General features: G+C 16.7%; 12 protein-coding genes across 12 annotated transcripts, besides 81 other annotated features; 4 read left to right on the top strand and 8 right to left on the bottom strand. All coding sequences in view use genetic code 6, as the record gives it.

Annotated features, from left to right (window-relative positions):
- Positions 1-289: 289 nt before the first annotated feature.
- On the bottom strand, positions 290-1,250 carry IMG5_004150 (hypothetical protein; the record flags this gene model as incomplete). Its single annotated transcript, XM_004039923.1, has 7 exons — positions 290-398; positions 460-522; positions 574-641; positions 714-772; positions 834-897; positions 945-1,020; positions 1,132-1,250. The coding sequence occupies 7 exons, from the start codon at positions 1,248-1,250 to the stop codon at positions 290-292; spliced, it is 558 nt and encodes a 185-aa protein (XP_004039971.1).
- Positions 420-458: a microsatellite.
- Positions 651-689: a microsatellite.
- A 239-nt stretch (positions 1,251-1,489) lies between the features above and the next one.
- On the top strand, positions 1,490-2,041 carry IMG5_004160 (hypothetical protein; the record flags this gene model as incomplete). The annotated part of the gene is made up of 1 exon (XM_004039924.1): positions 1,490-2,041. The coding sequence occupies one exon, from the start codon at positions 1,490-1,492 to the stop codon at positions 2,039-2,041; it is 552 nt and encodes a 183-aa protein (XP_004039972.1).
- Positions 2,042-2,377: 336 nt separating this feature from the next.
- Positions 2,378-2,411: a microsatellite.
- Positions 2,412-3,786: 1,375 nt separating this feature from the next.
- Positions 3,787-3,909: a microsatellite.
- A 264-nt stretch (positions 3,910-4,173) lies between these two features.
- Positions 4,174-4,217: a microsatellite.
- Positions 4,218-4,260: 43 nt separating this feature from the next.
- Positions 4,261-4,293: a microsatellite.
- A 12-nt stretch (positions 4,294-4,305) lies between these two features.
- Positions 4,306-4,338: a microsatellite.
- A 911-nt stretch (positions 4,339-5,249) lies between these two features.
- Positions 5,250-5,313: a microsatellite.
- Positions 5,265-5,313: a microsatellite.
- A 134-nt stretch (positions 5,314-5,447) lies between these two features.
- Positions 5,448-5,488: a microsatellite.
- Positions 5,456-5,512: a microsatellite.
- A 3-nt stretch (positions 5,513-5,515) lies between these two features.
- Positions 5,516-5,551: a microsatellite.
- A 1,627-nt stretch (positions 5,552-7,178) lies between these two features.
- Positions 7,179-7,279: a microsatellite.
- Positions 7,187-7,272: a microsatellite.
- A 1,884-nt stretch (positions 7,280-9,163) lies between the features above and the next one.
- Positions 9,164-9,214: a microsatellite.
- A 185-nt stretch (positions 9,215-9,399) lies between these two features.
- On the bottom strand, positions 9,400-11,112 carry IMG5_004170 (hypothetical protein; the record flags this gene model as incomplete). Its single annotated transcript, XM_004039925.1, has 2 exons — positions 9,400-9,848; positions 10,215-11,112. 2 exons carry the CDS (start codon positions 11,110-11,112, stop codon positions 9,400-9,402), a joined length of 1,347 nt encoding a protein of 448 aa, XP_004039973.1.
- A 198-nt stretch (positions 11,113-11,310) lies between these two features.
- Positions 11,311-11,402: a microsatellite.
- A 47-nt stretch (positions 11,403-11,449) lies between these two features.
- Positions 11,450-11,478: a microsatellite.
- Positions 11,479-11,758: 280 nt separating this feature from the next.
- IMG5_004180 (hypothetical protein) lies at positions 11,759-12,751 on the top strand (the record flags this gene model as incomplete). Its single annotated transcript, XM_004039926.1, has 1 exon — positions 11,759-12,751. One exon carries the CDS (start codon positions 11,759-11,761, stop codon positions 12,749-12,751), a length of 993 nt encoding a protein of 330 aa, XP_004039974.1.
- Positions 12,752-14,036: 1,285 nt separating this feature from the next.
- Positions 14,037-14,076: a microsatellite.
- Positions 14,077-14,606: 530 nt separating this feature from the next.
- Positions 14,607-14,645: a microsatellite.
- An 877-nt stretch (positions 14,646-15,522) lies between these two features.
- Positions 15,523-15,669: a microsatellite.
- A 441-nt stretch (positions 15,670-16,110) lies between these two features.
- Positions 16,111-17,941, bottom strand: IMG5_004190 (kinesin family member 17, putative; the record flags this gene model as incomplete). Its single annotated transcript, XM_004039927.1, has 4 exons — positions 17,136-17,941; positions 16,926-17,079; positions 16,681-16,877; positions 16,111-16,204 (listed from the first exon to the last, which is right to left on the bottom strand). The coding sequence occupies exons 1-4, from the start codon at positions 17,873-17,875 to the stop codon at positions 16,111-16,113; spliced, it is 1,185 nt and encodes a 394-aa protein (XP_004039975.1). The 5' UTR covers positions 17,876-17,941.
- Positions 16,488-16,609: a microsatellite.
- Positions 16,529-16,605: a microsatellite.
- Positions 16,533-16,604: a microsatellite.
- Positions 17,942-19,122: 1,181 nt separating the features above from the next.
- Positions 19,123-19,165: a microsatellite.
- Positions 19,166-19,284: 119 nt separating this feature from the next.
- Positions 19,285-19,328: a microsatellite.
- Positions 19,329-19,635: 307 nt separating this feature from the next.
- Positions 19,636-23,974, bottom strand: IMG5_004200 (hypothetical protein; the record flags this gene model as incomplete). The annotated part of the gene is made up of 8 exons (XM_004039928.1): positions 19,636-19,727; positions 19,858-19,890; positions 19,942-20,617; positions 20,664-22,067; positions 22,111-22,353; positions 22,403-23,622; positions 23,679-23,847; positions 23,894-23,974. 8 exons carry the CDS (start codon positions 23,972-23,974, stop codon positions 19,636-19,638), a joined length of 3,918 nt encoding a protein of 1,305 aa, XP_004039976.1.
- Positions 22,562-22,595: a microsatellite.
- Positions 23,423-23,464: a microsatellite.
- Positions 23,975-23,988: 14 nt separating the features above from the next.
- Positions 23,989-24,033: a microsatellite.
- Positions 24,034-24,500: 467 nt separating this feature from the next.
- Positions 24,501-24,578: a microsatellite.
- A 927-nt stretch (positions 24,579-25,505) lies between these two features.
- Positions 25,506-25,593: a microsatellite.
- A 10,281-nt stretch (positions 25,594-35,874) lies between these two features.
- Positions 35,875-35,939: a microsatellite.
- Positions 35,901-35,943: a microsatellite.
- A 988-nt stretch (positions 35,944-36,931) lies between these two features.
- Positions 36,932-36,970: a microsatellite.
- Positions 36,971-38,287: 1,317 nt separating this feature from the next.
- Positions 38,288-38,324: a microsatellite.
- Positions 38,325-38,368: 44 nt separating this feature from the next.
- Positions 38,369-38,407: a microsatellite.
- An 843-nt stretch (positions 38,408-39,250) lies between these two features.
- Positions 39,251-39,306: a microsatellite.
- Positions 39,307-40,537: 1,231 nt separating this feature from the next.
- On the bottom strand, positions 40,538-41,016 carry IMG5_004210 (hypothetical protein; the record flags this gene model as incomplete). Its single annotated transcript, XM_004039929.1, has 4 exons — positions 40,538-40,594; positions 40,641-40,788; positions 40,872-40,936; positions 40,993-41,016. 4 exons carry the CDS (start codon positions 41,014-41,016, stop codon positions 40,538-40,540), a joined length of 294 nt encoding a protein of 97 aa, XP_004039977.1.
- A 39-nt stretch (positions 41,017-41,055) lies between these two features.
- Positions 41,056-41,101: a microsatellite.
- Positions 41,056-41,111: a microsatellite.
- Positions 41,062-41,111: a microsatellite.
- Positions 41,112-41,379: 268 nt separating this feature from the next.
- Positions 41,380-41,420: a microsatellite.
- Positions 41,421-41,535: 115 nt separating this feature from the next.
- Positions 41,536-41,739, bottom strand: IMG5_004220 (hypothetical protein; the record flags this gene model as incomplete). Its single annotated transcript, XM_004039930.1, has 1 exon — positions 41,536-41,739. The coding sequence occupies one exon, from the start codon at positions 41,737-41,739 to the stop codon at positions 41,536-41,538; it is 204 nt and encodes a 67-aa protein (XP_004039978.1).
- Positions 41,740-42,206: 467 nt separating this feature from the next.
- Positions 42,207-42,248: a microsatellite.
- A 232-nt stretch (positions 42,249-42,480) lies between these two features.
- Positions 42,481-42,518: a microsatellite.
- Positions 42,519-42,660: 142 nt separating this feature from the next.
- Positions 42,661-42,738: a microsatellite.
- Positions 42,718-42,748: a microsatellite.
- A 399-nt stretch (positions 42,749-43,147) lies between these two features.
- Positions 43,148-43,204: a microsatellite.
- A 485-nt stretch (positions 43,205-43,689) lies between these two features.
- Positions 43,690-43,732: a microsatellite.
- An 823-nt stretch (positions 43,733-44,555) lies between these two features.
- Positions 44,556-44,596: a microsatellite.
- A 221-nt stretch (positions 44,597-44,817) lies between these two features.
- Positions 44,818-44,851: a microsatellite.
- Positions 44,852-44,974: 123 nt separating this feature from the next.
- Positions 44,975-45,009: a microsatellite.
- A 329-nt stretch (positions 45,010-45,338) lies between these two features.
- Positions 45,339-45,370: a microsatellite.
- Positions 45,341-45,390: a microsatellite.
- Positions 45,345-45,388: a microsatellite.
- Positions 45,345-45,397: a microsatellite.
- Positions 45,398-45,501: 104 nt separating this feature from the next.
- Positions 45,502-45,553: a microsatellite.
- Positions 45,554-47,362: 1,809 nt separating this feature from the next.
- Positions 47,363-47,527: a microsatellite.
- Positions 47,379-47,521: a microsatellite.
- Positions 47,528-48,008: 481 nt separating the features above from the next.
- Positions 48,009-48,047: a microsatellite.
- A 164-nt stretch (positions 48,048-48,211) lies between these two features.
- Positions 48,212-48,236: a microsatellite.
- Positions 48,237-48,542: 306 nt separating this feature from the next.
- Positions 48,543-48,580: a microsatellite.
- A 383-nt stretch (positions 48,581-48,963) lies between these two features.
- Positions 48,964-48,998: a microsatellite.
- Positions 48,964-49,002: a microsatellite.
- Positions 48,964-49,004: a microsatellite.
- A 21-nt stretch (positions 49,005-49,025) lies between these two features.
- Positions 49,026-49,476, top strand: IMG5_004230 (hypothetical protein; the record flags this gene model as incomplete). Its single annotated transcript, XM_004039931.1, has 2 exons — positions 49,026-49,073; positions 49,115-49,476. 2 exons carry the CDS (start codon positions 49,026-49,028, stop codon positions 49,307-49,309), a joined length of 243 nt encoding a protein of 80 aa, XP_004039979.1. The 3' UTR covers positions 49,310-49,476.
- An 841-nt stretch (positions 49,477-50,317) lies between these two features.
- On the bottom strand, positions 50,318-51,343 carry IMG5_004240 (stomatin family protein, putative; the record flags this gene model as incomplete). The annotated part of the gene is made up of 4 exons (XM_004039932.1): positions 50,318-50,624; positions 50,684-50,804; positions 50,849-50,984; positions 51,080-51,343. 4 exons carry the CDS (start codon positions 51,341-51,343, stop codon positions 50,330-50,332), a joined length of 816 nt encoding a protein of 271 aa, XP_004039980.1. The 3' UTR covers positions 50,318-50,329.
- Positions 51,344-51,716: 373 nt separating this feature from the next.
- Positions 51,717-51,767: a microsatellite.
- Positions 51,762-51,809: a microsatellite.
- A 2,470-nt stretch (positions 51,810-54,279) lies between these two features.
- Positions 54,280-54,322: a microsatellite.
- An 81-nt stretch (positions 54,323-54,403) lies between these two features.
- IMG5_004250 (Ras family protein, putative) lies at positions 54,404-55,043 on the bottom strand (the record flags this gene model as incomplete). The annotated part of the gene is made up of 1 exon (XM_004039933.1): positions 54,404-55,043. Exon 1 carries the CDS (start codon positions 55,010-55,012, stop codon positions 54,404-54,406), a length of 609 nt encoding a protein of 202 aa, XP_004039981.1. The 5' UTR covers positions 55,013-55,043.
- Positions 55,044-55,262: 219 nt separating this feature from the next.
- Positions 55,263-55,325: a microsatellite.
- A 1,330-nt stretch (positions 55,326-56,655) lies between these two features.
- Positions 56,656-56,713: a microsatellite.
- A 234-nt stretch (positions 56,714-56,947) lies between these two features.
- Positions 56,948-56,981: a microsatellite.
- Positions 56,960-57,007: a microsatellite.
- Positions 57,006-57,055: a microsatellite.
- Positions 57,046-57,081: a microsatellite.
- Position 57,082: 1 nt separating this feature from the next.
- Positions 57,083-57,134: a microsatellite.
- Positions 57,111-57,143: a microsatellite.
- Positions 57,144-58,946: 1,803 nt separating this feature from the next.
- Positions 58,947-58,988: a microsatellite.
- Positions 58,989-59,052: 64 nt separating this feature from the next.
- On the top strand, positions 59,053-60,436 carry IMG5_004260 (hypothetical protein; the record flags this gene model as incomplete). Its single annotated transcript, XM_004039934.1, has 5 exons — positions 59,053-59,296; positions 59,358-59,518; positions 59,568-59,813; positions 59,852-60,264; positions 60,310-60,436. The coding sequence occupies 5 exons, from the start codon at positions 59,053-59,055 to the stop codon at positions 60,434-60,436; spliced, it is 1,191 nt and encodes a 396-aa protein (XP_004039982.1).
- Positions 59,816-59,847: a microsatellite.
- Positions 59,816-59,850: a microsatellite.
- A 401-nt stretch (positions 60,437-60,837) lies between the features above and the next one.
- Positions 60,838-60,885: a microsatellite.
- A 2,849-nt stretch (positions 60,886-63,734) lies between these two features.
- Positions 63,735-63,770: a microsatellite.
- Positions 63,735-63,773: a microsatellite.
- Positions 63,736-63,776: a microsatellite.
- A 54-nt stretch (positions 63,777-63,830) lies between these two features.
- Positions 63,831-63,878: a microsatellite.
- Positions 63,879-64,000: the final 122 nt, after the last annotated feature.

Below are 64,000 nucleotides of genomic sequence, written 5' to 3' on the forward strand. Positions count from 1 at the left end.
TTTTTATGATAATTTATTCAAATGCTTAAAAAAAATAAAGAAGTGATATTATAAAAATATTAAAAATAAAAATAAAAAATTAAAAATTTGTATATAAGAAGAAGTGTTTATTTTTATTTACATATTTAATAATTTTTTCTTAAAGATTATAATACATAAATAAATATATTAAAAGTATATTTTTAAAAATATATATATATATAATGAAATTTAAAAAAAGATACATTTATTATTATTTTTATATATAAATTATTCATAATATTTGCTTATTTTTAAATTTAATTATAAATCATTTAGATTCTTAAAAATAAGCGTAACCTTTCATTATACCTTCAATGTGTTTATCAACAAAGGCTTATAGTCTAAGAATATAATCTTCGTAATATATTACAGTAGCACTAAAAATATATAGAATTAAAATATATATATATATATATATATATATATATATATATATACTTAGGATCTTTATTAGTTGCAAATTTAATAAATGATTCTACTTCATTGGTTCTGAAATTTATACTAGATTTAAAATAAAATATTAATTTATTATAAATTTAAAAATAAAATAACCCTTATTCCTTTAATAAAGTTTCCATTGTTTAAATTTCAATATATCCTTTCCCTTCTTAATCTAATAACTTTTTTATTATAAATATATATATATATATATATATATATATATATATTTAAATTAAAAAATATTTTTTTACTTTAAAGGCTGCTAATAAAGCTTCAGGTTCATCAGGTTCATATTCCCTACTTTTCAATACTATCATAATTTTATTTTATTTTTTAATAAATTTTAAAAAATTTTGTTTCAAAATAATAACCTTTCAACATATATGTTTCAAATTTACTATATTTAATAAATTCACTAGGTTCATCATCCTCAATCTAATTAAATTTAATTACTTTATAATGTATTAAATAAAATGTTTTACTTCAGGTAATATGGCATCTCTTACTTAAGCTTCAGAAGGAAACTATCCTAAATATCTCATAATATAAGGAATTTCTCTATAAAAAAATGAATTTTAATGTTAAGAAATATTTATATTTTTTGCAAATTATGGTGTTTTTTTATTTAACAAATATTTCCCATTTTATTTTATTTTTGTTCTTATATACCTTTTATCTACAATTCCTTTTTTTTCTTTTACAAATAAATTAAAGGCTTCTTATATTTTAGATTTTAAGAATTCTTCTTGTTTTGTTTTTTCTGTTTATGATGTATTTGGATCGTACATATTTGAAATACTTTAAAAAATTTTATTTTAAATTATATTATTACTTTTTTAAAAATAATTAAAATATAAATAGTTTTTTTTTTTTTTTAATATAAAGAAAAATCAATATAATATATAAATTTTATAAATTAATAGATAAGCATAATATATATCATTTGAATATTTTTGGAAATATTAAATAATATTTAATTATTTAAAATGAATAAGAACATGTTTATATTTATAATTCTAAAACATTAATGCTCTAAATAAATAAAAAATTGCTTTTTAATTTTATAATATTTCCTTTTTTTTTTTATTTTTTTTTTAAAAAATTTATACACTACAATATATATTTGAGAATATTATCAATTTATTAAAAAAATAAAAAAAAATCAATTTATAAATTTTTTAATAAAATTATTAATATCAGTATGTTCTAAATGTTTATCTGCATCAAAAATTATTTCTTACAATTTGCAAAATTCATCTTAAATAAGAAACTCCGAAGTAGTATAATAAATATTAAAAACAGGATTAATAAACCTATCATAAATAATAGAATCTATCTTTTGTATTTAATCCTAATATTCTTTTTATTCATAAGCAGGATCTACAAAAATATTATAAATAATGCTTAAAACATTACATACGGATTCAATAATAGTTTAAAAGTTTATATTTTCTGGTAAACTCATAGTTTTAGTTAAAATATTAAAATTTTATTCTATATCTTTAGAAGTAGTTTTTTCTTATATAACACAGTTTAGTTCTGCTCTTATTAAATCGCAACTTAATTTGGGTAAAGCTGAAATAGTGAATTTTGTATTATATGGTATTTTTTAATTTTCTAAATTTTCAAATTATTCGCATATTTTTTATATTAGATTTAGCTTCGAATATGGATTTTATATTTTAATTGTGTTTGATAAGAACTATCCAAATATTAATAAATTTCTTGAATATACTTTAGTTTCGCACAAATCTTCTTTAGAAAGAATATTTTAGATGCTATCCATAAGCTTAAATTATTTCAAAAAAAATGCTTAATTATTTGAGAGTGTTTCTTATATTGTAATAAGTTAGTTTTTTCTTTTCTTTATTATGTTTATTTTTTACATTTATTTTATTTAAAATATATATATACAAAAACAAAACAAAACAAAACAAAACAAAACAAAATGAAGATTTTAATAGTTAAATACTTTTTTTTTTATTAATTTTATTTATTTATTTATAATAAATATACATATTATATATTTACAGGTATATCATATGTTTTATTTTAAAATTAATTTTTTCATTTACTTTATTTTTAATTTATAATTAATTTTAAAATTGATTAAACAAAAAATAAATCAATATTAAATATCTTTGAAAAATTTTAAAAATCAAAAATTAATTAGACATATTGAATGAATATATAATATAAATGGTTATTTAAAAAAGGTTGAAAATAATTAGTTTTATTAAAAAAAAAATAACAAATTTTCAATATTATACTTTTTATTTTATAATTATCAAACTATATTTAAAATATTGTTTAGACTTTATTAATTAGTGTATAATATTAAATATATTTTTAAATGTATATATAAATATTATAAAACATAAACATTAGTCAAAAAAATAAAGCTTAATAATAATTTCGACTATTATAAGCAACAATAAATATTATATTTTAAATAATAAATATGATTTCTCTTTATTTTTTCATTAATTTAATTTTAAATACTATTAAAAAATATTAAATAAAAAAAAAAATATTTTTATATTCTGTAATACTATTAAGTAAAAAAATCGATTATGTTTATGAAAGTATTCCAGCGAAAATAATATATACCTAAAAATAAAAATGAATATAATAGAGTTTATTAAATATTTTTTTAAAAAAGTAATATTTATTTTAAATAGATATTTAGAATAAATAAAAATATAAGTAGTATATAATTAGTTTAAATTGATAAAACTTAAATTAATTTATAATAGGAAAACTTATATCTAAATAATAAGAACACTAAATATAAATAAATAAATAATTTTTTAAAATTATAAAAAAAGATTATATGAATAATTAAAAAAATAATTCACAAATATATAATATAAGATATTATATTATTAGATTGAAAATAAATTTGTAAATTAGATATATATTAAAGGGAAACTTAAAAAGTATATAAAAAAAAAATAGTTTTAAGATATTAATGTATTGAGAAGTATTTTAAAAATGAATTATTTTAATATATTTGTATTATTTTATTTTTTAATTTAAATAACTATTTATAATATTTTTGTTAAAGATAAAATAAAATATTTAATAAAATATTAGAAATAATAAAATTAATTTGATATATTAAGAAAATAGAATAATAAAATAAAATTAATATTCTTAATAATGATATAAAAACAAAATTAATTAAATGTATTAATTAAATAGTAAATATTTTTTTTTTAATAAATTAAAAATAATAATTATTTATAAAAATATTAGAATTAAAATACATTATTATATGATTTAAAAAATAAATAGTAAAAATTATAAAAAAATTTAATAATGTAATAATAATAATAATAATAATAATAATAATATTAATATTTATAATAATAATAATTATAATTATTATTATAATAATTATTATAATAATTTTAATAATAATATGAATAAAATATTATATAATAAATCTCTTTATAAATATTTCAGATTATTAAAAAATTTTAATATTTTTATTTTATTTTAATTAATATAATTTTTGATACTTTAATTAATATAATTTAAAAACTAAAAACATATTATAAAGATATCACTATTATAATTATATATATATAATAAAAAAATAAAAATAATAAGAATATATTATATATTTATAAATTAATTTATAATTACTTTTGAATAGAATAATTAAATAAATGTATAAATTTTTTTAGATTTATTTGAAAATTTATTAAATATATATATTCAAATAATTAAAATATATTTATTAAAAATTATTCATTTATTATTTTTATATTAATAAAAGATATTTTTAATTTTATATTTTTTTTTTTAAATATTTTTGTTTTTTAACTTTTTTAATTAATTTTTTTATATAATATTTTTATATATATATATATGTATTATTAAAATATAAATTTATTTATTTCATATATATTTTATTTATCAAATGTTTATATTTTTATTTTATATTAGAATTTTTAATTATAAATAATATGAATAAATAATTTAAAATAAAAGAAAAATACTAAAATACAAATAATTTAATTTATATTGAAAATAATACAATATATTAATTTTAATATTAATTAAAGAAAAAGTATTATTTATTATATAACACAAAACAATATATAATTGAATTAAGATTTAATATATATTATTTTTAAATTAAAAAACTAAAAAAAAAAAAAATGATTTATTATAATCATTATTCGTTAATTTAAAGAAGCTTGATAAGTTATAAAAGATAATTTAGAAAATAATTTGTTCCAATATTATATGATTTTAAGTTATAAGCTGAACATTTCTTATATAAAAGATTTTAATTTTAGCCCAGAAATAATAAATATATACATTCAATATATGGAGTTGCAGCTTATTAAATAAACAACCTTAAAGATGATGAGGATTTAAATAAGTAAAGTTTTGGAAATACGTTTTTTTTATGGGACTATTAAAAACTTTATAACTATAATAAAAACTATTTAAAAAATAAATTATATGAAAATGTTTAATTTTCAATAAAAAATGAGGGACTTGTAAATTTAGATGATGAAAATAATTTATTTTAAAGAGAAAAAAATAAGTAAAGTAAATTTATACATTAATTATAAATAAGCCCTGCTATGATGGATGGATTTAATATTGATGATATGTAAACTGTTAAAAGTGAATACTAAATTGAATGTAATTCTAATATATCGGAAAGTATGATTGAAAGTTGTTAGAATTTAACTGATAGAAATTTTTCTTTTAGTACAGATGTCGAAGTAGAGTGAAAGAATGTAGTTTTTTATAATTATTTTTATTATAAATATAATAAAATATATATATATATAAATTTATAGATATATATTATATATATACATATATTTACTAAAAAATTTTTATATATATTATTTTAAAATATTTAGTTCAATATTTTTTATTTTTATTAAAATATGTTTATTTATGATATAATTATTATTATTTATAATTATAATGGAGGAAAATAATATATAAATTTATTTTTAAAAATATTTTTTTTTTTTAATAATTTTTTTTTTTTATTTTTTTTCTATTTAAATATTTTATTATATTAATATATAAAAATATTATATTTATAAAAATAAAATCTTAATTTTTTTTTTTATTATTTTATTTAATATATTTAATAATTATTAGTTTTCATTCTTAAAAAAAATAATTATGATTTTTAGTACTTTTTAAAAATAATTCCTCATTTATTTTATGTTATTCACTTTTTATATGTTTTTCAAGATAACTATACCAATCTTAATTTTATAAATTATTTTGTCGATAAAACTCTTCTAATTATTATTAATTTTCTGTATTATTATCAAAAGAATAGCATATTATGCATTTAATTTCTTTAAGTTCATCTAATTTTTCTGCCTAAGATTCTTTATATTCAGCAATATCATTATAGACATTCATATTATAATTAATAAACTATTCTTAAGTAAAATCAATATGTTACAATCCAGGATATAGTAACTAAAGATTACCAATATCAGGAATATACATTAAATTATACATCTAATTTTCATCTAAGCTAAAGCCTATTAAATGTCCATTTTAGCAACCTTTTTTTTGATATATATTTTGATTTGAGTTATTTTACTAAAATATTAAAATTCTTTATGATTTAATTCTAGAATTTCTTCTTTTAAATATTCTTATTTTTAATTAAAATCTTCTTATTTAATTTTCAATTTATTTTAAAATTCCTATTATTCAATTTTAATATTTTATTATTATTTTTAACTTTATTTTCTATTTCTTAAATATTCTAAAAAATACTTCTAATTTTATAATACATATTTTTATGTATCTTATATAAATTTATGATTTAAAATATCATCATCCTTTATATATATATTATTATATATTTCTAAAAAATATAAAATTTTACATCTTTTAATTTCAAAAAGTTATTTAAACATTCAAAATCAACTTATTTATTAAATAAACAATCAGTAAAAGTGTTAAAATCAAGTAGTTTTATTTCATGAGAGTAATTTTTTAGTTTACAGGCTTTAAATAAAACTAAATAAAAATGATATTTTTCAAAACATCTTCGACAAGAAACCATTACTTCATTTACAGTTTATAAAACATAAAATTCTTTAATTTCTTTTAATTTCCTTTGTTTCCATAAATTATAGCTTGCAAAATAATCGTTTAATAAATTAATATTATCTATATTAGAAAATGTAACCGATGAGCATGCTTAGACAGTTTTGGATTTGCTAATTAAATTCATAAAACCTTTTTCAGATGAATATTGTTGTTTTTCAATATTTGTTTTTCGTCTTTTATTGTTAAATAAAGGCTATATTTTATTTAAAGATGTACCGTTTGATTAAATGAAATCCTTATTATGTAAAATATTATTTATAATAGCTATTCCTTGTTTATTATTATATTCCAAAGAAAACAATTATTCCCATTTTTCACAATCAACATGTCTAAGAAAAATTCTATTTAATAATTTTTGTTTAATTTTATTCCACAAATCAAGATTTTTATTTGATTTAGAATTAAAAAAACTATCCTCATCTAAACATTTTTTAAGCTCTTTTCTAATCAAATTAATTTCATCAATATCTTTATCTAACATATAATGATCAATTTAAATTTCCGTACCATCAACATTAATTGCTTCATATTTTTTCCCATCTAATTCAGTACTTATATTTAATAAATATTTGATACATATTATATAGATGTAATTAATATAATAATATATATATATATATATATATATATATTTATATAATTATATATATATTTATTAATATTATTATATATATATTAATATAATTATATTTATATAATACTTAACATAACATTAAGATCCGAAAATAAGAGATGCGAAAACTAAAAAAAGTGGTTTTCCAGGAGGCATTAAAGTTATACCTTAGGCTACTATTTTATGCCCCCTACACATTAAATCAAAAGCAACTAAATAGCTATGTCTATTAAAATCTCCTATAGTAATAAAGTTTATTGAATCTGATTCTAATTATACAATGTTATTTATATTTTAATTTGTTAAATTTAAACGTGCCTAATAAGCATATTTAATAATATTTTAATCTTTTATTATTATTTTCATAAAATCTACATAATTATGGCATTTTTTAAATAATTCGCTTGCTTCACATTCTACATAACTATTTTATATTCTTTCGTTTAATTTAGAGTAATTCCAATATCTTTTTAATATTTTAATATTCTAATATATATATATATATATATAAAAGATAATAAGACCTTTGCTTTAAAGTCAATATTTTTTTAATTAAAATGTTTAAATAATTAAATGGGAAAAACTCAATATAAACAGCCGAAAATTTAAATGAAATTTTTTTAACATGTTCTTATTTTCTATCATATTTAGGGAAAAAATAACTATCACCTAGTTATTAACTACAAAAATTCTCAATCCCGGTCTTAAAAAGACTTATTAATTATTATTTTTATTCTATACTTAAAGTAGAAAACAAATATCTCGTATTTTCCACAATAATAGTACTCAAAGGATCCATTTATTCAACAACTAAAAAAGAGCGAATTTTTTTCATTTCTTTAGGGTCAAAGATATCCGATTTTATTGTATATTTATTAAATGCACCTGCTAAACAGAATTTTATTTTTTCCACATGATCTTCATTATTTAAATCTTTGCATTTAAAAAGCTCATTTATATATCCAGCTTCTTTAGGAATTCTGAGTTTAAAATCTTCTCTAGAAATAATGATTTCTCTTAAAATCTTATATTATTTAAAATATTTTTAAAAATAAAAGCATAAAATATATACTTTAGGATCACAAAAATGTGCTTTACACCAAGTTTTTTCTTCTCTAGAATAAGACTATTTTTTGAAAAAATTGAGGTACTTTCTACTAATAATATATATATAATCTTCCTCATTTTAAAGAGAAGGTATATTTTATTTAAAGCTTTCTAATTCTTCCTCATCTTCATTATTATAGTAATTATTATTAACAGAATTTTAATTATTAAATATTTCTTATTTAAAAAATTATTTATCTTTTTTCATTCTGGCAATATATTCAGGCAAAAAGAAACATTCTTCCCATTCCTTAAATAATTTAAGCTAAATAATCATATCAGATTAAAACCCAGAGTCATATTTAAACAAAACATCAGTAAACTAAGCCAAAGCATCAAACTCAGTACTAATTTTCTAAAAAGGAATAAAAAATTATTTTCTTTAAGAAAAAATAGAAGCAATAATAATACACTCAATTAAGCAATCAAAAAAATACCCAAAACAAATAAATTTCCCCAATTTAATATTACAAGGAATATCATTATAAAACCTCCCTAATTTCGTTACTTTTACCTTTATTTTTTCTAAAGTCTACTCTTCGATTATTTATTAAACTTTAATCAATTTTAATGCCCCTATAGATATTAAGTTTTCCATAGCTTAAAAAATATTATAATCAGAAGGACTTTCTATTGCCCTTAAAAGAACTCTTACAGGATCTTCGAACATTCGAAGTTTAGGCTTTTATTTTTCATCTTCTTTTGGTCTTTAACTATCGTCCTAGTAATGCTTTTATTTTTTTTATTAATGAAAACTTGATTACTCGGATTTTAATTCTGATTCTTGTTTCTTTATCATAGTTTTTTATAATATTATTTCATCTATTAATTCAGTTTCTTCGCATTCATTATCTTTTTTTTTATAAATATTTATATATTTATATATATATATATATATATATTTTATATATAAAAAAAATAATATATATTATTTTTTACTTATAATTTTAATTTTATTTTCATTATCTTCCCCTTCATCTAATATTTTAATTTTCAATATAACTTTTTCAATTGGACATCTAAGAATTTCCGGAGTTTAATAATCTTTAATATCATTAAAAAAGAACTCTTTCGGAATAACTCTAATATTAAACCCATCACAGTTTCTACCAGTCTTAAAAATAATAATCAAACAAACATACTATGTAAATTATATATATATATACTCTCCCAGCTCTTTAAATAATAGATGCTTTACTAGACCAAGCTAATTATAATCTTTCAATTCCATTAGAATGATTATAATTGATTTCTTTAGTAAGACAAAAATCAAAAACAACAAAACAGAAAGGAATAGTAATTGAAGATTCCGCAATATTAGTTGCTAGAATAATTTTCTGGTATTTTTACTAGCCTAAAAGTTCTCTAGTATTCACATCTCCTAAACTAGAATGTAACTCAAGAATTTTATAAGGAAACTACTTTATTTATTAAACTGGACTTTTCATAATATAATCCTCTAAAGTTTACCTCATTTTAATTATCTCATTATACCCTGGTAGAAAAATAAGAATACTTCCATTTACATTATATAATTAATTTAAGGCTTATTCTTCCTTAAAAAGCACTCTTTTAACTTAAATAGTCACTAAAAGATACAAATCTTCATTTAGTTCAGGTCTTCTGATATTGAAATAATTCTTATTACAAAACTTCTTATTTATATCTATATCGTTAAGCCATACTAAATGTACTTAGTAAGTTTTCTTGACTTAAATTTCCACAAAATTTTATTTATTTTCTTTATATGGTCCATTATATTTACACACTGCACTATTTTCAATGTCTTAATTTTCCTAATTTTCATAATCATCAACTCCCCAATTAATATTCTACTACTAGTTATCTGCAGTAGGCCAAAAATTGGAATTATTTTACTAAAATCCTTAATTTTGTTAATTTTTAGACTTACTCGAGAATTTCTACTAAAGGAAATAATTTTCTGTTTAGAATTAATCCATTTCGATTTCTTCCTTTAAAGAGTTTAATTAATTTTCCGAAAAATAATTCAAAAAAATCTCTTTATTTAAAGTCGCACTCATAATAACCAATTTAACTTCCGAAGACTCCTTTTATAAACTTAAAAAAGTCTTCAAAGCAATTAAAGCGAAATCAGATTCTATTCCCCTCTCATGTACTTCGTCTAAAATAATATGAGTGTATTCCGATAAAAATCCCTCAGGGTCATTTACTAGTTTCTATAGGAAAATACCTATAGTTACGTATAGAATTTGAGTACTTTTGTTCTATCTTGATTCCTATCCGATTTAATAACCTACTCTAACGCCTAAAGGACTTTTTAATTCTTCTGAAACACGCTAAGCTAGTGCTATGGCGGCTACTCGACGTGGTTATGTGACTATTATTTTCGATTAGACATTCTGAATTGCTATAAATTTGGGGATTTGAGTACTTTTACCACAACCAGTGTTCCCTGAAATTACTGTTACTTAGTTTCTTCTTATTGTTTTTACTATTAGTTGTTAGTTATCATGAACTGGTAAAGGTTCTTGGCCAGGAAGCAGTAATTCATTAAATTAATAAGGATTTTCTTATTTTAAATTTGGTGAGGGTTATTCTATTATTTCTAAAGGAGAAGAGTTTATTTAATATTAAGGATTTATTTATTATTAAGATTATTGTTCAGGATTTAATTTAGAGTGTTTTCTTAAAGGAGGGTCGGATATTATTACTAAATCATTATTTGATGTTTATTATAATTCTTGTTAATATTCTTCTTATTAATGCGGATTTTTAAATGGAGTGGCTTTTAAAAGGACAGATAATGATTGAATTTAATTATTTTTCATTTTATTTATTTTATTTTTTTCAAAAAATTTTTTTTTGGTTTTAAGCTAAATTTTTTTAACATCCAAATTTTTAGAATTATTTACTTTTATTCTTAGTATTTAAAAAAACCTGTTTTAATTGTTTTTTTTTTTTTATTATTAAAAAAAACAAAAAAAGGGGGGGGAGGGGGAAATTTATTCGCATTTTTTTTTATTTTTAATATTATTATTAAAAAAAAAATAAAAAGTTAAATAATCTTAAAATGAATATTAATTTTTATAAAAAAAAAAAAAATTAAATAAAAATAAAAAATAAAAATGGTTTTTTCCGAGATTTAATTATTAATTAAGTTTAGTGATTTTTTTTTATTTTTTTTTATTTTTTTTCTCAGATTATTATTTTATTATTATAATTTATTCTTTATATCAAAAAAATTCATGTTTGACGAAATTATTAATAATTTAAATTCTTATTAGAGTAAAATAATAACTCCTTTCGGCGAATTATGTACAGTTCCTTTCAATTTATCATAATAATCCCTAGAATTCCGTAATATAGAACAAAATATAAACAAATTAAAATATAATTTAAATGCAACTGAACATAAAAATACATTCGAAGGCCAAAGATACCAAGATCTGCAAAATTATTGCTTGAGCTACCTATATGACCATTTTAAATTCGATCCGAAATAATATTCTTTATAAGAATTCGGAAATTCTCTTCTAAATGTATATTCACAAATCTCAAAGTTATTTTTAGAAAAAGAAGATATAAAAATATACACGAAAAATGCTTCGATATTCGAGAATTAAATAGTATGGATATTAAATAAAAAATGCGAATTAAAAACCTTCCAAAAGCCAATGGAACTATTAGAAAAAATACACGAAAAAATAAAAGAAAATTAAGATTTTTTCCATATAATATCTTTAGACGAAGATTTTTAAGAAGAAAAAGAACTAGAAGAAATCCTCGAAATAATACTAGGAATAAAAGAAAACTAAGAAAAAAAAGGAATCTAAAAAAGCAATATCTACACTATATTAAACATCTCCAATTTTATATTAAAAAAGCCTAATTTTTTCGAAAAAAATATACTTTATTATATAATAGATTTTTTCATTATAAATCCACAAAAAACCCTCTTAGGAGGTTTAAATAAAACACCGAATTTAGTTTTTTGTAAAAAAAATACAGTTATAAATTTTTTATAAGACAAAGGAAGAAAAAGCTCCTAAAATTTAAATTTTAACCTTAATAAAATATATACTTTAGTATCTATTTTATAAGCTTTTAATAAAATTTCCTTTGAAAAAATCAATGAATAAAACGAAAAAAATACTCTAATTTTACAATAAATATTAAATGATAAATAAAAGCATCAAGATTAAAAAAAAACGCTTAAAATTCTCCAAGAAAGTTAAAATATCTTCCAAATACAAATAAATGTCTAAAATTCACTCTTTTTTGATTTATAAAACCAGTCTTTTCTCCACCCATAACTTCTAGTCTAAATTTTAAACGATTTTTTTGGTATATAAGCATTTTGTGGGTACAATATATATTTAGAAAAAGACCACAAAATACTAAATGTGCCCAAAAAAATAATTTATTGGAAAAATTAAGAATTCAAAAGCCAAATATAATTCGGTCTGAATGAATTTGTACAAGGCTATGTATAATTAGAAACCTCTTTTATACATAAAGAAACCGATTTTTAATATTTAAGTCAAGCATTAGACCTTATAGTGGAAAAAGGCGAAGAAATAATACCCTTTTATTAAGAAAAAAAAGGTATTTTTTCCATGAAAGATTTCCATTTTTAAAATTACGATTTTTCATATGCAATTATAGGAAAATTGTAATTTAAAAAAAAACAAGAAAATACTATTTATGTGGAGGAAACACTAAAAGCACAAATAGAAGAAATGAGAAATGTATTTAAAAATATAAACCGATATTTTTCAGTCAAAAACGGTTTCTCGAAAGAAAAAACAAGCATTTTTAGTCAAAAAAAAGGCGAAGAGAGTTTCTTTTTCCCAATATCTAGTACTCCATTAAATATTCTAGAAGAAAATATTCTCTAAAAAATAATATTAACATCCAGTTTATTTGAATTATCGAGTAAAATAGAATAAAAAATTAAAAAACCAGCCATATAGGAAGAAAAACCTAAAGAAAGTTCTCCAAAACCACCTGTTATTATTGAAAAGAAAAAAGAAGTAATTATAAGTAAAGAAGAAATGGAAGAATATATGAGAGAATTCGAAATGGAAGAGAAAAAAAAAGAAATGGAATTTTAATAAAAAAAACAGGAAAAAATCAAAGAATAAATACAAGAAATATTAAAGGATGAAATTTTTAAAAAAGAAGCGGAAAAAAAAGCTTAAGAAAAATTCATTTTTTCAGATTTAAAGCCTTCGGTTTTATTTAAAAATTCTCTGGAAAAAAGGGAATTCCGAAATAAAAATTTATAATTAATCTTCACTTTTTTTGCTAAAAATAAAGAAAAAGAAAAGAAGGAGGAATTTAATAAATTACATAAGAAAAATAAATCAAAAAAAACTGAAATTGATTAAAATAATCATAATATACTAAATAAAAAAAACACTAAACTTTAACTATAAATTTTAAATAATTTCTTCTTTTTGTTTAAAATTTTATTTTTTTTAATTCCTAAATAAACACAGAAAAGCTAATTTAAATTTATTAACTTTTTTCAAATAAAACTGATTAAGAAATGAATTTTAATTAATTCTTTTTAGCTTTAGAAAAACTTTCCTTACTAGCATTTTTAGATAAATAGGAGTTTATCACTTCTTTTGATAAAATAGAGGCTTTATATAACCATATATAACTAGATGATATTCAATTTATTAAAAATAAACTTTCTGAAATAAATAATAGCCTATCTAATAATGATAGCTATTAAAAACATGATATTAACAAAAATAATAATATAATTAATAAAAATAATAATAATATATAATTATCAGAAAATCTATAAGAAAATTTATTAAATGAACTTGATTATGATGATTATTTAGAATAGCCACTTATTGATAAAAACGGCACTAACATATTTAATTAATAAAGTAATTTACTTGCAAATGATTACCAATTAATTAATTAATAATAATAAAAACCTTATGTTTAAAAAAACTATTATTCTTTAGAAAATATGAGATAAGAAATGATGAAAAGGGTTAAATAAATTTAAGAAAATGAAAAAAATAAATAAAAAGAAATTCTTAGTTTTATTAAAAATTCACCCATAAAACGCAAAAATAAATCAACATTTTTAACTAAAATCTGAAAAAAAATAAAAATATATATATATATATATTATATCTCCATAAATTAAGACATCTAATATAATCCCAATATTTATCTCTACAAAAAAAAAAAAAAAAGAATCATTTAAACTGAAAAATAAGTTAGTTTGAGGGACAATTAATTTATAATAACAAAAAACATAAAATTATAATATATCTTTATTTTTTTTATAAATATATACAAAATAAATTAATATACATAAAAAAATTTATATTTATTTTATTAATATTTAAATCTTTTATATACTATTTGATATTTAATTTTTTAAAATAGAATAATACAATAATATATAAGAAAATAATTTAATAGCAATTAAAATACATACTTTTACTAACTTTTTATTTTATTCTATTTTTACTAATTTTTTATTTAAAATGAATATTTTATGTTCATTATTTTTAAAAATAAAATAAATTACAGAAAAAGTAAATAAATATAAGGAATAAAAAATATAACTTTTTATTTAATATACTAAGTAAGACATAAAATAAATTAAAAAAATATAATATTAATAATATCTTTTTTTAGAAATAAATTATAACGAGTGTATAAATTTATATGAAATTATGTTATATTAAAAAAAATAATATTATTAAATAAAATTTAAAAATACATAATAATATTAGTTTATAATATCATTTATTGGGATTATTTATTTTATCTAATTTTATTTTATTTGGAGATTTATTTATAATATTATCAACATTTAAATCATTTGATTACAAAGAATTATTAGAAGAATTCAATAATAACCCTTTTTATTAAATAGGTTCTAATTAAACATCTATAAAACATATATTATTAATATATTAATTTAATAATAAAAAATAAAAATAACTTTTAAGAACTTTTATTTATTAAAAAGTATTTTATTAATCTTAATTTTATTAATTATTGAAGTTATTTCCTTACTTATTAAAATCAGACAAAGATAATGGATTTAATTGAACTTTTGGAACTTTTAATTTATCTAAAAAAATAAAATATAAAAAACTAAGCATAAAAAATAACCTTAATTTTATTTCTCAATTTAAGGCGGTGTATTAAAATTTGAATAATTATCTTTTCTAGAAAATCCACTGCTAAAATTTTTATTATTACTATTATTACTATTATTATTATTATTATTATTATTATTATTATTATTATTATTATTATTATTATTATCATTAAAATTATTATTATGATTTTTACTATGATTTCTAATATTTTTATAATTATTATTCATGTTATTATTAGCATCATTATTTCCATTACTATAATCTTCTTCTTTCCAATTACTATTTGAAAATATACTTTTTTTATTTTCATCTGCAATATCAAGTCTTTAATAACTTCCGTTTGAAAAATCTCTCATCTTATTTTATTTTTTATCGTAACTTTATGATATTCCTATTTAATTATTTGATTTTTATTCAAACACTAAACTTCTTTATTGTTTTTCATTTTATAATTATTCCTATCCTTAAACTCCTGGTAATTTAATAAACTAAATTCCTTTATTAGCTTTTAAATAAAAATAAGGTAATTTATACTATTAATAATCATCAGACCATTCTCCTTAGCTTTTTATAATACTTATTTCTTCTGCAGTAAGTAACATATTACAAATCTCTTAATAAATTTTTAACTCATTTTATTACATTCTAATTGTATCTAAAATATCTACTTTTTAAATTTCATTTTCTTTTTATAGATCTTTTACTTCCTACGTTGCTTATTTATATTTCGATCTTAATTTTTTAACAATTTTCCTTGTTTCTTCCAACTCTTCTTATAAATTTGAATATTTATGTTCCAAAAACAAAAACTATTCTTCTTTTTCTTCTTTTTCTTTCTAAATTTTCTCTTATTCTAAAATTTTTTATTTCAATTTACTCCTCATAGCTTTTATTTTTTATTTCTTATCATCATCCGCTCCACCTCCATCCATTACTTTATTTTACAAATCTTTAATTAATTATTCCATTTACTATTTTTCTTATATCTACTAATTATATAGTTCCTCTTTTTTCTTTAATTCAACCTATATTTTTTAATTTTAAGCATTTAAATCATTTTATTAATCTTTTAATTTCTATATTTATTCATTTCCTAATTAATTATTATTATTTTATTAATTATTATTAACCTATTAATTATTATTATTCTATTAATTATTATTATTTTATTAACTTTCCATAGGTTAATTTACTTAAATTTTAAAATCTGTTAATGAAACCTGTTCTCCATTTTACTATTTTAATAACATTTCTTTTAATTTTTTTATTTCTTCCTAATATTCCTTTAACATTGCATCTTTAGGGTCCTAATTGACTTTTGGTTAATTTTTTATATTTTTTGCCCTCGAGGCATATCTTAAAGTACTCAAAGTTTCATCATAATTATAATCTGCAGGCGAAATAGCTGCAATCATAATAGTTTTAGTATTTCCTCCTAAAGAATCCTTTATTAAAATAAAAAAATACATAACAATATGTTTTTAATTATTTACTTATAATAGTCTAGTCAATTTACTATCTCTATAAGGTATATGTTAAGTTTTCCCATCAACCAAAGCTGAAATAACATTTCCTAAAGCACTTAAAGACAGATTAATTTTCGTAGCTTCTTTAAGTCTATCTCCTGTAGCCTAAGTTTTACTCTGCCTAAAAAAATGGTTGGGGGGTGAAACAAATAAATTAAAAAATATTAATAATATAACCTCTCAGATCCTGCCAAATCAACTAAATTAAGTTTTCCAGCAGTAATAGAGTCATCTTAGCCTTCTATTTCTGATTTAATTTAGCATTCTATATATAAAGTAAATAAAGAATGAGATCTTGAAGAGTCCTTATTCATCGCCGTGGCTCCAACACTTCTATTATCAGTCCCTATAGACATCCATTTATCCATTTCAGCTATACTTTTTACCACGTTCATTGTCACATCCTTAATAAAAACACCTTTATCGGGTGATTCTTTCAATTCTAATTTCGCTTTGCAATCTTTTGCTAATAAATCGTGAATTTCTTCATTATAAATTTCTATATATGAGCACCTAATAAGAAATTTCCTATCATTAGCGCTCTCTACTATATTAATTAAATGGGAAAAAGTTCTTGGAATAATACCCTTTTCTACCTCATCGGTAGGAATTCCAACCATACTATGTGTTTTACCACACCCAGTCTATCCATAGGCAAATATTGTGCCATTATAACCTTCAACCACACTCTCCACTAATGGAAAAGCTGTACTTTCATATACATTTTACTATATACTATTAGTAGAAAATACACAATCATATGTAAAAGTCTTAGCACCATCTACTCCTCCTTCTTTAGAATTAATTGTTATGGAATTTTTTTTTGTATCCACATCTATTATTGCTTAACAATTTTTGGCTATTTCTTATTTATTCATAGGTCTACAACGAACCATTACTTTTACAGTTTCTGCCATTTTTTGCTATTTTTTTATATTTGAGTATAAAGAATTTTTTTTTTTTTTTTAAAGAGCTTTTTTTTTTTGGAATTTTTATTTAACTTATGTATATTTAACAAATTATAATAAAAAAAAATAAGGAGTAAAGAAAAATAAATAAATATATATGTTTCAATTTTATTAAAAAAAAATAAAAAATTAATTCAGGGCAATTCATCTATATTATTTTATTTATAAAATTTCCATAAAATTAAAATAATCTATTAAATCCTTTCAAAAAGTTAATTCATTACTTAATAAGCCAAATCCTCACAATTAACCTAATTAACTAAATACTCAAATATTTTCTCCCTTTTAGCCGCTGAATTCATAGCTAAAGATGCTCCTGCTTTTATCAAAAAAGTATGATGTTTCGAAAACGCATAATCATAAGCTTTAGAAAATACTTTACTCGAACTTTATTTTTTATCAATTAATAATTACTCAAACATTACTTTCAAAAAATCTTAAAACCACATCATTCTTAATAAATTTCTCGAAAAAGAATTATATTTACAATATTGAGGGTCGTTTGTTAATTTCTTATTATTTTCTCCATTTAATTTATGAATATTTAAATTCATTTCCTTTTTGATTATTTAAAAAATCATTCCATTGCATTCGTCTTTATATAAATTGCTCTTTTCGCGCATTATATCGACTTTTTCGATTACATCACTGAATGCCATATTTAATAACTTGCCCATTTTTTAAAATATTTTTGTGAACTCGAATATAAATTTGCATATTTCTTCATTTGGAAGATCTTAACTATTCTCATATGTTTGAATTGCTGTATCTAACCATTTTATACATGATTCATAATCAAAGTCTTTATTAGAATTTTACATTTGATTTTATATATATAATTACAGTACTTTTATTTAATTTTTATTTTAAGATTAAAAATAAAATAATTTATTATAAGAAAATTTTAATTTTTAATTGTATATAGTAATCTAATAAACAAAATAATATTATTATTGGATAGTTTTATCATGAAAAAGATTATATATAATATTATTTTATAAACACGTTTTATTTATTTTTAAATAGATATTATTTATTCATTATTATGTATAAATTTATTATTATATATTTAAATATAATTTTGAAGAAAAATTAATTTAATTTATATATTATTTAAAAAATAATTTTATATCACAAATATATAGAAAATTAATTTTTATATTTATTTCTGTCCTTTATATATAAAATTACACTTTTTTTTAATAATTAATTTTTAATAATTAGTTTTTAATTATTAATATATTTTTTAAAAACTAAAACAATTATTAAATAAAAAAATTAAATAATAAGATAATAAATTTGAAAATATTTTTGTATATAATTTTTTATTTTTTTAAATAATATAAAATTAATTAGTTTTAAAATAATAATAAACTATTAAATTAATAAAAAATATAAATTATATATATATATATTTTATCTATATTTTTATTTTTTTTTAAATATAAATTTTGATAAATTTAATTTTTTTTTTAAAATTAAATGTAACATAAGAATAAAAACTTTTTAAATAAAATATATAAATAAAAAAATTTTAAATATATTTTTCCAAGAAAATATATTTATTATTATTTCAATAAATTTGTTTTTATCATTATTAACTTTTTTATATTTATTCCATTCTTTTCTTTTCTTCTTATTACTTTATAAGTAATTCTCTTTTCAAATATTCTTATTCAGACTATTAATATTATTAATATGCATTTGCATCATACTATTGAAAGAATCTATTATTTGGATTATGTCCAAACTTAGCATTTATTTTCGCAAATTTAAGTCTTTATTTTAAAATTTCTCTTTCCTATATTTTATATATAACAAATAAATAAATTAAATATATATCATATATAAAAATACATCATTAGTATGAATATTTTTATCTTTTAAATTATTATTATCTTGTTCTTTTTTATCTTTATTTTTATTTTTACTTCCTTTATTAGTTCCGAATTCTCTTGAATTTCCTAAAAAAAAAAAAGTATTTAAAATAATTCCTAAAAAAATAAAATTAAAACCATTGCTATCAGTACTTTATTAAATTCCTTTTTTCTTCTCTGCTAATGCACTTTCAAACCTATATAAAAAGAGCAAAGAATCTTTAATTCTCGGATCTTCTGGTTCTAAATGCTAAAAAAAAAAAAAAAAAAATCCAAAAAAATTAAAAAAACAGATTTAAAATTTTGTTACTTTTTTCAAAATTTCAATACATTTTTATTAATAATCAATAGCCTATTTAATATCATCAATATCATAATGAATTAAAGCAATAGCCTAATAACATCCAACAATTTTTAAATGATCTTTGCCATAAATAAATATATTTCTATCTAAAGCTTCTAGTAGGCAATTAAGAGCTTATTAATGTTATTCATTTTCTTAAAACATTAAAGATAAATTAAAAAAGCAAAACTAAGTATCAGGATGAGCTTCTCCTCCTACTAAAAGATAAATGAATAATGATTTTTTTATATATTTGCAAGCAACACTATATTTTTTCCATCCAAAGTAATAAAATCCTAAATTTTGATATCCTTAAGCGATTTAATAATGATCAAAACTATATATTTTCTACAATATTTTAATTGATTATTTTTAATAATAAATAGCATTTGCAAAATCTCCTAATTTATAATAAATAGCACCTATTTTATTATGACAAACTCCTATATCTTTATGATGATTTCCATAAAGCTATTTTAATATATATTTAATATAATTTTTGTTATAAAAAAAATACATTAAATATTATTTATATAGCACTATGATAATATTCTAAAGCTTCTTAAAACTTTTATTCATGTAAAAACTATTGAGCAGTTTCAATAGTTTATCTAATATCATCCGAATAAACATCAATATATTTAACATTTGGAGTAATATTTTAAATATCTTCAGGTGTAAAAGGTAAGAACTCATTATTATTCAATAAATTACTTGTATTATTTTTCTTTTCATTCAAATAATCTTAATAGCTAAAATAATAATCTTTATATAAAATCTAAACACCAATAGTTCTTAATAAATCTCTCAAAATCGAAAGCTTATTGAATTTTAAATTAAGTAAATTCAAATTTGACATATTTTCAGGAAATCCATCATATCCGTATCTTTTTTTAGCTAAATTGAGTACTTTTTCCCAAATTTGGGAAGGCTTTAATTTTGATACTTCCCATTAAGGTAAAACAATGCAATTACTTTTATTTAAAACTTATATTTTTTACTATTTGTTACTATGTTATTTCTTATTTTTCTTTCCTTATTTATTTTTCTCCCCTCCTCCCATATTTTCATTATTTGTGTTATTCTTTTATTAGCAAATTTCTCCTTTTTCCAACCTATCTCTAATATCAGAAACACTAAAAATACAATTCAAAGCATTTGAAATTGAATAAGGAATTTCATTTTAAACTGAAAGTCTCATAATTTCTCTTAAAACATGTTTCAAGCATTTAACAAGAAGAGTTTTTTATAAAATCATTAAAATATGTGGATAATCGTTTTAATTTAAAGAATTTATCACTTTTCCTAAATATCTTATATTAACCCCATTTAAATGAAAGCAATCACTTACACTTAACGAATCAGCTAATCTGCTATTTTCTTAATTATTTACAAGGTCATTTATTAAATTAGGAATTCCTTTATTTATTAAATACTCGGCTAGTTCTTTTAACTCATTTTCTTATTTTATTAACTTTTCGTTTGGAACTAAAGGAGCTTTTGTACTTATATTTGTATTTAATTTTAATTTTATATGATTTTCTGGATTTTATAAATATTCTTATAATTAAAGCAATTTTTGGACATTTTTCTTATTTTTTTCTTCTTCTTTTAAATCTTCTGCATTTGTTTCTTCTTCTTTTATTTAATTGCTGGCTTTTTCGAAATTCTTTGACATTATATAGTTAAATATCAACTCTTATCTCAATACACAACATGAATGTTCTTTACTATCTGGATAGTTCAAATCTCTAGGAGAAAGACGTAATAGATCTAAAATATATCTTCTACGATCACTTCCACGTATTCCTTTTATTTCAATAGAACCACTTAGACTATGTTCTTATTTATTTTCATCATAGAATAATACTTAATCATCTAAATTGAAATATTCGCAAACTTTTTTCATTATTTATTCAAACTAATTTTTTTTTTATAAGTATATTTATATATATATATAATACCTCTTTATTTGAAGTAATTGTTTTTCCATTATCTATAGAACCATATTCTGAACAATTATAATGATCACTATTTAAAATTCCAGGAATAACACTTTAAGCGATTATTTTTTTTCCTTTATAATCAACTAAGCATGTATTTAATAAATTTAAACCAGGAATTTCTAATTTATGTAAAATTCTTAAATTTCTCAAATCTTAATTTGCAACTGAAACATTAGGTGAATCATCACTCCCATTTTCTTACTTAATTTTGTTTTATTTTTGTTTAAATTAAAAAAAAATATTATTTTACTCTAAAATTATCGTCATTTTCTAATGCAAAAGAAAAAAAAATACTATTAAATACATAAACTTATTAATGAGGAGGATCCATAGGATTTAAAGGTTAAATATTTTATTCAATTACCGCTTTTGCACCTTCTAATGCTGCTCCAATAAAATCATTATATACTTTTATTAAAGCTTTATTTTTATTTAATCTTTATACGAAATCTTAAGAAGGTAAGTCTCTACATACTTATAATTCTTCGTTCCAATCTCTAATATTAATAGGATCAAATCCATATAAATTTAAAAGAGAGTTTTCACATCTATTCATATCCCATTAATGTTATTCTGGAGGTTGATAAAGCCATTTATTTCCATATTTGTAAAAGTTCAATAGAGGTTATTCTTATTTAGCTTCTGAATTTTATTTTATTAATTTTTCAAAATTTTCTCTATATTTTTTTTTTTACTTTTTATTAAATAATTTTGATTTTTACTTAAATAAAAGACTAACATTCATTAATAAATCAATCAAATTTTAAAATGGAACTGCATTTTTATTTAAAGGTTCTGGATCATAAAAATTAGAATTCGATTTATTTAAATAAAATCCTTATGGACAGACAGTAATATGGAAGTTTAAATTTTCTAAAGTTTTTACCTTTGTTTTTTTTTTTTGGTTTTTTTTTAAAAAAAAAACAAAAAATAATATTTATTTTAGTATTACATATAAATAAAATAAGTCGCCGTTTATTTTACGATAATCAGGTGGGGGATTAAAACCTGAAAAATTAATGAAATTTATACATTATATTGTATTTTAGCTTTTATTATCGTCTTAAAATACTTTATATATATATTTATTTAATAAAGAAGCATTTGTTGAGTCATTTAATGAATATGATGATTAGTTTTACTTAAAAAAATAGTTTTTAATATAAATTTCTTTATATTTTTACTTAATGTTCTTATTATGTTTTTGTGCCTTATTATTATAATTATTGTTAATTTGGTTAATTTGTATTTGTATCTTCTTCGTCCGAATTTATTTCTTATTGTTTTTCTTATTTTTATTAATTTTCCTATTCATCGCTTTTTTATTCTTTATGTAAATATTTTTAAATAAATTTCTGTAAAATTAGAATATTTATTTACTTGAATAAACAAATATTATATTTTAAGGATTTTTTAATGCTTCTTAAACTTTATTTAAATGATATTTTGCACTTCTTTCATCAAAAAGATCTTTTTAATTTTTTTTGATTTTTTTTTTTGAAGTTAAAAAATATTATTTTATTTACCTAATTTAATTTTTATAGTAGAATCATTTTATAATTCAGTTTAAGAAATTTCTATATATTCATTTAATCTTTTTTGATTGAATTCAAAGTAAAAGTTTTAATAAAAACACATTAAAGTAGATTCGCTTAGAAGTTATTTTATTTATAAAAGCATGTCATTTGGAATAACCTTTTTAATTTTAATGTTAGTTATTATTATTTTATTTTTTTATTACTTCTAAATCTAATAATTTATTTCCTTCAAATTCAAATGTTAATTTAATTTATTCTAAATTTTGAGTTTCGGCTTATTACATTATAATGTTAGATATATTTTTTTTATTATTTTTTTAATTATTTTATTAAATTTATTTTTCGTATATTATTATTAAATAAATTATATTTATATTTTTTTTAATTTTAATTTTTAATAATTAAGATATTCAAACAATAAATTTATATCAATACAATTTTAATAATATTTTTTATAAAAAAAAAAAAAAATATTTTTAGTAATCAAATGAAAAAAATTATATAAAAGCAACGTCTATTATATATTAAATTATATTTTAAATAGTTTTTTAATTATGGATATTCCCCATAATATTTGTTTTTGCAGCCTTTTTTAATATTTAGTATTGATAACTTTATAATATAAAGTTAATATTATGTAATTAAAATACTATTTAGTATTGGTTTTAAAAATATTATGAGATAAACTATATTTATTTTAATAATTATATGATTTTTTAGCTATTTTATATAATTATATATTTTTTGTCTCATTAAATTTTTAATTTATATTTAAGATATTAATTTAAAAGACATTAATATATTTGTGTTATATTTAATTTATTAAATATTTTTTATTTATATTTATTTTATTAATAAAATTTTTATCATATTTTAAATTTATAAAAACACTTAAATTATTCAATTAAAAAATTGCATATAATCGTTTTCATAATAAAAAATTTTATCTTATATTTATATATTAAAAAATGAAAACAAATAAATCATTTACTAATTAAATAAATATATATTATAACAAAAAAATAGAACAAAACTTAAAAAAGTGCCAAATATCAGCTTTTAATATATATAAGACAAGTTAAAATAACATAAATCATTTAGATTACATAATAATTTATTTATTAATTTAAAGTTTATTATTTTTTTTATCATTTGATAATTTACTTAATTCTAATCCTTTACTTTTTAACAAATCAATTACATCGTCATTATTACTTGTAACTTTTTTAATAAAATAATTTCCGATTTTCGAATCAGTTAACCCATATTCTTTTAAAGATTACTTTTAAGTTAAAATTTATTTAATCCTTTACATCATCTACAATTCATTGTTTCTAAATTCTTCTATAACGTCTTTCAATTCGCTTTATTTTCTAATTGATAATTCATCAAAATCTAACTAAGTAATAATAGAAGGACTAATAGTTATAACTTTAAATACGGCAATAAAAAGTGAAAAAAGACTAGATCCAATAGATAATGATGCCTATATTTTGTTACTTAAAATATATAATTAAAAAAATAAAATTACAGTTATATCTTTTTATTGATTTTCACTTTATTTAGATTATCTATAAATAAAAATCAATTAAATAATTATTTAAGGAATATCTTCCATTATAACTCTCAAAGTAACATGAAATATTCTATTACTAATAGATCTTCCACAAAGATTAGGAATAAGAGATTTTGTAAACCAATTAGTAGGTATTTTACTAACATTATAGGGAGAAACTAAATCTAAAATTTCTGCAAAAGCACAAAATTCAATCATTAGACCAATTTCATAATATCTTATTTAAATAAAATTAAAAAATATATATAAAAATATATATTATAATATAAATATAAATATATATATAAATATATATATATATATATATATATATATATATATATATATTTTATTTTACTAATTTATATAATTATTCTAACTAGATTATTAAATTTTATTTTCTTTATAATAATTAATCATTCTAATAAAGTTAAATAATATATTTATTGTTATAATAAAAAATGAAGAAAACATAATTTAATATTCTTTATTTTAAATACAAACAACTAAAAAACAAATATCACTATAAAAATCAAATCTTGCAATTTAACTAAGTAATAAATGAATTATATATAGAAAATTTTTATATTCTATAGTTTATATATTCATTAGTTTTTTTTTAAATAATCTGATATTTATGTTGGACAGTCAGGCTAACTAGCAAGTCTCATTCCTGGTATTAAATGTTTTATTTTATTTAATGTTTTAGAAACCAGAAAAACTTCATAAAGCATTGTTAATAGTGCAAAAACTCCGTATATTATATGTGCCTTCCAAGACACACCTCTTCCTTTTTTATCTAATAAATCATCATAAAGTGTCCATGGATAAGGGCAAGTAATACAAATAACATAATAAATAAATAAAAAGAATATCATTAAAAAATAATACTATATATTATCCCCTAAATACTCATCTAATTCTATTGCACTTTCATCGAAATTAAAAAAACTTTAAAATATAAATAAAAATATTATTTTTTTATTAAAGTCTTTAATAAATACCAATCCAATCCCACAAAAGCATTAATAATTTTAAAATATATTTTATTTAAACAACTTTTAAAAGGATACCTAGTTGATGATTTATGATTTTCGTAAATAGATTCTCTTAAAGAATGAACAACTCCTACATTAATAAAAGTAAGAAATTAATAATCCATTTCACAAGTAATAAAATAAGGATTAAGTTAACTAAAAGCATAAATTTATTTTATAGCACTTATTGTCAAGTTTTTTATTTTTAAAGTTGATGCAGGCATATTTTCTAATCTTACAAGTATTTTTTATTCATCTGTTAAATTATAAATTTTTTCTGAATCAAAATGATAAGGACATAATACATTAAGATTTTTCTTTTTTCTTTACTTTTTTTTTGTTTGTTTTTAATAAAAACAAAATTAAATTTACAATTATTTTTCCAAACATTTAGGTATTTAATTTGGAAGTAAACAAAGATTCAAATATAGATTTTTTAGAAACTAAAGAATTTTTAAGGTTTTTTTTCATTTATTAAGAATTCGAGTTAACAATTTAAGAATACAATTGTTGTTAAAAAGTGATATTTTTCTCTTTTATATTATTTGTTTATTTTCTCATAATTTATGTATCTTAAGTTTAAAAAGTAGAAGCAAGAGCATCTTAAATTAAATCTTTATCTTCAGCAGTTAAGGAAAGATTAGGTGTTGTTTGAATTTTTTCGAATTAATTATCATTTTTATTAGCAAAGGTTTAAACAAATTTAACAAAAAACTCATTTATATTATCACCAGGATAAATAGAACAACTTTCAACCAAAAAACAATATAGAGGATAATCAAAATACAAATGAGAAATATCCGCAAAAATTTCTCCTAATTTTACTTCATTCATTTTTAAAGGATTAAATGCTAGAGGATTAATTATTTAAAATAAAGGAAATTTTTAATAATCAAAATCAAAATCTATTATTAATTCTTCTTTTCCAATACTTAAAAGCTTCCTTATATTATTTAAGGCCGAATAAAATTCAGTTTTTTTCATATAATCATTTTCTTGTATTCCCCCTTAAAATTTCATTATTGATTACCAGGGTCTTACCATTATTTTTACATTTTGATCATTACTTATCCAATTTGTTTCTAAATATATTTCTTCTTTTTTTTCTATTATTATATCTCCATTTTCTATACAATTTATTACTCCCTTATATATTTTTTTTTTTATTATTATTAATTATTTTAGAATTACTTTTTTCATTTTATCTAATTTATGTGAAGGAATAATATGAGTTTATTATGATTTATCTGTAAATGCTTTTATATATATAAAAAAAAACAGAATTAAACTTTATATTTATTTATTTTTAAACAAAAATTTTGTTACCTATTGTTTATAATCTTTATAATTATTTTTTGTTTTAACATTCTTGGTTTTGACTTTAATTTCGAACTAATTTTGTTTTACTAAACATAGAATAATTTCTAGTCATATTATTATCACTATACATATTACTATTTTACATTAAATCTGCAAAAGCTTAATAAAAGGCACTTTCATGTACAAAATTATCATTAGAACGTATAAGTATATGATTAATAGTCTTATAAACTTTCTTTTTATTTAAAATATTATTTAGTAAGTTATACCAACTTTCTTATTTATTTTATTTATGATCACTAAAAACTAACTTTTCAAGCCTTAAATCAGTTTTAGTTATTTATGAAAAACTCATAGCTAAATAATCCAAATACTCTAATCCAGAATAATCTTCTTGAGTAAGTTATATTTATCTATCAATCGCTAAAACCTTTATATTACCTTAATATTAAAATATTAAAGGTATCAATCTAGACCATATATACCCACTTATCTTTAAATTTTTGATATAATAAGTATTATAATATAAATTAAATGTAATTATTTTTTAAAAAAATACTTTATTTCCCGATAAGTACAATTCTTCTAAGCAATTTCCTTAAATTTTTTATTTTTCTAAATTTATAAAACATTAGAGAAAGTTTCTGGCAGATTATCTTGTTTATATACAGTTTGATAATTTTATTATCTTTAAGAATTGAAAGCTATCAACTTTACTTAAAATACTAAAAATTAAAGAAGGTCTATATAATTATCTATTTTAATCATAACAGTAACTAACAGCACCTTCATAATTGGCCAAATTTAATTCTTATAAGCTAATTTATTCTTATAAAGAAAAAACGTAATCAATAATTAAACTAATGCTTTTGTCTTTTAGATCACAATTAGAAATATCTAATTTTTAAAATCCTTAAATATTTAAAACAGCTTTAAATAAAAGACACCAAATTTCACTTTCCTTCATCTGATTATTTTAAAAATTTAGTTCTATAAAAACATAAATATATATATATATATATAAATAATCAACCTTATAAGCATAATATTTTTTTTTAATCTTTTAATTTATATTTATTAATTGCATTTATCAATTTCATAGTTTTTAATCCATACATACAGCAATTACTAATATCTAAAACATAAATACAATGCCCAAAAACATTAAAAATTGATTCGAAAAAAAATTCCCAACCAGAAGGCGAAACTGCAGGGTTATGAGAAATATTTAAATGCCTTAGCTAACCTTAAATATTTTATTTTTAAAATTTACAAATAGCCTCTGAAATTTTATTTATTTTCTCTAAATTAAGTAAACAATTAGATATATTAAGATTTTAAATATTAGTATGCAATAACAAATTATAAATATTATCATGCCAAATATTACTTTCTATATTTTGATTATTACTAATATTAAACTATTCTAATGAAATATTACTTTTAATACATATCCCTTAATTTATATATTCCAATATATAAGAATCTATATTACAAGAACTAATATTTAAACACTAAAGAGTTTAATATTTTTAAGTGATTAACTATTTTAAGGCTATTCCTGCATTTTATTTATCTTTTATTAAAAGAGGATTATTTGAAATTGAAAATTCTATTAATTTATTTACATTATTTATTATTTCTTATACTATTATTTTCAAACTATTTCCTGTTAAGCCTACATTTTCTAATATAAAGCACTTTGTTTCTGCAAACTAAGAAAAACCCCTAATCATATTGAGCCATTAATATTCATATATTTATGCATTTTTAGAAAGTTTTAATATTAGTTTTTATATTTTGCAATCTTTTTTTATTAAATAAAAAAAACCTTTATTTATTTTCTTAAAATTATTTACATTAAATTTAGCTTCTATTAAGCTCATCCATAGAACTTATATCATTCCAAACCTGAACTACTTTTTAAGGAAATTTAACATACATTTCAAAAGTATTTATTTCAGTAAAAGAAACAAGAATATCTTTTTAAAAATTTGTTTTTTTTTTTTTTAAAAAAAAATTACTTTTCAAAATTTCAATTGTTCCTTCAACACTTTAAACACACATTTCACCTAAAACAAATTTCTACATTTTTTTTTCTGTAATACTTTATCCTGTATTTAAATCATATTTAATTTTAGCTCTATGTGTTAGTTCTTGTCTATTTTACCTTAAATCTTTCATTAATTCTTTTAATTAATTATCATAAGCAATTTCTTATATAGATACATTATTTGAAAAATGCAAAAGGAAATTATTTTATAACAAAACTAATTTTTTTCTTGATATATTATTTTTATCAAAGCTTATTTTTTCAATTCCTAAAATACACTTTTCTATAGGAATTCTTAAAATTTATTAATTTGCTTGTTTTAAACCTTAAATTATATAATCAGAGACTAAATCATTGATATTATTTTCACTAAAATCCATTGTTTTTATATTTATCAACTCAGAATTTAATAATTAATAAATTAATGTTTCCCATGCTAACTCTCCTTTTTCTTATTGCATTAATTTTTGATTTCCTTTAAAGATGAAATCTTTTAACTTGAACATATTTCCAGATTTTAATTATATTTATTATTTTTCACATTTTTTTATAGAATTTATAACAGCTATTTTTTATGTTTTTTTTATATATAAATAAATTAAAATATACAATAAATTTTATTATTATCAAAATCGCAATAAGATAAATCCAAAGTAACTAAACTTTAACTAAAAGAATAAAAAATGCCTTCGATTAGCTTTTTCCATCCCAAATCATTTACCCTTTAATTCATGGAAAGATCTAATACCTCTAATTTACAAAATGATTTATTTTTTTAAAACTAAGATAATTATTCTCCTAACTTTTAAGCCAAAGTGCTTGAAGTTAAACCTTTTTATAATTTTAATTCCTTTACACTTACTATTATTTAGAAAATTATTTTCGATAAATCTTCTATTTTCTATTCTTATAAAGGATCAAAGAAAGTATTAGAAAGATCAAACAATATAATTTATTTTAAACAAGATTAATTTTTCATTATACTAATATAAATTTAATCAAGCTAACTAGTTACATTCCCAAAGTCTCTTAAAATAACATTATTTATATTACAAAAATTACTTAAAATACATTCCAAGAAATTCGAAAAAAACTCTATTATTTTAAATAAAACCAAAAAAAAAAAAAAAATTATATATATATATATATATATAAAAAATAAAATATACTTATTCCATTAATATTTCCCGAAATATCAATTGTCCTTAAAGAAAGTTAAATATTATCTGAATTTAAAATTTTATCATTAATAATATTTATACCTTAAAATCCTAAATTCATTTTTGAAAAATTCAAGTACTCAATTTTTTTAAATAAAAAGATTGTTTTAAAAAATGTCGAAAATAAAATCACCTTATTATCGTCATAATAACTCTAGGTGGTTTATTTTTCTTTATTATCTTCTTCATTAAAACTGCTATTTAAAAGACCAATACTTGTATTTGATTTTATTTAAAGTTATGTATTTTATTTTACAGGTTTACATAAATTTTTTACTTTTTTCTTAGAATTCTACGAAATACTTTATTATTATTATTATTAATTAACAAATGTTTCTTCGCCTTTAAAAATTAAATAACTATCAGAAAAATAAGTTTCGGTTAAATCTATATACTTTAATTAATATTATTGAATTTTATCACTTATTTTATCAAATTCTACTTAAAACTCATGTATAAATCTGATACCGAAATTCGTTTATTTTAAAATTAAACACTCTAAAGAAGGTATTTGAAAGACAATTGAAAAAACATTTTTCCAATTTCCATTAAATTCATTAAATTTGCACCCTGTTAAATCAAGTTTTGTTAATTAGGAAAAAATAAAGTTATGACCTTCTAAATATTTTTTTTTTTTTTCAAAATATCTTAAGAAAAAGATTTCTCGAAATATTTTAGACATTTTAATTAAGGGAAAAACCTCGAAAAGCATTAAAACAATTCGCCTAAACATATTTATTATTATTGAGAATTTCTTATCAAAATAAACTCTTCCAATGAAAAATGAGCAATGCCAATTTTCTCAAGTTCTATAGAAGCACATTTCAATCCCCTTTCAAGTTCTTCTAAATAATTAGTATTAAATTAACAATTAAAAATTTCGAATTTTTTAAGATTTTAACCAAACAAAATGAAAAATTATTAAAAAAAGTTCTTAATTTCGTTCCCAAAAACACCTTCGAAATATTTAATATTTAATAATGAAAACTATTCCAATTAAGGATTATTTCCCATATTTTAATAATTCAAATATTTATTAATTCCTAAATTTTATCCAGTCTTTTCTAATAATTCTTTTATTTCTATTATTCCTTAAATAATACCTTACATACACTCTTATAAAAAATTCCCGTTTTAAAAGTCAATTTAAAGCTCTTCAATAAAATAAGCAATACTCATTATATGTTTCATATGCCTATTTTTGAAAATATTTAATTAAGAACCAATAATTTTAAACTATTTGAAAGTTTTATTTAATTAAATGATTTTGTTTTATGATTTGTCTATTTCACAGAATTTATTTATATTCATTAATTTAATATTTAATTATTTCAAAACCTCCAAATTACTCTTTATGTAGACTTTTTGTAAACTTTTTGATTAACAAATTACATCTGTTAATAAATTTATCATACCATACTAAGCGCCTAGAAAACTTACTTCTGATAAATCAAGAAGTTAACAAAAATCTGTATATTAAATTTTAAAAAGCATATCATATATATATTCTTCTGATTCTTCATTATAACTTTCAAATTAAAACTTTTTTTTTTTTATAAAATTTTAATTAATTATATATATAAATTTGATATACATCATTATTAAATTACAAAGAATAAAATGTAGGCTAAATTTAAAAATTATGAAGTCTAAATTATTATCTAGTTTATAAATAGCTTTACTTTTTATAAAGTGTATATGGAAAGCATTATTATTATTTGAGAATTCGTGCTTCCTTTTCCCCCAAAAATTTCTAGATTTTCTCCATAAGTTTCTTGTAAATAGTACTTCTATGTAAAGATTCATCCTGAACAATTTCTAATTCTTCCAAATTAACAAGATCTTCAAAAACAAGTGCGTTTTTATTAAAAAAAATAGTTTCTAAATCTTATCCAGTTAGGAAATTATGAATAAATTTTAAAGATTTTAATTCATTTTAGAACCATTTAATAATATTAATAATAATAGGTAAAGTTTCTTAATTAATAACTGTATTAATGAAATTAATTTCTTACAGACTAGATAATTCTCTCATATTTTCCATAATCGATTTTAATGAATTCTTTTTTAAAGTTGCGATATTTTAAAAAACAACGCATTTAAGTTATTCCATTTTCCTAGCCAGTATTCTTTTGACATAAAAAAACGCTTTTTTATTTTAAAAAACCAGTTAATTAATAATCAAAACCTCTCCTTAATTTTACAAGCAATTTACTTATTTTTTAATTATATAAAATTCATTAAAAATCTCTTTTTATGTTTAATAGTAAAGCTTTCTAATTCTTTAGAGTTTTTTCTTTTAATCTTATTTTAAAAGGCTTTTTAAACTTTTCTTTACATTTGGAAAGTCAAGTTCTGTTTCTGTAAAATCAACATATAATTATTCCAATTATGGAAAATCTCCTATTTATAAATCATCTTATAAAAATATATATTAAAGTGCTTCTGTCCTTTTTTTGTTTACTATACAATCTTTTATATATATTTATCTTATATTTTATTTTTGTTTTCTGAGAAATTCCTTTAATTGTTTTATTTAAAATGAAAGTCCTTCCAGTCTTAAATTGTATTCTTCAATTACCTATATTTGTTTTTTGCATTTCTCGTTTTTTTTCATTTATTAAGAAAAATATTTGTATCTCTCATCTACTCTTATTAGATTTTATTGACATTAATCTTCATTATTGTTTGAATATATTTCAGCCATTTCCGAATTGTTTTTTTATGTGTAGTCCTATTATTTTACAATTTCATCTTTTGTGTATACATTTATTATTTCAAAATCACATTATATATCATTTTTTTTATTTTATTATCGCAGACATTATGATTGTTTGTTTATTACTGATCTTAATTAGTTTATCATTTTTTATAAATATATATTTATATATATATTGTATTATATTTTTTTTTTAATTTTTATTTTAATTGATATTTAAGCAAAAATAATTTAGAGTTATAATTAATTTTTATTATACTTTAAATATAAAAAATTAATTTCTTTATTTATTTTAATTATATTAATTTTTATATTTAGAAATATTTTAAAATGTTATTTATTTTAAAATTTAAAAGTATTTATTTATTAAATTATAATTAAAAAATTAAATTAAATTAATAATAACAACTATTTTTTTAATATTATAAAAAAAACATTTCATTTCATTTTTAATAAATATTAAATAACTAATTTTTATTAAAAATATAATTAAATTTAAAAAAAAAAAATATTAAATTTATTTTCTTTATAATAATTTATAAAACAAGTATATTTTATTATAATTAAAAATAATTTTTAAAAAATAAAAGAAATTAAATATTATTTAACATTGATTTAAAATTATAATTATCAAATTATTCGATTAAATTAAAAATAAATTATTTTGTTAAATTTTGGAATTTTATATTTTATTATGAATAAATAAAGTAAAGCAATTTTCATTCTTTTATACGAAGTTAAACATTTAAAAAATTATAATATTTATTAAAAAAATATTAAATTGTTGTTAATCATATAAAAAACATTTAAAAATATATATAAATAAAAAAATAAAACTTATATATATTAATAATTATTTTCTTTTAATTTAAATAAGACATAAACAAAAAAGGATACTAATTCTAATTAGTGCAATAAAAATAGTTATTAATAATTATGGTATTTATACAAACCTTAAACAAAATATCTATTTCTTAATCAATATTTTTTGTTTAAAAAAAAAAGCATTATTAATTAAAATATTGATCACAGAAAAACAATAATTATTTAATATTTCATCCACAAAAACAAGAAAATCTTAAATATTAAATAATATTTTAATGATTTAAAAAAATAACAATAATTAAATATTTTTTACAATGTTTAACTAAACAAATTAAAATTTTTACATTTTTATATCTATATTTGAATAAATAACTAATATGTTATAGTAAAATATATTACTTCATAGATCTATAAAATTTAGTTTCAAATATTACTTAACTATTTCATAAAATCTTTTGAAAATCTTAACAAATAAAAAAGAACTTTAAACAAGTAACATATATATCGCTTTATAATTTCATATGATTAATATCATTTAAAATAATATTTTTTTTACATTCATAAATTTACATTTTCGCATTAATTTTTAAGCAAAACATATATCAATTATAATTAAAAACAATTTTTAACAAAGTTATCTATATATAATAAAAAAACCTTTATAATACTTCCAAATAAAAATCCATATAAATTTATAATTTTGCCCCCATACCTTAATTTTTCAAGTTTATTTAGAATTTTAAAAAACTTAAAAATTCCAAAAGGTAATATAAAAATAAAAAACTCATTATACAAAGCATAGAATTAATAAAACATCCAGTAAAAAATCGAAAATAATTATATTGCCCCAAAAATACTAGACACTAGATATATAAAAAAATATTTTTTTTTAGTTTATAATATATATAAAATAAGATATCCAAAACTATTATAAACCATAAAATAATGACAAAAATATAACGAAAATCATAATTATATGCAATAAGATTTTAAATAACTATAGAGTAATCCTATATAAATAATATATAAAATATATTTATTAAAACATTTTTTTAGCAAATTTGTTTGCATTAAATTTATATGCTCTAAGAATTTCCTGAAAATACAAAAATAATAAAAAATAAAGGTTTTTATTTACAAATATTTATATATTCGATCAAAAAGATAAATTATTTAAAAATTAATTTCTAAAGTTTAATATAAAAAATCAAAAAATGCATTAAAAGTGAAATTAATTTTTTTAAAAAGTTTATATATGTTATAACAATAATAATAAATATACATAATAACCATATTAAATATTAATATTATTATATAAACTTATATTATTAATTAATATTCTCCTTTAAATTAAATTAATATGAAATAGTAAATGCATCTTTTATAATTTCAAGTATTAAATTAAATATCTTAACTTTTAAAAACCTAGTTATATCTAAAAATAATAACAGGTTAATTAAATAATATTAGAAATGTTTTAAATATATATATATAAATATTAAATATATATATAAATATATATATTATTTTAAAAAATAAAATTTCTTTTGTCTTTATTTTTATAATTATTAATTTAAATACATATTTTGATTTTTTACTTTTACGTTTTATTTTAGTTTTTTTGTTTAAAAAATTTAATAAAATTTATTTAAATAAAAAATAAATTATTTATTTATATTGATAATTAATTTTTAAACAAATAGTAAATTATCAGAAAATTTTTTAAAATCTAAATATTTATTGTATAAGTTAATAAAATTCAAATATAGTTATTTTTCAATCTTTAACAAATGTATTCATATTATGTACAAAATTATTTATTTTTTAGTATATTTTTTATTATTTTCATTAATTTCTTAACAATAGTTTCTAAATCTTTATCAATAGTTTTTATATTATTTTTAACCTTATTTTTAATTTTTATCAGCTTTTATATTTTATCAAATATTTCTTTATTATTATTTTTGTTATCTTCAGGAGCTATAATTTCTAATTCATCAATAATATTAATAAAGTTTTTGATAAACTCTTCTTTATTTATAAATTTATTAGTTTATATATTTTATTTTTCTTCATTTTCTGTATTATTTTAAATAATTTATTAGCTTTATTATAAATCTTTTTATAAATTATTTAAAGGTTAAAGTATATTTTTATTATAAAATTTATTATTTGTTTCCTATTTTATTACTTTATCTTCAATTAAAAGTGCAGATTATACTAAAGCATTATATTTATTGAAATTTAAAGGCTATAACTTTTTAATCATAGGCTATTATTTTTATAATAAATATTATTCTGATGTTATAGGTTATTTTGATTCTTTATTTTTTTTATTTATTATATTTAATTTAGATACAAAATTACCCGAAACGGGAACAAATTTTGACGTTTATAACTGTGAACCTCTTAATAAAAAGCTTTTTTAATCTTCTAAAAAAAAATCTCTATTTTTAAATGATTTGTTTTTAATAATTATGCTTTTATTTTATATCATTTTTAAATTATATTTTAAAATTAACAAAATAAAATAATTAAAATAAAATTATTATTTTTAATTTTATAAAATACGTGTATATATATATATTTATAATATATAATAAAAAATAGCAATTTTAATTTATTTTTAACTTATTAAAATCGTTAAATTTAATAAATAAATTTTTGTAATTTCTATATTTAAAACTAAGTTTTAATTTTGTTTTATTTCAGATATATTATTATTTATCTTTAATTAAATAATATAATTTAATCTTTTTTATTTTAAAAATTATTCTTAAAATTTACTCTATTATTAAACATTAAATTTGTCTAATTATTTAATATATTTAAAAAAATTATGAGCATAATTATAATTAAAAATTATAATAAAGTAGAAATTTTTTATTTTTTTAAAAATACTTTAAAAATATTTTATTTTTTTAGTTAATTTTAAAAATGTATATATTACATATTTTTAAAGAATAAAAAATTTATTTTATATTTTGTTCAACTAGAGAATTATATTTTAATTGAAAAGTAATAATTTAATTATTTAAAAATATATAAATACAAACAAAAAATTATAATTAAAGTAATGTTCATAAAAATAAATAAATTTAAATATTATTTTAAATATAAAAAGGATTTTTAATTCATTTTTTATTTTTTTTATTCTTTTTTTTATATTTGAGAAATTAAGCTGTTCCTATTTATTTTAATAATAAAAATAAAATAAATATAAACATTTATAAAAAACATATAAATTATAAATAAGAGATAAAAAAATAATAAAATAATAATAGTTTATATTACATTAGTTATTTAATTATTGTCTGCATTATTTTTTTATTTATTATTTATCTCTTAATGACTATTGGTATTAGTATTTTAGCTATCATCGTTGTAATTATTTTAATTATTATTATTATCGTTTTAATCACTATTGCATACATTTTATAATAGCTCTTATATTACTTAATCTCTATTCTCTATTTCATCTTATGCAGCTACTAATAATGCTTCTAATTCAGTTACTCTGTTTCTTAACTTATTTTTTTTTTTTAATATTTATTTTTATAAAAAATAGGCCTTTGGTATTTATTATTATTTATTACTATTTCGTTTTCTTCGATTGCCTCATTCAACAAATTTTATACTTTTATTTAATTACTTTAACTTTTTTATGATTGAATCATTTTTTTTAAATAATGTTTATATTTTTTAATTCTATTTTATTATATTTACGATTTTACTTTATTAAAAATATATTTTTTATTTTTATTTTTTTTTATTAAATAATAATTTTTTACAATAATAAAAATAAAATTCCCTCTTTTTTCTAAATTAAAAAAATAAAAAATTTAAAAGGACACAAAATCTTTAATTATAATAAAAAAATTTAAAATTAATAAATATATTTAAAAAAAAAAAATTATAAAAATCTTAATAATAAATGTTAGATTACTAATTTACAAAAAATATTTTTTTTTAAAAAAAAAATATTTTTCAAAAATCCCATATTAAATAAATAAATAAATCTCTAATTTTTTTTTTATTTTATTTTAATTTTTATAATATATAATAGTATTTAAAATTGAAATAGAAGATATATACAATTTCCATCTACAAATAGTTATATATAAATATAAAATCATATATATGTATTAAAAATAAATAAAAAGAATATAATAGAAATATTTTTATATTATAAGAAAAAAATTTCGAAAAAAAAAAGAAAAAAAACACACACATATATATTAATTCATTCCCATCTTAAAGAAAACTCCGATGAGTTTTTATTAATATGGCTTTTAGCTGTTTAAGGTTTATGATTTCTCATATGCGGTAATTCATATTTCATTTAATTAATAGCTTATAAATCTAAACTAGGAACATAATAATTTTAATGAGTTACATTAATCTATCTATAATTAGGTGTTAAAGACCTCATATGTGGTAAATTATGCTTCATTTCATTTATAATTTTAAGTTCTTCACTTATTTATGGTTCTTATCTCATATATTTGGGTTTAAAAAATTTATTTTCATGTTCATTTGGAGAAGGTTTTACTTATATTATTTTAATAGAAGGTTTTTAAGGCTTTTAAGTAGATGAATTGAAATTTTAATTATTTTCAAATTTCCTTTTTCCACAAGATTTATTTCTTTCGATTGGATCTGATTATTCTAATTGCTTTTATATTAAATTTTTATTTTCGCTTAATTTATTTTCAACTTCGAATTTCTTTAAACGCTTTATAAACATGAAACTGCATTATGAATTTTTTTAATAATAAGATGATTTTTCTACTTTATTGATTACTTTTTCTCCACCAACTATTTTATATGGTTTTAAATCCTTTTTCATCATTTTTTTAAAATCTTTTTTATTTTTTTATTTTAAATTTTAAATTGTATAAAAATTTGATTTTTATAAAACTAACAAATTGAATATATTTCTATAATAATATAATTTCATTTAAAAGGGGATTCTTTTGTTTTTTGTTTTGTTTAATAATTTATTATTAATATAAAAAATTATTATGAATATAAATAAACAATCGAATAATAATTATAATTTCTTTATATATTTTTTGTTAGAAGAGTAAAAAAATTTACATATTTTTTTAAAATAAAAAATTTAAAAGATAATAAAATTATTATTTGATTAAAAAAAACAAAAACAAAAATGAAAATGAAAAAAATAATTGTACTCATTTAATTTATTTATTATATATTATGTGAAAACATCTATAGAGAATTAAAATTTAAAGGAGTTTATGCCTTTCATAAGACATCGATAGACTAATTTAAATGTTTAAGAGAAAAAGGTTATAAAGATTATTTAATATTAAATGCCTACACGTATAATTAAACAAACCCTTACATATTGGAAAATTATAACAATGCCTTGGAAGCTGGATATAAAATAATAGATTTAAGTTTTACAATATGCCCTATAACATAAAACGTGACTGAATATTTACAGAATGTGATGAACTAGTTATTTTATAATCTAAAAGAAAAAAATAAGAAAACAAAATTATAATAATGCATAAAATATTTTAATAAAAAATTAATTAAGAAAAATTTGATATGAATATAAGATAAAGTATTATTTTAAAATTTTCATAATGTAATGAATGGAAAAAACATTCATTTGAATAAAATTGTTAATTTTTTAATTAAACAAAATATCTTCTCTAAACTTAATATAAATAAGATTTTGCTTTATATTCCAATTTTTTCGAATGGAATTTTCTATTCGGAAATGCAAATGCTTGTAATTCTAAAGACGAAACCTACCCTTTGAATAATTACCCCCTTATATGGAATGGAGATAGTATTAGAAATGATCCTAATTATAATTCTACATATTTTGATAAGTTCGCTAGCTAGGTTATGCCTTAGGTTAAAGTATTTAGCATTTAAGAAGAATGTGCTAATTAGTTTGAATTTTTATCATTTTGATATTTTATTTATTTAATATAATTTATATTATTAATAAATATTGTTTTTAATTTTTTTTTATATTTCTTTTTTTATTAAAATATATATTTCCCATTTTTTTAAATATTAATTAAATTTACCATTTTTAAATAAAAAATAATAAATATTTTTAATGTATTTCGTTTATTCATTTATTATTTTTATCGAAATAAACCCATGAGAATCCTAAAAGCAAATTTTCTAACTTTTTAAATAGATAAAAATTTATTTATTTTTAAAAAAAGAATAACTTCTTCCTCTATTTCTTATTCAGAATGCCCTGACTCTTTTACTGTAATCCAGATTTGTAACCATTCATCTTCTGTAATTGTTCCGCTATTATCAACATCTACAGCTTTAAATAATGCATCCGTATTTACCTTTGCAAAGTTAGATTGCCTTGATATTTTTTATATTAATTTATATTTATTTAAAACATATATTTAAACCAAAATTTTAATGTTTCTTCTTTATCTATGCACTTTGATCCGTCTTTATCTATTCTTTTAAATACACTCATAATTTTATCTTTTAATTCTGAAGACAACTTATTTTATTTATATTCAGTAAAATATTAATTTCTATTTAATATTTTTTTAATACTGTTGTAGATGAAACAATACCCATTAAAAATTTTATGATATAATATATATATTTAAAAATTAATTTTACTTATTATTATAAATTTTTTATTAATATTAAAATATTTTTTTATTTATAAAAAAAAAAAAAAATTATTTCTTATACAAATTCATTTTTCTAAAATAACTCTATCATCAAAAAAAAAAAAAAAAGAGACAAGAGAAAAAATAAATACTTGTATATTTTTTAGATAATAGAGTTTTTTTTTAAAAAAAAATAAATAGGTTAAAAATTATATATTTACTAAAAGTCAATATATTAATATTAATAGAGTTAATTTATAAAGAATTATTTAAAATATTTTAGCTCTTATTTTTATCATCAGTTCTTTATTTTTAATATATCTATTTATATATTTAAAATTATAATTATATATATTAAATTAAATTGTTAGAATTTCTTTTTTATAATAATAACAAAATGATTATATTGTATTTTTTTTAAAAAAAATATATATTTATTATATTTTAATCGTAAATATTAAGTTATTAATTTTTCTTTATTTCATTTAGCTGATTAAGGCTTTGGAATTATTCTTGGAATAATACCTTTAACCCATTCTACAACAGGGATTAAAATGCCATTATTTTTATCGTCATCATCATCATCGTTTTATTCTTTATTTTCATCATCATCTTCATTTTCACTATCTTCAGATTCTTCAGTGTTTTATTATATTTCTTTATTTTTATTTTTTTATTTTTCCATTTCTTCATCTTCTTTAATTTATTATTTGTTTTCTGTAAACAATCTAAATTTGTTTTTTTTGTTTAATATTATAAAATATTAGTTTTAATCATTATTTTTTTATAATAGAAAAACAAAATTTACAAATTCATATCATTAGTGTCATCTTTATTGTTTTTATATTCAGATTTCATTTATTTAATATTATAATTATGTAAATTGTTTTTTTATATAGCCTATTTTTTTTTTTTTATTTTGGAATATTAGGTATTTTGTTTTACTAATGATTTTTAAAAACATTTTTATTTACAATTATTGGGAAAGCTAAAACATTTAAAAAAAGTAGTTTTTTTATAGAAATTACTTTTGACATTTTAATAGTATTTAAGTTTTTTAGTTTAATATATTTTATTATTAATTTTTATTTTATATCATTTATAATGCAATTAATATTTACTTTTCTAAAATAATAAAATATTTCTTTGAAAATTTATAAATAACTATATTATATAAATATATATATTTTAAATTTATTCTTTTTAAAAATATCTAGAAAATTCTTTAAAAATATATAATTATATAGAGAAAATATTTTTTTTAAGATTAATAATTATAATTAATAATTTTTTATTTTTGTATAAGCTTTTAAAATTAAATTAATTATTTATATAATGATGATTATATTTAAAATGGTAAATACAAATTTTATCAATCATAAAAAATATTAAAAATCAATAAATATATATTTATATAGTTTATTATAATTAAATAATAAACTTAAATAATTAAATTAAATAATACCATTAAAATAAAATAATAGTTAATTAAAATAAAAATCTTTAAAATTTATATTAAGTTTTTAAATAGAAAACTATTTTTATTCTAAATAAGTTTATATCAATATTATTTATATAACAAAATATAGGCAATAATTAAAGTTTTTTTAAATAAATTTAATTATTTAAATAAAATTTATTATTATCAAAAAATTTTAAATTTTTAAAAAATTTTTTAATTAAAAATTTTTTTATAGTCTAAAAGTAATAATGTATTATAATTTATATTTTATTTTTTAATTAATATATGAGAAAATTAAATATCTAAAATATTATAATTTAAATATTACATTAATTTCTATTTATTTATTTGTAATTTTTTCTTTAATTCTAAAATGATTAATATTTAAATATAAATAAAATTAAGGAATACATGTATTAAAAAATATGATTTTTTTTTTTTTGGTATTTAAATTATATAATCTGATAAAAAAAATCAATAAAAATAATTTTTTATATATTTTTGTTGTAAATAAAAACATCAATTATTTATAAAAAAAATATAATTTAAAAATAATCATTTTTTATTATAAATTTTTTATTAAATATACAAATTTTTGTTTATAATAATTTAGATATAATTTTTCTTTCTATTATTTGATTAAAATAAATTTAATAAATTTATTAAAAATAATATTTATTTATTTATTTTTTTTAAAAAATAGTAATTATAAAAATTTAATTATTTTAATTTATTTTTTACATAAAAAAAAATAATAAAAAAGAACCTTATATAAATAATAAAAACTTTTCTTTACATAAAACTTTAATATTTTTATTAGTATTTATATAAATAATTTAATAATCCATAGATAAAATGAACTAATAATAAAAAGAAAAAAATTAAATACAACTTATATAACTTGAAAAAAGTTAAAAACCCGAAAAAACTACAGAACAATAAATTAACGATATGTCCACTTGTGCATCGATGTCTTAAAATTCTCAGACCTCAGGTTAAATCAAAAATATAGTATATTTATTAAAAAAAAAAATAATATTATATAAATAAGTAATTAAATTTTATGTCTTATATATTATGTAAAAAAATAATATAATATTATATAAAAGGCAAAAACAAATAAAAAAAATATGAAAACGAAAATGAATATAAATAATAAATAATAAATAAAATATAAAAATAAGAATAAGAATAAACTTAAGAAAAAGAATAAAAAACTGAAAAATAAACAAAAATTCAATGTAAATTTTAATTAAAAAATCATGTCAAAACAACCACTAAATATTACTTAGTTGGAGATATATCTATCGATTTTGACCTCTTAAAGGGTATAGAAAGCCGTTTTTCGCCTTTATCTGAATTTAAAATAGTAAATAGTATAGAAGTAGATATATTTAATTAATTTGTGCACATAAATTTAGATTAGAAATAAAAAGGAATTCGTGATTTTAAAATTGTTATTTATTAACTAAATTCTTTAGGTGATTAATTTGCAAGAGGAATCGCTATATTATTAAAAAAATATTAAACTTTAATAGATTTTAAAATAAAAATGAACAAAATTAATAAAAAAGATCAAGAAAGAAACTATCAAAAACAACTATGGGACCAAGCCAAGGAAAAAATTAAGCCCATTTTAATCGAAAAAATTAAAAGCTGTAAATACAGTGCCTACTTTGTTAAAAAAGGATCTTATTTAGAAGATATAATGGTATATTAAGGTTATTCTTAATAGATTTTATAAGTTTTAGGACTTAATAATGAAAAATTTAGATAAATAACAATGAAATAAGGTCTTTTAGATTTTGTTGAACCATTATAAAGATACTATATAATAATTGAATAATTTGCAAATATAGCCAAAAATAAAATGCCTTGGGAAGAAGTAAATTTGATAACAATTGATAATTTTAAAATACCTGTAAAAATTTAAGCAGAAAAAATTATTATTAATTAATACAAAAGCATTTAAAATTATATTGGATTTATGAAAATAGAAATACAAGATGAAGTTATTTAAAATTTGATTAATAATAGGTAAAAAGCAAGCATTTTTTTAAAAAATCAAGCTTATTTTTAATATGGAGACGAATTTAATTACTCTTTATAAACAAATGAATTTCTTGAAAAATTCTATTATAAATCTATTTAAAAAAGATAAATTTCAAAAAAATAATGATAAATATATTAAGAAATGAATTTTTTTTTTTTTTTGTTTTTGTATTTTTTAATTAAAAAATAAGAATGTCATTTATATCAATAATTATTGGAAATATATTATATAAAAATTATATATATATAAATTAAATAATTATACTAATTTAATAATTTTACTTTTATATATTTATAAAGATTTTTTTTTTTTTTTCAATTAATTTTTATTTTAATATTAAATAAAAATATCTTATTTTATTTTATTTTTTTTATTGTAAATGAATTTTTCATTTAATTTTTTTATAAAAAATAGAAAAAAAAAAAAAAATAATAAAAAAATTTAATAATTAATATTTTTTTTTTTTTCTCATTTTCAAATTTTTACCTTTCTATTGAATTTTTTATTAAAAAAAATAGAAAAATCTTTATTAAAATAATATTAGATAATAATTATTAAAAAAATTAATTTTGTTTTTTTTTTATTTTTTAAAAAAATAGAAAATTAATACTTTATTTTTTCTATGTATAAATTTATCATTTTTTTAGATTTTTTTATTTGATTTGATATTTTATAACAATTAAATTAATAATTTTTTATTTTATTTTTAAATTAAACAAAAAATATATATTTATAAATAAAAAGTATTCAATTTAATATTTTTTTAATTTATTTAATTATATTATATATTTAATATATTATTTTATATTTTAATTTATTTTGATTATAATTGTTTTTTTCAATATTTTTATTTTTTAATACAATTTATCTTAAGTATCTAAAGGCCCTCATTATTTTACAAATTAGATTTTGATTTATTTTACATAAAGGCCTTTTTCTTAATCATATTATTTTATTTTTCTTTATATAATTAAGTTTTATTTTATTCAATAAGATTTTATTAATCAGGACTCTTTTTTTAAAAAATAAAATAAAAATATAATCAGGAAAAAAATAATTATTTAATTGTAAAAAATAAATTCTAAAATTATAATAATAAGAAAAAAAAAAAAATATTTAATATTTGAATTTACTAATGACTATGTCATATTGATTCCCAATTAAACTGAAGTAATTAATGTTTATTATTTTTTTGCTTTTTTTAAAGGAAGGTAATAAGGACATTTATTTTTTTAAAATTATATTTAAATCATATTATTTTTCTTTTCTCTCTTTTCTTATAAATTTAATTATTAAATTTCTTGAATTTAATCTCTATAAAAATTACTTACATCTATTTTCGGGAATTTCACATTTTCTTAAGAATTTTGTAATTATTTATTTATAGCCTTATGAACAGATTCTAAAGATATATTTGAATCTTTCAATTTAACTTTATCTTATCTTTCAAATTTTTAAAATAATTAGATTTACTTTATTTTATTTTCATTTTTTATTTTTTCTTATGATTTATTATTAGAAAAACTTTGATGATCTAAACTAATAGACTCACCTTTCATTCTATGATCAATATAAAATTCATTTATATTTTTATTTTCAGTCGAATTTTCTTATTTTTTACTACTGAAATGAGATAAATTTGTAGTTATATTAATATTCTATTTTATTTTAATAATTTAAAATTAAATTAAAGCTTATTATTTTTACACTTTCATCTTATTTAAAAGAACTTTTTTTTAGAAAATCTACATAATGAATAGAATTAGATGCTTTTTTATCTCTTTAAATTTCATTCATTAAGGTTAAAATTTAATTTTATGGCGTATCATCTAAAACATACTAATAATGATATTCATTAAGAAGTTTAATTTATTTTATTTATTTATAATTAGTTAGAACATTTTCCTTTAATAACTCAGTTTAAACTTATTCTGAAATAAATTTATCTTCTTCACTTTTAAATAAATTTTATTCTTTAAAATACTCAATTTTATGCCTATTTAATTTTACAATTTCTTATTTTTGTAACTTTATTTTTTAATTCAAAAATTAGTATTAATCTTTTATTACTGTATTTTTTACATTTATACTGTTTATCTGTTTCTCATACCATTATTCTTTTAATTCTATCTATTTTAAGAATTCTTAATTTAGAAAATTATTATCATTTAATATTTTTAAAAATTACTTTATATTTTTATATTCTTTATTTATTATTTATATATATGTATATATATATTACTTATTAATTTATTTCCCAAACAGTAGCCTTTTAAGATTAGCATACAGCATTAGTTTTTCTTGGAGTATTTCTAATAACTTCTATTTCTCCAAAGCATTAAGTTTCTCCAAGTTAAGATAGCCTAATCAATACTTTTTGGAATCTTTAATTTTACTTTGTATGTTATTATACTTAGTTTTAATAATTAATTTCTACATTTTTATAACATAAGATCTTTTTTAAAAATAAGAAAACAATATTTAGAAAAAAAAAAAAAAACTACTTCTATTGAACCTTTTTATATTAAATAAACATAATTCGAAATATTCCCTTCTTAATAAATAGTATTTCCCATTACATATTTTTTTTTACAAAAAAATAAGTACTTTTACTAACTATTTCTTTTCCTAATCCTTAAAAAAGTTTTAAGAAATAAATTTGATTCTCTCATTCATCTTTTTTATTTCAACTGTCATTAGTATATTTTTATAATCTTCTCCACTCATAACTGCAAATTCAGAATTCTCCTTTGCTAAAATAGTTGCAGCCCTAGGTTTTTTTAATAAAAGACCTATTTAATAAAAAATATAATATACTTATTAATATAAAAATTTAATATACTTATTTAATAAAAAATATAATATAATTATTTATAAAAAATATAATATACTTATTTATATAAAAATATAATATACTTATTTATATAAAAATATAATATACTTATTTATATAAAAATAATTAAAAAAAAAACCTAATTCTCCAAACATTTATCCTGGAAATAAAGTCAAAACATATTTATGTCTTGGTATTCCATCTTTAAAAAACTTATCTATATCGTAAATATAATTTATTTCAACATCACCTAATAATTTAGAAATATCACTATTATCTACATTATCTTGATTTTTTATTTCTAATAGTGATGATTCTTAATTTGTTTATTAGTCGATTTCTTGTTAGCTATTTTCTAAAATATTAATTTCACTTTTTCCTTTTTAAAAAATAAATTAAATGAATGAATATTTTAATTTACTTGGTTGATAATTATTATCATTTTATTGAAATAAGCTCATTTATTTTATAACTTATTTCTGTTTTTTAGATTTGGTTCTTAAAGAAGTAAACTATAATGGCTGAATTTAATCTACAGGATATAAATTATTTAATTATTTTAATTATTCCTCATTTATTTAAACTGAATAATGTTTATTTAATTTATTTTATTTATTCTTTTATTCGTTTTATTATTATTTTATTTATTAAATTCGATTGATCATATGTTTCTTTTACTCTGAAGGCTTTAATTATTTCATTTTCGAAGTTTCTTCTTGTATATCTTATTATAATTGTTCAGCCTTTTTTGCTATCATTACATTAACAGATCCACTTAAAATAATATAGAATTTTTATGGAATTTCCCCTTTTTTTTTTTTTTTTTTTTTTTTTCAAAAACAAAATAAAATAAGAAAAAATAAAAACTATTAATTAATTAAAACCTGCCATAAAAACTGGTTCTCCTTTTGAAGCTTTTTCATATCTTATTTTACTGCAACACTTTTAATGCAATTTTAAATCTACATTTTACTTCTTCTTGTTTATGTCTTAAAAAAATGAAAACTGACTTGTCCATTATTATAATATTTGAATTTCGTCTTCATTTCTTTCTCCATTTTATTGTTTAATTATTGATAACGAAATCTATTATTTTTTATTTCGATAAATAAAACAATTTATATTTTCAAAAAAAATGTTTATATATATATATATATATATATATATATAATTATATAATTTTAACAATCCTTTTTTTTAAAAAAAATACTTTTTGTAAATCTTTAGGTTCAAATGTTTTTAAAAATTATTTTAGAATTTGCTTATATTTAGGGTAATTTTATTTTCTTAACCTTTGTAATTCATATTCAGTTATTTATTATAAATCATATAAACTTTGATTCATTTAATAGATAAAAAATAAAATTTTATTAATTTTATTAAAACTCGTGTTTTATTAATTTATATTAGTAAATAAAAATATTTAATTTTATTGGTTTTCTTTTTTAATTTTATTAAAATATTTATTGTGCTATAAATTTTATATAAAATGATCAAATATTTTGTTATTTATTTACAAAAAATTATAAATAGTTTTTATTTTAAATTTAAAATTTTTATCAAAAAAAAAAAAAAAAAAAGAAAAAAAGAAAGAAAGAAAGAGAAACAAAATAAAATAAAAAAATGATTTTAAAATCAATTTTCAAAAAAATAATTGAATATGATCCTTAAGTATTTTTTAAATTTTAATTAATAAATAATTTATAATATAGGTAGATTTCTTTTCTCAAAGAAACTAAATAGAAAATTCAGGTAAATAAATTAATATAAAAACTCAAAATATAAGAAGTATAAATCAAATAATTTTAAATAAGAATAAATAAATAAAATACAAATCGAAATATAAACAACAAAAGCAGAACCAAGCTTTTCGCAGACCAAATATAGTGATTAATTTTTTGATTTGACTGATGAAAAAAATATTTAAACATATGAAAGATTCGTCTAAAAAATAATTGGTAAAAAGAATTATGTATAAGCTATATTGTTAAAATCAGATAATTTTTTTAAATATTCCAAATATAATTCTGATTAAAAATGTAGTAATTATATTAAAAAAGCAATATAATCTTAACAAGAAGTTCAAAATTAAAAACCTATATAATAAGAGCCGATCTAAATTAAATAAATATATATAAATGATATTTTTTCAGAAAGTGAACTAAATTTTTAAGAGAATAATAATTAATTACTTAATTAAGAAAATCAGAAATTAAAATAAAACTCAAGGGAAAATTCAAAAGAAAAAGAAAAAGAAAAAAACAATAGTAGCTCATCTTAAAAAGCTTAAATTAATAATACAAGTATATAAGATTTAAATGAAGAAAGTTATAATAAGTATATATAATAATAAAATATATTTATTAATAATATATTTATTTAAATATAAAGTTAGATAAATATCAAATATATATCTAAATCAAAAGATATAGAAAAAAATTTTTTAACATAGTCTAAAAATTAAAGGAAAAGTTAATTAAGTTTTTAATAATGGCAAAGATTTCGAGAGCAAACCACATATTCGACTACAAATAAAAATTTAATTAGTAAGAGTCAAAAAAGTTTAAAAAGAAGACTTCCAACAACTGAACAAGTATAAAGAAGTGATATTTGTTAAAATTAATAAAGATTAAGACCAACAGAAAGTAGCTTGAAGGCTAACTGTTTTATAAATAAAAAATGTATTTATTGTGATTAATAATTAAATTAAAATGATGAAATTAAAATTTTCACATGTTGTCATAAAGCACATACTGTATTTTTTTATTTTTTTGTTACTTTAATAAAATAAAAAAAATAGAATTGTGTACCAAAATATAAAATTCTCAAATGTATTAAGTGTGACTAGGAAGATTAATTAAAAAAATATTGAATTTTTTACAAAAAAAAAAATATAATAATAATATATTACTATGATACATATATATTCATTTTTATTCTCTTTTTTTATCCTATTCTCCATCGAAAATCATAAATAATGTTTTAGCTGATTAAAATTATGCAATATCTTATATAGTATCAAAATACCTTATTTACATAGCAGAATCTGCAGCAAGTAAATCAGATGCTTCTCTTTAAAGTATTGCACTTTAAACATCTGATTAGCATGAAATTATTTTACTTTACGCTATTCTTCTACTTTTGGGGACCATAGATAATTCTTCAACAATATTTTTATCTAAAATCATGTCTTTTATGAATACTTATTCAACAAAAACTCCCCTTTTTATTTTAACAAAAAAAAAATAAAAATATAATAATAATATTAAAAAAAAAAAAACCATTATTTGGTTTAAGCGTTCATAAATTCTCCTATTTTTAAATTTATATCTTCTCTTTAATCTAATAATACTTACAAATTATTTTCTCCACAGACAGTCCTTAAGCATGCATATGTTAGTTCTTTTTTTAAAAAAAATAACAAATTCTTATTAATAATATTATACCTTATAAAGACATATTTAAATCCTAAATTTTATATTAGGCTTTTTAAGGTTCATTAATTCTATAAAAAATAACTGTATCTATATTAACTATTATGCTATCATTAGTGATTATACTTTATCTATTTAAATCAATAACCTTTTTTTAATAAATAATAGTTGAATATTTATATATTTATATATAATTTTTTTATACTTCAATTTAAATTTAATTATATTTTTTTTTTAAAATACATTTGTTTTTAAGTTCACTATTTTTATTTGCTCACTAAAAGGATTTATTTGATGCAAACCTGGTCCTAATGTTTTTTAGTATCTCCCGAATTTTTCTAACAATCCAACATAAGATTATTTTATTTATTAATAAGGGTATGGAAAACAACAAAAACCAGGTATTAAAGATAAACATCCTGCTACTTTTCCTAAACAAGAAATACAATTTTCATAGCATGTAAATTTTCCTGTATCTTGAATATCTTCATTAATATTATTTTACATTTTTTTAATTCTTCTTATTTATATTTTTTATTTCAGAAGCCTTTTTTTTTAAAAAAAAGTAATTAATTATAATAAATATAAAAATCATGAATTTACAAATATTTTTTCTTTGAAAAAAAAATTAATAAAATATCATAAAAAATCAAAATATTTTTATTGAATATTTTACTAAAATAATGATTTATTGACATTTTTTTAAATCATATTTTCTTTATTAATTTAATATATATATTATTATATAAATAATTCTGTCTATTTTTTATCAAAATAATAAATAAAATTATTATTATTCATATTATTTACTCTAAAATTAAATTAAAATTTATATTTTATTCCTTATTTTCAATTTATTAAGTAATATTAACATAATGCTATTTTATTTTCATTATTTTTAAAAATTTTATAGTTTCATTTTTTTTAAAAAAAATGTATTTATCATTTATAAAAAAAATGTTTAATTATTTATTATATTCTTTAATATAAATTAAACTTAATTAACTGAATTTTTTTAAAAAAAAACTAAAGAAAATATTAATTTAATTTTAAATACAAGACTTTTTATGTTTATAAACAGTTTATAATTATTTGTTGCGAAATAAATTAAAATAATTCAAATCATATTTTAATTTCATCTAATTCTCATAATTATTTTGTTTTTAGTAAATTCTTATAATCCTTAATATTTTTTTATTGATTTGAAAATTATATGTTATTTTTTATTAATTTTGAACAATAAAGAAAATATCTTTATATATTTATTTATTTATTTTAAATCAGAATATTTTTCTTAATCATTAAAAATATTTCTTTATATTTAATTATTATAAGATATGAATTTTGATTTAAGTTATTTTATTATAATTTTAAAATTGTCATTATTTTTTTTAACTTGTATATAAAATTAACTATTTAAATATTATATATATAAGTTTTATTATTTTAGTTATTTTATTTAGAAAAATAAATATATTTTATATAAATAATAGAAGTTAAACAAACTAATTATAAAATGATATTTATTTTTAATACCATGATTTTTAAATATTATTATATTATCTTAAAATTACAATTAAAAAAAGTATTAAATAAAATTAAATTTAATAATAATAAAATAAAAAAGTTTAAACTTTGTAGAATCATATTATGGAAAAAACAACTTTATTGTTTTTTTATAAAAAACAATTATTTTAATTTATTTTTTATCAATCAATTTGTAATAGTATTTTGTTTTTTTCTCATATTTTAACAAAATTTAAAGATACTAATATTTACGTTATTTGTTTAACATCTATTTCTATTAGAGTTATCATTACTATTTTATTTTATTTTTACTTCATCTAAATTAAAGCCTTGTAATTTGCTTCCAATTTATTTCTCTTAACTATTTTTTAGTTTTTATACAAAAAATATGATTTGGATACTTAAAGTTATTCTAAGGACTTTCAAGATAAAAGTTTTGTTCATTTATATCAACTGATTTCAATGGTCTTATAAAATTTAATTTTTATAAAAAAATAATAATAATATATAAATACATTATCTTTGGACATGGTGGAGTTTTTTAAAAATAATTAACGTATTCATTATAATTCATTGAGGAAAATTATCTAAATCGATTTATATTTAAATCTTCTTAGTCTAAAATTAATTAATTTTATTAATTTTTTTACATTTCTTATATATTAAACGAAAGTTTTAAATTTTAAATACAAATTTAATTGTTTTATTATTATTGCTCTAAATACATATATATTTATTTAATTCAATTAAGTTATTTTTATATTAAATATATTTATATATGTATAGTTAAAAAAGTATACCAAATAAAATAATTTTTTTATTTATTTTAATTATTTTTGTGTTGTATTTATACTTAATAAAATTTTATTTTGATTTAATAATTTTTTTTAAATAAAAATAATAATTAAATAATAGTATATTTATATATAAAATTTATCAATTTATTTTTTATTTATTAATTAATATTAAAATTATATTTTATTTATAAATAAAAATTTAATAGATTTATTTTAAATATTTTAAATTTTTTACTTATTTATTAAAAAAAAAATATATATATAGATAAATATTGTTTCTTTTACTTATTATATTTTATAAATTTCTAAATTGTATAATATTTAGAAAAAAATTATTAAATAATATGTAATTTTTTTATTAATTAATAAATAAATTAAATGTAAAAACTTCTAAATATTTAAAAATATTATTTTCATAATGAATTATTAATATAAAAATTATATTTTACAATGGTGTTTAATTATATTCTTAATATTTTTATTTATTTAATATAATTAAATAAAATCTTCATTAGAATATAGATACTTATTTATATATATAATTTAATATCATTTGTTTATTATAAAAAAAATAAAAAATCATCTACTTTTTTATAATTATATATATTTAATTATAAATTATTTTATTTATTAAAATTTACAAATTATAATTAAAAAATAAAATAATAGGTTTTATAAATATAAAATAATAAATAATATTTATAGTTATAGTTAAATTTCTGTATCATCTTTTGATTAGCTTACCTCTTATTTACAAATAGTTTTTTTTATAAGAAGAATTCATAATTTAATAGTTTATTTTTTATAATCTGAGTATATTATAATATATTATTTTTATAAATAAAATAGAAAGAGATTATAATAAAGGTTAATTCAATATATATATTAAAAATATTGCAAATCTAGAAGATACAAGTTTAAAAAATATAAAAATATTAGATTAAGAATAACTTTAACAAAATAAATATAAAAATTAATATTTTATAAAATTAAATATAATTTTTTTATTATTAAATCAAAACATTAGTATTTTCTTTTTTCTTTTGTATTTTATTTTATAAATATATTTAAAAAATATAAAGCACCACAAAAACAAAAAATATATTAAAGAAAAAAAAAAAAAAACTAATATATAATTATTTAAAAAATAAAATATAATTATGTGCAAACATATAAAGTATTTTAATGATAAAATAAAAAATATATAAAAGCATATTATAATATATAATATACTAAAAAAAAATCAACAACATCCATCCTTTTTTTTATTATTAGCATTATTTCCATGTACATTAATACCAGCTCCTTTCATATTACTTATATCTATATTGTCTAAAGCTTATTTTGCAATAGATTTGAATGCTTCACCAATATTCTATCCATCCTTAGCAGAAGTTTCGAAATATTTAACGCCATATTTTTCAGCTAATTCCTCTCCTTCCTTTTAACTAACTTTTCTATCATCTTTCATATCACACTTATTTGCAATAATAATTTTTTTAACATTAGCATCAGCATGTTCATTAATTTATTTCATCCAATCAGCAATATTTTTGAAACTATTAGGATCAGTTACACTGTAAGCAAGAACAATACCCATAGCACCCTTATAATAATTGACAGTAATAGTCTTAAATCTTTCTTATCCCGCAGTGTCCCAAATTTGTAATTTAACACGCTTTCCGTCTATTTCTTCTTATTTTAACTTGTAATCTATTCCTATAGTAGTTAAATGTACATTCGTAAATGTACCTTCACAATAATTTAATAATACACAAGTTTTACCAACACCAGAATCACCAATTACTAAAAATTTTAACACTGCATCATAATCTTATTTATGATTGTTCATTTTTTTTTAATTTTTAATATATGTATTATATTTTATTATTTTTCAAAATTATAGAAGTAAATACTAAAAGTTATTTTTATATAAGGCTTTTATATCTTATATAAAAAATATTAATTTAGGTCTTTATATAATAAATGATTTTTATTAAATTAAAAAAAAGTTTTTGATTAAATTACTATTAATATTCTAAATAACGATACAAATAATTGAAAGATAAGAGATTAAGAAAATAAAAAAATAATAAAATAAAATATATATATTTATTTATATATATATATATATATATATTTATATTTATATATATATATATATAATTTAACTCCATAAATACTTTATTCGGTTCATTTACGGTTTATTTCTTGCTGTATAAATATAAGGTATTATTTTTTTTAAGCATTCAGGTGAATTATTAGATTGAATGTTGTTAAGCTTAATCAAAAATAAATATATATTTTTTAAAATTTACTTCATTTTTTAATTATTCTATTATTTTTGATAGGAAACCCATAAAAGTATATTGATCACAATATCCCTGTATTACCATATATGCAATTACTTTTTCATTGCTCATAGCGCCTAAAATTGTATATTTTTTAGAACTTTTATTCATTTCTAATAATAGCTCTTCTCCCTTTTTTATTCAAGAATATATTTTATTAGTAATAAAATTAACACCAGTTTCATCAATGAATACTTGTACCATATCATTTAATAACGAACTTATAATTTCTATAATAAATTAGTACCTTTGGTTTAATGTTATAGAGTCCTCCATAACAGGTTTCACATAATTACTTTTTTATAAGATAAATTTAATTTATTATGTAAATTGAGAATGAAGCTATTTAAATTCATCTACTAATCTTTAGGAGTCCTTAACTAATTATACATAGATTATTTAATTTATAAAGCAGATTTATATATAAACTCTTATGTATTATAATTATTGTTTTGCCATCATTGCATTTCGTTTGTTAATTTTTTAGGTTTTGTTTATTTTTTAATTTCTAAATTTCCATTTTTTTTTAAAGCTTATCTTAGAGAGTATTTAATTTGAATTGAAAAAAAAGGAACTTTTGACATTATAAATTAATTATTATATCCTTCTTATATTAATTAAAATGTTTCAATTCTATGTTAGTTTTTTTGTTCTAATTATAATCATTTTTTAGTTTTCTTTTTTTCTTTTTATATAGGATCTTATAATCGATAAAAATCTATAAGGTTTTCCAAGTGTATATAAGGATATTTATAGCACAAACTTCTTGTTATTATATATTATGTTTAGCAAGAATATGACTAATAGAAATTGAATCTATACTTACTTTATAATAATAGTTCATTCCAAGTATAATTATATTCTAAAAAAAATACTTAAGAAGCTAACTTATCGATAGTCCATTCAAAACACTAATTTTAATTATTAAAAATTATAATTTGGTTAATTAATTTATTTTATTTTTGTTTATATTTTTCAAATTTTTTTCCAGAAATCAAGTCTTAATAGATTTATTTAATTAAATATTTTTTTTTATTATAATAAAGAAAATTTAAATAAAAAGTATTTATAAAATATTTTTAATAATAAATTCTTGATTTAAACTGGAAGTTTATATTTCTGATATATAATTATTAAATAAAAATAATAAAATAAAAAAAAAAAAATTCAATAATATATAAAAATAAAATAATTAATAAAATGCTTAATAATTATTAAATAGAATTTGTCTTAATAAATAAATAAAGAAATTGATATATCTACCTCAATTTAGAAAATAAATGTATGTTTGAAAGATTGAAGAATGTCTATCTTAAAGTTGAACAAATAGGATACATTTTACATAAGCTTAGTTCTAGATCCATAACTGCTGAATATCTTCTTGGGGTATGTTGGAGCAAATATTATTGTCAAATAAAAAATTGAAATATCGTTACATAAATACATAAATAAATATATAAATATATACATTATAAATATATATATATATAAATATAATATTTTTAATAATTTATATTTTGTAATTTTTTGTTAATTTATATTTTTTTTTTATTTTTTTTTTTTAAATTTTCTATTATATTTTATTAATCATTTCATTTATTTTATTATATTTTTTTTTATTTTTATTTTTTTAATTTTCATTACAAATTAATTTTTATACTTCTTTAAGACTTTCAATAACCTTTTGTGATTATCATTTGAGTTTTTATTTAATTTTTTTTATATTTTAATATAAATAATAAAAATAAATTATTTTTAATTTCTTATTTTTTTTTTTATAATATTAATGCATATAACTTTGTATTATTTTTTATTTTTTAATAATATAAAAAAGCTTTTTTTAAAATAATAATTTTTTTTTAATTATAATATTATCATATTTTTTTTTTTAAAGATTTAAAAAAGCATAATATTATATTATTTTAATGGTTTGATATTTAAAAATGCAAAACAATTATAATTTTTTTATTTAATGTATTAAAATTAAAACTATATTATATTTATGGTATATTAAGACATTATATTAACATAAATTTAAGATAAGTAAATGATAAAGTATTCATTTATATATTTAAATACATATAATTATAAATAATTGATACATTTTATATAAATTTTAATAAAATTCTTACAAAAAAAAATATATACATTATTTTTATTTTTCATATATTAAAAATAATCATTAATTATATTTATTTTAAACGTAATCAGACCAATTTTTATTACTTATATTCGGTTTAGGATTAAAATCAAAGAAAAAATCTCCTAATTTTTTTAATATACCTTACTTTCCTTAATAAAGAACTAATTTATCCTTATAAATAGCTGCATATGCATTTTATGTATAACAATAATCCCCACATTATAATTAATCTCCAACTTTGAAAAAATTAATTAAAAAAAATATATACATATATATTTATTTTAATTGATACATTCATCGAATATATTCATTAATATACTTCCTGAATTATCTGAAATAAGCAATTAAGTAATGATTTTTCCTTATTTAGTTTTTATGACTTAATTTTTTTTTAATATTATAAATTTTATTTCAATATTTTTATGATGCGGTTGAATATCTGCTATTTTGTTTGAAGGATCTCTTTATATTAAAGAGTCTAAATGAATAATTTTTATATTTTAATCCATTTAATTGTATTTTTAGTTAAGGATACTTATAATTTAATATTTGGTATTTTTATATTTTGTATATTTTACTTGCTTATATTATTTATTTTTTTTAAAAAAAAATTAATCCAAAAAAAAAAAAAAAAAAAAATCTATTTTCACGATTTTTATTTTTATGATTGAGTTTTTAAATAAAAAATTTAAGGAAAAAAAAAAAAAGGCAATATAAATAATATAATATTTTTTATTAAAAAAATAAAGTACAAAATAATTTTTTTTTAATTTAATAATAAATATATTTTTAAGATATGATTAATAATATCAATTATATAAAAATAATTATATATAATCTTATTTTTTTTTAATCATATTTATGCTTTAACTGTTATTATTAAAATAATTTATTTTATTATAAAAATAATAATTAAAAATATAGAAAATATTACTATCGTGTTAATATTTCATATCTGTATTTTTACAAGGAATTTTAAATGAAATTTAATTCTATGAAATTAATCATAATAATAATAATATAGTTTTGAAAAATATATTAAAAATCATATAATTTGCAATATTTAATTCTCTTATAACTAAAACGAAAACATAAAACCTTCAATTATCTATATAATCAATTGTCATAATAAAAACTATTAAAACTTTAAGTTTTTTATAATTATGTTTTTATAAATATAATTAATCACTCAAAAATTCTAATTGGATAATTATATGATAATGTTTTTTATTTATTAAATGAAATCAATATAATATTTATAAACAATAATCAATATTTTTATTGCTTAAACAATATATATATATATATATATATATATATATATATATTTATATTTATTAAATAAAAAATTAGTTAAATATAATAATAAATTGAAAAATTATCTTAATTATTAAATAAATGAAAATAGCCAGAAAATTCTCAACATAATCCGTCTATATAGTGGCTGCAAAAAGAACACCTGTAGGCTCACTGATGGGAAAACTAAGCTAATTTAAAGCTACTGAATTATCTTCATTAACAATAAAAGCAGCTCTTGAATCTAAATAAATTTCCCCTGAAAATGTTGATGAAGCAATATTTGGAAATGTATGTTCAGCTGGTTTAGGTTAAAATCCAGCTAGATAAGCTATATTAGGAGCAGGTTTAATTTTTATAATAATAAATTAATACATATTACTTCAAATATTTTTTTTTAAAAATAGGATTACCAATAACAACAATTGCTACAAATGTAAATAAAGTATGTTCTTCAGGAATGAAAGCAGTAAGTTTTGCTGCTTAATAAATACAATTAGGTGCTGCTAATTGTATAATATCAGGAGGATTCGAAAGTATGTCAAATGTTCCATTTTATGTCATGAATGTAAACTAAATATAAATATATAAACAAAACAATTAAATTAAAAAAATAGTATAGAAAAGGCATATTATATGGAAATTAATAATTACTTGATGGTTTAGCAACTGATGGTCTTTCTGATGTTTATAATAAATGTGCAATGGGAGTATGTGCTGAAAAAACAGCATAAGACTTTTAAATATCCCGATAATTATAAGATGATTTCTGTATTTCTTCATACGAAAGGGCTTTATAAGCAGCAAAATAAGGAAAGTTTAATGAAGAAATAGTTCCAGTGAAATTAAATGATAAAGAAACAGTAAAATAAAAAAAAATAAAAAAAATAAAAAAAAATAGTTTTCATAAGATGAGGAACCATAAAAATTCAGAAAAGAAAAAATCCCTTTATTAAAGCCTGCCTTTTCAAAAACAGGGACTATAACGGCTGCAAATTCTTCCAAAATAAATGACGGAGCATGCTCTTTAGTATTAATGAGTGAAAAAAAAATAAAAGAATTAAATATTAAACCTTTAGCTAAAATAATTTCTTTTGCAGACGCCGAAGTCGATCCAATTGACTTTTGTATTGCACCTACTAAAGCAGCTTAAAAAGCTCTCGTTTTGGCTGGAATGAAGTAATAATAAATTGAATTTTATGAGTTTTCGGAAGCTTTTGCAGTTACTGCTTTATGTAATATGAAACTCTTTGATATTGATCCTATTAAAATTAATGTCAATGGAGGAGCTGTAGCTTTAGGACATCCTATTGGGTATTTTATTTTATTTTATATTTAAATCATTTTTTTTAATTTTAGAATGTCTGGTGCTAGATTGGTTTAATCTTTAGTTAGTGTTTTAAAATAAAATAAAGGTAAATATGGAGTTGCTAGTATTTGCAATGGAGGAGGTGGAGCATCTGCTATTATTATTGAAAATTTGTGATTTTAGGTTTTTTATTTCTTGATTGTTTTCAAAAAATAAGATAATAAAAAATATTAAGAAAAAATAAAAGATATTTATTATATTTTTTTTGTTTTGTTTTTTAATTTCTTATTATTTATTAAGTATTTCTATTAATTTACAAATTTTTTTTTATATATAAAATTTTATTTAATCAATTATTAAAAAATTTAATAAATTTATTGTATCTTTTTTAAATTTTTAATACTATTTATATTTATATATATTTTTTTTGTTTTATAAAAAATAATTTTATTTATAAAATATTTATTTGAAAAAAAAGGTCCCCCACCAAAAATATAATATTATTAAAAATATAAAAATAAGATAAAATAATATATAATGTTTTTGAAAAATAATATAATAATATAACATAATTATGCATTTTTTTCCTAAAAAATTTGACATATTTTTTTTCTAAAAAATTAAACTTCTTTTATCTTCCTTATATTTTAAAACTTTCCCTGATATTAATATAATTTATAAAAATATAAATTTCAACATTTATAAAAATATAAATAATATAATCAAGAATAACTTTTAAGAATTCCTTTTTAATTATCAATAATTTATTTTGTAAAATTTATTAGTATAGGTTCTTATATTTTATGGGAGATAGTTAATTTAGGATTGCATTCGATATAATCAATAATTTTAACAACTTAATCATCAGCCGAAGTAATAAGTTTTCCCTAAAGAATTATATTACCTCTTTAAATAGTTTAAAAAGATGGATAATCCTTAAGGTCAACCGAAACTTAAACTGAAATAAAAGAGTTATCTGAAATTTAAGAAATAAATTATAAAAAAACAAAATCTCTTGCATCTGCAAACAAATACTTTTTAAAAGAAACATAATGTAAACTATATAATTTATTTTTTTCAATAAGAAAGGATTTATCAATGTCTTTACAAAATTCTAAATTTAAAAATTCAAAAATAGATTCTATACTTAAATTGAAGTTTAAGATTTCATATTCGCTTTTAATTTTGAAAAAATTATATTGCTTATCTTAAACAGGTTGTAAATATATTTTTATATCATTTACTTCTAATTTTAATTTATAATTATCATTTTCATCATTTTTTAATATTTTTTAAAATTCTATAATCGCGTTTTTGGCTATATTTTCATAATTTTATAATTCAAAGCCTAATATTTTCTTATTTTCTATTACTTCCTCCCCTATTAAAGCTTTATTTTCTTATTTATTGTCACTTTTCTTAAAGTTTTTAGCACTAAAAAAATCTTCAGATGAATCAACTATTCCATTTTATTCTTCTTCTTCTATTATAGCATGTAAAAAACTATTGTTATTCTTTAATGATTTATAACTGTCTATTTTTTTTATTATTTTTTATTTTTGTTCTTCATCAAGGGTACTTGTTTGGCTACTATTATTATTTTAATTTATATTTGGGTTTTTTTTTCCTTTTTCAGATAATGTTTTTTTTTTTACTTCCTATACTATTTTACTTATATCATCCATATTTTAATCGTTTTTATTTGAAAATTCTCCGCATAATTTACTGCAAAACTGTCCCATTTTTATTTAATGTTTTGTATTATTTTTTAATTTTAATTGTTCTGTATTAGTTATTATATTATTTTCTTTTTTTCAAATTTAAATATTTATTTTTTTATATACATATTAAATTATATATTTTTAAGTATAAAATATCCAATCATATTTATAATTTCATTTTTAATAAAAAAATTAATACATATATATAATTATTATCTATTTTTATTTTATTCTTTTTAGAATTTTAATTCTTATTACTTTATTATATTTATATTTAGTAATTTATATTTTATCACACTAAATAAAATCGTTAAATATAAATTTTTTTGCTAGTAAGAATAAATAATAATCTGTTATCATTGCTTTTTATATATAACATTAAATATTTTTTTAATTTTATATTATTATATTAGTAATTAAGAATAGTTTTGTTTAAACAAAAAAATATTAATAATAATAATAATAATAGTCAAGCTAAATAATATAAATAATTATTTTTAATAAAATTTATCTATTCTATCAAAAAATTATAATTATATTAAAATTAATTTTATTCTTTTAGCTTTTATATATTATAACTAAAGATTTCATAAGAGTAAATCAATAATTATTCTTTTATAACTAAAACTTAAAAAAAATTTATAATTCTATCTTTACTATTATTTTATAAAATAGCTAAAGATGTTGATTATGATATTTTTAACAAACAGATTATGATATAGATATTTATAATTATTTCGATAGGGCAACTATCGGAAAAATAACCAGTATCATTAAAGATACTGGTGTCATTTTAATATATGTTATTTTTTTTATAAAAATCAATATAAACCAAATTTTTTTGAATATAAATTGTTTTTCTATATATAATTTTTTGTTTTTTTAATTTAAATTATATAAACAAAAATTTACATAAAAATTTATTTTTTTAAAAAAAACTAAATTTAAGCAAAATTAACTATCCATTATTTGCTTTTCTTTCGAATAAAAATTAAGATATTTTATTTTTTTACTTTAGAGAATTAATCTTAATTATTTTCTTATGTCTCTTTTATTATTTTTTTAAGATTAAGAAAGTACTATTCTAGCTATTCAATTTCAAAAAATTAATAATTACATGTTATTTATAAAAGAAAATTCGTTTGTTGATTTCATAAGATTTAGTTTTTGGTTTTTCCATTTTCAATGTTAATATATTTTATTTTTCTATAAAATAATTTAATTAATTAGAATTCATTTTAATTAATATAATTTTTATTTTTAAATAATACATTAATTTGCTAAAAAAATTAATTAAAAAAAAAAAAAACTTACTAATATTATGTAATCCATAAAAAATATATATTCTTTTTAAATATAAATTAATCTCTTTTAAAGCACTATAACAATAAATGTTCCATTATATAAGAAAAAAGATAATAAGCTTATAATAAAAATATAATTAAGTAAAGATCTTTCAAAATTTATAAACTGCACCTTGATAATTAGGATATTAATATTACTTAAATAATTTTTTAAATAAATTAATATTAATTTTATATAGAAAATTTAAGATTTTTTATATTATATGAGGACCTAATGTAGGTTATTAATATATAAAAATTCCAAAGGATAAATATTTGTATTTATTTAACATAAATAAATATAATTACAAATTATAATTAAAAAATATTATTATTTTATTTATTTATATTTTAATATATGTTAAAGATAATTTATTTATTAATAAATAATAAAAATTAAATATTTATTTGTTTATTAAATATAAAATATTTATTAAAATAAAATATATTAAAGACATTTTAAATTAAAAAGAAAACTAATTATTTAAATACAATTAAATATTTAATATAAAAATATTAAAAAAAAATATTATATCTTAATAAAAAATAAAATATTAAATATCTATATTGAATAATAAAAAATTATTTAGTTTTAAATATATATATATATAAAAAAAAAATGTTATAATTTAAGAATAAAAAAAATTAATAGAACAAAATAGAAAAAAAAATATTAG

This window comes from Ichthyophthirius multifiliis (assembly GCF_000220395.1).
Source record: "Ichthyophthirius multifiliis unplaced genomic scaffold scaff_1120509249435, whole genome shotgun sequence".
Lineage (NCBI taxonomy): Eukaryota > Ciliophora > Oligohymenophorea > Hymenostomatida > Ichthyophthirius > Ichthyophthirius multifiliis.